Source organism: Diadema antillarum, unplaced genomic scaffold (genome assembly GCF_040938485.1).
Source record: "Diadema antillarum isolate AM-2024a unplaced genomic scaffold, OU_Dant_1.0 scf00000176, whole genome shotgun sequence".
In the NCBI taxonomy this organism is placed as follows: domain Eukaryota; kingdom Metazoa; phylum Echinodermata; class Echinoidea; order Diadematoida; family Diadematidae; genus Diadema; species Diadema antillarum.
This window is the reverse complement of record NW_027271065.1, coordinates 150156-222244: the sequence shown is the minus strand read 5'-3', so window position 1 is coordinate 222244 and position 72089 is coordinate 150156. Positions and strand designations below refer to the sequence as shown.

The 72089-nt window shown below is 38.9% G+C and overlaps 1 protein-coding gene across 1 annotated transcript; it reads right to left on the bottom strand.

Moving 5' to 3' along the window:
• Positions 1–19860: 19860 nt before the first annotated feature.
• Positions 19861–64939, bottom strand: LOC139722892 (protein shifted-like). Its single transcript, XM_071634173.1, has 9 exons — positions 64279–64939; positions 45939–46080; positions 44723–44871; positions 27478–27580; positions 27082–27228; positions 23229–23327; positions 21646–21741; positions 20882–20977; positions 19861–19997 (listed from the first exon to the last, which is right to left on the bottom strand). Exons 1-9 carry the CDS (start codon positions 64309–64311, stop codon positions 19861–19863), a joined length of 1002 nt encoding a protein of 333 aa, XP_071490274.1. The 5' UTR covers positions 64312–64939.
• Between the last annotated feature and the right edge of the window lie 7150 nt (positions 64940–72089).

Here is a 72089-nt window from a genome sequence, read left to right as displayed (position 1 = left end):
ATGTATGAGGCACATACTCAAGCGCGGACACAACACCGACTGTGCTAAACCTGTAAGCTCACACGCACGCATGCATGCAATTGAATAAGCTTGTTGGCATAGCAGCTCTGGGCATGATTGCCGTTTCCATTTCTGTCAATGTTTTCCCGCTGCAGAGTTTGAAGACTGTCCAGAGGAAGAATGTGAGAACGATGGCTACTGCGAAGTCGATAGCTACGGCGAGAAGTTTTGCGAGTGTCAGATTGGTTACGGCGGCTCTTACTGTGGTAACTGATTCTTCATTCATGTTTTCACGCCGTATTATTGTACACGCCCATTTTTGTGAATTCATAAAGCATAGATTAGAATCATTAATGGAATAATGTAAAACTCTTTGCCGAAATAAAGCTTACTGCCATGTCATTACATGTTCTGTTTTTACCACGAAATGTCAATAATTCAATAATATTTGGCATGTGACGGTGAGGTAAACTAGTGTTCTTTTCTTTTTCTATGTTAGCAAAGAGTTAACATCCTTTCAATACGGTTAGCACGTAGGTTCAATGTTTATGAATACTGATTATATACATATATATATATATATATATATATATATATATATATATATACTGTTCACAACTACTCTTTTCCCAACCACCATTCCATTCAATTAAAAACCTCATGGAGTCGATGATTAATGCCTTCATCTTTGGCGAACTCATTAGACGATTTCGTTCGATTCCCTAGATTTGCTTCACAAGTCAACAAGATGTACAACTGTATGACAGACGTGCATCTTTTTCTCGCATGTTGTATGTGATATGCTTCTTCAAATCTACTATATTACCTTCAGAGATTGAAGCTTGTCCAAACAATGGCGACGAGTGTGGGGTGCACGGCTACTGTGAAGAAGATAACAATGGCGAACTCTACTGCGAGTGCGACGCTGGCTATACTGGAACATATTGTGGTAAATACAGTGCGGAAGTTTGAATCATTCTAATCGTTTCAACCCCCTTGCCGTTTTAAAATTTGATCATAGTTATTCTGTCTTCTGTAACGTATCTTAATGATCAGAATAGACAATTCTGCCACTGGAAAGGTATATGTAACTGTTATCTATGGTCCATTTTAAAAAAGGACATTTCTACAAGTCATTTTGATCATATTTCTTGATGAAAATTAATGGTTATGCCGCATTCCTTGTGTAGATGTCTGCTTTCGCGTGATTTTTGTTTGTCAGGACAGTGTGATCACTGTATCATCATGACAATTTCACTCTGTCTTAGGTTCTGATAAAGTATTTATTGCTCCACCAATCGATTTGCTATCATAATGTGCAATAACATGCGAACAAGTAAGACAGTACAGTACTAACCAATACAAGTATTTAAAAGAAAAAATAGATTTTATAGTGCTATATGAAAAAAATTAATTCGCTAATGACCCACACATTTCCAACCTTATAGATAAGTCTTAAGATAATGTCTCTTTTTATTAAGTTTAGGTAGGTTTGAACTCTAAGAACAAGGGAGACACAAGTTGGTCGGACATGATTGGCAGCATAGTATTTCACATTGGCAATGAATCTTTCATTTTTTATCTCTCTTGCGAGTTCTGTCTCCACAGTAATAGTGATCGGTTATATTTCAAATCCTTCTCGAATGACTTTGAGATAACTTTTGTTCTTTCGTTGTGTACTTCTTTCCAAGATGAAGTCGACGTATGTTCTGACAACATCTGCAATAACGGTGACTGCATAACATCAATCTCGGACCAGTCTGCAGCGTCCTACTGCCTGTGCGACGTTGGATGGTCTGGCGCCTTCTGCGGTATAATGTGACACAAGTTTTATGAAACTTTTGTGAAACTTTTAACGAATAATGGGACGTGATTGCGGAATTTATCATCAAGCCCCCCCCCCCCCCCCCCCGTCTGTCAGTCTTTATGTTTGTCTGTCTGTCTCTCCCTCCCAGCCTAGCTCTCTCTTCTCTCTCTTTCTCTCTCTCTCTCTCTCTTTCTTTCTCTCGTAATAGTACTTCATAAATAAGTCTGTAGAGATCATGGTTTCTTTTTCTTTTATCTTGAAACTTTTTGAAGGCCATTTAAACTCATCCTATGTTTAGCCTAGTACAAAAGGAGAGATCTTATCAAACGCATTACCAAGCACTAAATTTTTCAATCACAAGATCTTTAACATAATACCTCTAATTCCTTTAGTTATTAAGGCTATAAAGTCATCATTGGTGTTACTTTTATATATGTATTTATGTATGTATGTATAGTACCTGAAAGAGAAGAGAAAAAAATACTGTGATGAAAAGAAAAGTATATGCATAAAGAAAAGTAGCTGAAAGTAACAAAGTGCTCTCAAAAGCTCCCAGTTCACTGTTTCATACTACGGGAAATTACAATTTCTTGAATCTCACCACCTTTTCATTCACAGATATATCCATTGGTCTTCAGATCTGTTACAACACAACTTGTGAACTGTCTGGCAGTTGCCTGATGGATTATAGCGAACCTTTATTGTACTACTGCCTATGTGACAACGGTTGGACGGGCGAGCATTGTGGTAAGTCACACCTCTTCCAACCCCCCCCCCTCCCTTCCTCTCAATGTATGTATGTATGTATGTATGTATGTATGTATGTATCTATCTATCTATCTATCTATCTATCTATCTATCTACTAGTATTTCTCCCTCACGCGCTCTCTCCCTCTTTCTTTTATCCTATCTCTATCTACTCCCTTCTCCCATCTTTACTATCTCCTTCCCTCACTCGACACCCCTCCCCATCCAACCTCTCTCCCTCCTTCCCAGCCCTTTTCTATTATTTTCCTCTCTTTCTTTCTGTTTGTTTGTTTCGATATTGTCGTTATATTTTGCAGGGAAGGTCTCTTTGTGACGTTTGTTGAAAGTAAAATACTACATACTGTAGTGGTTGAAAATTCCGACCTGAATCTCACAGTCATGAGAACTGGATCATTTTGCAGAAACTTTGACGTATTCACAGGAACTTTATATTCCCTAGCTGGAGTTACATGAATTCTTGAACCTGGGCAGCCTAGCAAAACTTGACAGACATAAACGATGTAGTTGTAGTTGATTTGGCGTTCTTCTTTTTTCTATTGTAGAATTAAGCTGATGCGGGAAATAAATAATGCCTATAACACAAAGAAACTGGAAAAATGAAGTTTACATTTATGCTCATGTAGGGAAATGAACAATGGAAAACTGCTGACTTCATGTGATTACACAAAAAGTGACATTTATATAGACGTATGGAATGTCACAAGCTCTTCTTTTTAAACGAGATATCACCCAAAAAAATGCAAACTTTAAGCTAAGTCATGAGTAATTGTGCTTTATATTCACCTATGTCTTAGAGTTATACCTGTTAACCATGTCATCATCATTGACAACTTTATTGTTACCGATGTATATGGAAATATATAGAGGGGTAAGTTGAGAATTTGTTTGACACACATGAACAGCTGTGTCACGCGCACAGCAAGGTGGCTTTTTATTTGTAAGACTAATCGCTTGGCAAGACACAAGCGATATAGTTTCCTTTGCCCTGCTGCATTCTCAACCACTATCGAATAAGTCCATGGCGCGTTGTATAATCTAAAACCTTACCCCGGAGGCCATGTCAAAGGCTACAAGAAAAACGAGGTTAATTATTATCAAGTAATCACAAACATAGATCCACGTTTGCAAATACAGTCTAAGTAGGCCTACTCCGAGGTTGTAGGACATTGTTTCTATTTTTTTTTTTCATCGGATTTCTAGGAAACAAGTAATTAACGTTCCTTAATTCTGTCAAATATTGTATTTTCGTTCATAAAAGTGGGGAAGTTATTTTTATATTTTCCATTTCCTTTCATCTACAAAGTATGCCATGTTGTTTGTTTGTATCTTTGCTTGTCTGATGCGCTATAAAATGACAACAGAAACGGCGATATCTACAGTGTGCGACACACAAGACCCGTGTCTGAATGAAGGCTCATGTGTTAACGTTGGCGTGAGTGATTTCTTCTGCTCATGTCCTTCCGTATGGTCTGGAGAACGCTGTGATATATCTTGTGAGTATCATTTAACCTTCCCTTTCAACCTTTCAAGTTCTGGGAGGGGGTATTTTCTGCTGCAAGTATCGCCACCTTGTCCTAATTATATAAGCTGAGAACCCTTGTATTTAATTGTATATCTTTTTTGGGAGAAAGACTGCACAAACAGAATACATTGTACATTAAATCTGAACAAAGTCAGACCACACTCCTGCCCCTCCCTCCTAACAAAATAGAATAGAACTGCGTGTATTTTTGTCAATTCGAGAAAGACATGAACTTACATTTTCTCAGATCTGTTAGCAATTTGAAGGGATGGTATAGAATTATTGGTTGAGGTGAGGATTGGCCTTTTAACTTTTTTTTGAGATACCAAGAAACTACTCTATATGAAATAGAACAGAGCATATACCATTCTTAGAGGAATTCAAAGTTTCTTCGATGCAAATCGGTTTTGGAATGGCTGAGACGTCCAAAAACGAAGTAAAACAAAATCATAATAATAAAAAGTGGGTCCCACCTTTTATTCAGATCACTCTGTTTTGGGTGTCTCAGAACCAATTATCATCAAGTAAACTTTATTTCTTCTTTAGAATTGCAGGCTCTTTCATATTTCATAAGAGAGTTCTCATTATCTCACACACAAAAAAAAAAAATGTTAGAAACCTGAAGTTAGGTCTTAACCAAACTATACGATCCCTTTAAGTACCAGTGAGTTATGAATTAATCACTTGAGAGAATTTCGAAAAATAAGTTTGCATAGCAGTAGGGCTCCGAATGATTTTTTTAAACTAATGAAACTTTAGAAATGAATCATCAGATTCACAATGAAAGACACTTTACCAAATCGATTGAAAATGATTTCTGAGACTTTATGTGTTAGTATTATAGGTTCAGATAACTTACAATATCAAACTCGGCTCACGCTAACTGCTGATTAACCTTTGCCACAAATCTTCCGAAGAAAGCAAAAGAAACTGCTTTATTTGCTGAAGTTATTAACAGAATGATATCAACAGGTTCTGTTCCTACTACCTAATACTCCTACCAATTCACTCTGAAAATCATTACAGAGCCTGATCATTTTTTTTTTTTTGGTGGAAAAGCAACTATACGGAGCCAGATCTGAAAATATTAAACTGCGATTTTTGTTCTATTTTTGTTTTTTTGTTTTTTGAGGGGAGGAGATGGAAAATGCATCATGAAACGATTTTTTTTTTTATTTCAAACGTTTATTTTCATTTGCAGTAATAAACGACCCATGCGACCAGGACCCTTGTGAAAATGGAGGCACTTGTGTATATCTTGGCGCCTCGTATAATTCAAACTTCGTGTGCTACTGCCTAGACGGGTTTACGGGATCCCAATGTGAATCAGGTATTACTATATTTTGGGTTCGACTTTTAGCTTAAGCATCATATTGGGTTATCATGCAGAAATGAAAATCTGTAGAGACATTCTGTATGAAATTACTCTTTTCTCCAAAGGAGAGAAACGTTTATTATTTTATTATTTATTATCCCTTTCCTGTTGTTTCCCAACAGGAACTCACCTGGGGTAAAGCAATGGTTATGGGAGCAAAGTAATGAACCCTGACATTTTGCAGTAAAAAAAAAACTGTAGTAATACGCCAGAATGATAAAAAATAATCTTCCCTACACCTGCTTTTCTTTCCCTTTGATACGAAGTGATTGTAGATCTGTGTCAGATATGAAATGACCTTCCACAAATCACCGATCGTCTCCACAAAAAAAGTATCTTTTTAAGAAGTCCCTTGACGAGTTCTATGAGCTGCATTTTTCCTCAGCATGATTGTGTGTGACAAGGACTCACGAACTTCCGATTCGATCGTGTGTGTGTGTGCGTGGGTTTCTTGTTTTGTTTTGTTTTGTTTTGTTTTATTACAAATTGCTGGTCACTCTAAATCAACTCTTATCTAATTCTATGAAGTCTAATACTATTGTAGGGCCTACAAATATTAGTTGAAATCAAACTACGCTTTAGGCTATTGTTTTTATTCCCCTTTACATACTACGATACATCTCTCAGAGGTCCAGAACCCGTGTTCACAGCATTATTGCCTTAACGACGGAACGTGCATCGAGAGTGGAGGTACCGCCTTTTGCATCTGCACAGACTATTTCACTGGAGAATTCTGTAATATCTGTGAGTAAAAATGAAATGTAATTATGTGTAAATTGGGTGAAATTGCGCAGCTACAATGATTTATCTTCTAAGGAAAGATGCAAGTATTTTCCTGCAAGTGATGAACATAATGATAAACGACCATGGTTCTAATTCACTTAGCAATGTTCACGCTGGTGATGTTGAATGCCTTCTATTCTGATGCCATTGATGGAAGAAACTTGCTGTCTTTTCCACCTACTGTATTGTCTTGATAGTAAACATCAGTCTTGTAGCCTTGATCTGCCATTTACGAATTTAATCATCTGCATGGGGGCATTGTATCAAACTTTCCTTTGTGACCATGCAACAACAATGACTGAAGGAACTTATAAGGAAGAGATCCACGATCAAACGTATGTTTGGATTGAATATGATTTAGTGCATCAAAATCAAACAAAATTGCATGTGACTTTCAAATCATTGTGACGGACTTGAGTTTTGTTATTAGACACACGATTAAAGCGTTCTGATGCTTGATTTTCTTGCTCTGATTGTTCGGTAGTTTAATTCGGAAGCAAACATTTATAAGTAATATCTTACATGCGTGCATGCATGTTTAAGTCCAAAAAAATTATTATGTACAACCATATGTCACCACAATCCCTTTAACAAAGTTGCAGTCATTGCAGCCGAGAAAAACTCAAAATTACAGTGCTAATCACTTTCTCCCCTCTTCATTGGCAAGTTTTTTGGGAAACAGAATTTGCCAAATCATAAAATAAGAAAATTCAGTGTGTGGAAAGTCGAAAAGTGGCAAATTCACAAACTTGACGTTGTTTTAAACAAATGAATATATGCGCAGTACTAGTATCATGCACGCATATTCATTTAATTCAATGTGTTTATATGTGACACTTTACCAGCTTCAAGCTCTTCGAACAATTTGTGTGCCAGCAATCCATGCCTTAACAACGGTGTCTGCGTACCAACGGAAAATGCCTTCTACTGCGTCTGCCTATCCGACTGGACCGGCGATCTTTGCGGTGAGAATGGCGATCTCAGTTTTTTTCCCCGCAAGAGCTCCTTTGTACAAGTACTTATATATATATATATATATATATATATATATATATATATATATATGTATATATATATATATATATATATATATATATATATATATATATATATATTCATACACTCAATTCCATTTCGAAAATAAGACAAAAATAGCTCTTGGCTGTCCGAAAGCCCGCCCAGCCCACCCGACATAGCAACGACGAGTGCAAACACGCCAAATAAGTACCGCATGATCATTGCAATGTACAGGAAGGAATGCATAGGAAGAAACATTTAAAAATTAGCCTTCCACATGTACCTGCCATCTTCACGTCCAGGTAGGCCTCCAGCAAGCCATCGGGTCGTCAAGGATATACCCTGCCCGACAAGCATACATAAATTTACTTACACCATAAAAGAAAAAGAAAACTACAGTTGCATATAGACCCGCTTAATAAATTCATGCATACAGTTCCAACAAAGGTTGCCGGCGGTAACCCCCACCCCCCCCCCCCCCCCAAAAAAAAAAAAATCCTCCTTTGTCCGCCCGTTGTAGCAATCAATAATGCATGCAAGGTCCGCTAATCTAAGGTTTGAATTCAAGATGCATCATTATCTAAACGTGAACTTGAGTGTGTTTTTCTCCAGTATTTAATTTATCTGTCATACTTTTTTTTCTAATATTATCAATCCTTACAAATTTCTCGTCACAAATAACGGCATGGATGGATAAAACAAACAGATGACAAAGACATTATAGTAAGACGAGAAAAAAAATGAGATGTTAGAATATTTTAACGTTTTCGTAAGCGTATTTCGTATGATACGTAGTGCTTTTTTGTTTTGACTCTCACACCAACTTTGAATCAAAGTTTAATTCCCATATTTTAGTTGATGGTCAGCCTATTTATTCTAGAAATTTGTTTGAATCAAACATGACTTACATAGGAGATATTATCAACCCTGATGGTTCTTTCATGAATTATGACCAAATATTACAGAAATTTAATCCAGGGTCATTCTTGATTTATTTTTCAATAGTATATGCAATTCCTCAAGAATGGAAATTCACCATAAAACAAAATATGGATTGTCAAAGTGTTGTATTACTTTCGAATCCTTGTGATCTTCTACTGAACAATTTTCTTAAATCCAAAAGAGTTTCAAATTTTTGTTACCCATACTTTGTAAAGAATCATAAAACCACACTTTCAGAGACAGACCATCAAGTAAAATGGGAAACTGATTTACTGTTGAACTTACAAGATTCTTTGTTATGGAAGTCTCGATTTTCTTTGACCTATAGATCATCGATAGAGAACAGAATTCGTAATTTTCAATTTAAGTTCGTACATAGAAAAATCGCTACTCAATATTATCGATGTAAAATAGGTATCAGTGATTCTGCACTTTGTAATTTTTGTGACTCTCATCCACAGACATTAATACATTTATTTCTGAAATGTATACCCATGTGTCATCCTTCTGGTATGAAGTATTTTTTTGGCTCAAAGCTAAAAATGTCCACAATGTTATGTTCACAGATGAAGAAATCTGTTTTGGAACTTTGCATGTTGAAAGGGGACATTTCGTGAATACAATTATCTATTATGCAAAATATTTTATATTTTCTTGTAAAATCAAAAAATATCATTCCAACTCTAAGTCTGTTTCTGTTTTCTATGAAGCATTTGGAAAATACAGAACGCATCATAGCTATGAAAAAGAATCGTCTAGATTTTCATGTGAGCAAATGGCAAGCTCTTATACCATAGTTTTCTATGTTATACATGTATGTTTTTTCCATAATGTACTATTCATTATTTTGCATGTATTTGGTATATGAAGCAGCATGTGAACTGGGAAAATAAAGTTGGAAATAAAAATTGCATACCGCATCAGCAACACAAAGCAATGTTGTTTGCACAAAACCCTATAAAATCATAAAAAAAACTTTGAATCAAAGTCCCTCAACGCATTTAATGGATGAATCCTCTCTACAGATAAACTGAGTTACACTGTGAAGTTTTATTTATTCGTCAGAAAGAACTTTATATACACTCAGCAAAAAAAGTAAGTTCCCCCCTAACATTTTTGGATGTATCTCAAAAAGTATTTTACGGATGTTCATAATTCGAACGGGAATGGATAGGGAATTTCATTACTCATAACATGAATGGCATATCATTGCCACCAGATATCATTATTGGTGTAAAAAATCGCATTTTATGTCAAAATGCATGGGAAAAAAGTTGCACTTTAGGCCATAGAGAGCATATTGTATACATTTCCTATGTAAGTTATCAAATGATCTTTTTAAATTGTGTAATTCTCAGGAATTTCTTCAGGTACAATGTGCTTCCCTATTAAACAGATGTTATGCATACTTTTTGAACAATAGGCCTTCTCAATATGAAAATATTGGTAGAAGCCATGTGATTTGTAATTCCAATTCAGGTTGATCACATTAATGTGCCTGTGGGCATTTTGCATCATGCCCTCAAGTTGTAGATCAGCTTGCTGAGGGAAATGGCATCGAACGTATGGAGTGGTCTGCAAGATCCCCTGACTGTAATCCAGTAGAGAATCTTTGGGATATCATTAAGTGGAAAGCGAGTAAGAAGTTGAAAGATGACACTTCACTGCAAGAATTTCAGCGCATCTTGCAGAGAGCATAGACCAACATTGAGCAGCGCCAAGTACAAACTTTAGTTAACAGTTTGAGAAGGAGATGGCGGCTGGTCATTGCGGGTGGTGGACATATCAATTATCAAATACTTCACTATATGCTCATGAAAAGAAAGAGATAGAGAAATATGCAATAACCCATGCTTAAATGTTCAGAATCATGAGTGATTGTTTGATTATTTGTGTAAAAGTCATTGCAAATCACTAAAGTGCAACTTTTGTTTCCATGCATTTTGACATAAAATGCATTTTTTCACACCAATAATGATATCTGGTGGCAATGATTTTCCATTCATGTTATGAGTAATAAAATTCTTTATCCATTTCCGTTTGAATTATGAAAATCGGTTGAATACTTTTTGAGATATATCCACAAATGCTAGGGGGGAACTTACTTTTTTTGCTGAGTGTTTATATGTTGTTGTAGCTACTTTCTATATTTTGCATGTACTTTGAAACTCCATCCTCATGACACCTTGCCCTCTTTTCCTTGATGTAAAAAAAAAAAGCAGATAAGGAAGCGGTGAACTTCTGCGTCACTGATCCCTGTCAGAATGAGGCGGTATGTATGTCGTACCCAGACGGGCACGTCTGCGTGTGCAAAGTCGGCTGGATTGGTGACTATTGCGGTAAGAAAGGAAATGAAGGAACTAGGTCCAGCAAAGTTGGCAGAGCACTGCCATGACTGCGGAATGTTGGGCAGTGTGTTGGGAGGACCCTTTTTCAGTCTGGCAGGCATTGCCGACCTACCAACAAATCAGAATGCTCCTTTATAGCGTAGTCTCACATCCAATGTGATGTCTACAGACTTTGGTGTTTATCGAACATAAGGCTGTCAAATGTAAAAACTATGTTTTGTAATGCACACTTTGTATCAAAATCATCTCACGGAGCTATTACAATTCGTAGAGTAATGGATTGACATAATTATGTAAAAAGATGAATTTTGTGATGAAATCACAATGTATGATAATGGTTTTGTTTGTAACAAAGAGAGTAATCAGGTGCAAGTTTCTTCACTTTGTCTCCCTCTACAAATTAATATATATGAATAATATCTTTCTTTCAAAGAGGGTAATATTGGGAAGGCGTAATACGTTCTCCAGATTGGTACTATTATTTTCTCATGATTGGACACAATGTATGCATGCGAGTTTCAGAGTTAGTTTTATAGAAATATAATAATATACCTTGTCATCCGCACTCCACATTCGTATGTTTACACAGAGATAGCACTGTCTCAGGCGTGCGAGAATCTGGATCCCTGTGACAACGGGGCCGAGTGTCACAACTACGGGCTCGATGGCTACTGGTGTGAATGCACGGACGGCTGGGAGGGAACCAACTGCGAAACAGGTGACTTTATTTCTGGCTTTAGTCTCTGTCGAGAACAGGTATAATGTTTTCTAAAAACAGGTTTCACGTATTAATAACGATTATGGCAAGAACGCTGCAGGTGTAACAATGCAATGAATGTTACCTTAAAGAGACTGCGGAAGTAGTCTTAATTTTGAATGGATACAGTCAGAGCTAGTTCACAGAATTCTCAAGAGAAGTCAAAGCCATTTCCTTAAATTAAATGCAACAGACCATTCCCATGCTCGTCTGTATGTGAGTCAGAACATTGCCTATCCATATTTCCGAGGTTCGGTGCTGAATCTGTTATGATTTATTGTAAGTCAAACCTGTTTATGGCGGCCACCCAAGGGAAAGAAAAAAGAAGGCAATCATAAACATGGTCGTTAACACGTTATTTTTTTTTTCTCTCGGAGGGAATTGTTTTTAGTGGCCGTTTACGGCAGGTGGCCGCAGCGGACAGGTGGCCGCAGCAGACAGGTGGCCGCTATGGCAGGTTTTTAGTTATTATCATTCTTTCATAAGGCTGCCACGTGAGATCCAGAGTCTTCCTGTAAATCACTTGTTTCGGTTGCAGATCTTCAAACACCTCGTTTTTTATAGAGTGACACGACAATTGCTCCTGCGATAATTGCCCTGGTCTCATTTTCTCCGAGGTCGAAGGGTTCTGGTTTTGGGTTGGAGAGGATTACAGGTTTAGTTTGATGTGAGGGTTAGGATTAGGAAGAGATTAATGTTTGTTGGTATAGAATCTACGTTTGGTTTTATAGCGTGCAGATAGTTTATGGGAGCAATTGTCGCCAGGAGCAAATGTCGTGGAACCATTTGTTAGATGTTTAACAGATACAGATTCACTTATTTCGTACACATCGTGTATCAGGTTAAAGGAACATGGTCGGAATAAATTTCATTGTAAGTTGCCACGACTAAAAAAAAATGAAAAATGACATCTAGACATTCAACTTCCCGTCAACAATTTATTATGCAGATTTTGATGAATGCCTGTATGACGATATCGACTGTAACGAAGGAGATTGCGTCAACACTGAGGGTTCCTTCTACTGCGATTGTCCACGAAACTGGGCAGGCTACCACTGCGGTATGGATGTGACTGGAGTACATGGTCTTTTGTCGTCATATTCTAAAAACACGTCCTTTTAAGCCGAGGGTGCAGTTAAACACTCTTCACGAGCAATTGCATGTATAATGTTTTACTTTGATACTCACAACTATGTTGTGCTGCAAGGACATCAGTATTATGATCGTATTGGTCATACATTACGTAGCGCATGGTATGCTTCTGTGCTGCATATTAAGTATCTTGAAAGTGAGCGTTATTCCGATAATTACTGTTAGGAACAACCACAACTCTGCTACTGCTTTTACGTTTTCAACTGTTACCCTCATTAGCTGCAAATAATATGATAGTGACATCACTTTCACTGTCTCTTCTCGAATCATTAACATTTTTTTTTTTCAAAATGTAATTATATGCATTGCGCTGATTTTGGCCATTGTAATTTCAGCCGTCATTGTTGTTGTTTACCCTCCTTCTTTTAGTACTTTCATTGCCACCAGAAGGATTCGCAGGATTTCCACCATATTACAACTATTTTAATGCTATTGCTTTCAACGATTTTCTTTCTTAGTACCTTCATAGTACCTTCGAAAAAACAAAAGAATATATAAGATATATATATTATATATATATATATATATATATATATGATTTTTGCTATCCACTTTTTTCTTCAGAACACCAGTTACCCTTCTGCTTGACGAATCCCTGCCTTAATGGAGGCACGTGCACAGACGAGCCAGGGAACTTGACCGAGTACCGCTGCGACTGTTCACAGCAGTGGGAAGGTTTCAACTGCCAAATCGGTACGATTGAGATAGACAAAAGCTCGTTATGCTAATTGTCACATCTGCGACTCACACGTAAATCAAATGGTTTGCTTTGCTAAAAATGTGACTATCAACATTTTGGAGTGACTCTTCTGTGTGATGTTTTTTTTCTTATTCCTTTCTCAGATGTAGATGAATGCATGCAATCAAAGATATGTGGAGAAAATGGAGTCTGTGAAAATACTGAAGGATCGTTCAGCTGCGCGTGCATAGATGGCTGGGTGGGAGATTCGTGCGACACTGAAGGTAAATTTCTTTGATCGCATAGAATACTTTTCTCCACAGGAATGTGGTATGATTTGTCTCACTAGGAAGTTCTTGTTGTGCTCAGATTCGGTTCTGCCAAGATTTATCAATTGCTTGCAGGAGTTATGATGATATGAGGCATTTTCTTTGCAGTTCAATGCAATACACTGATCAATTTCTTCGCAACAATTCCCTCATGTGTTTAAATTTCTCAACTCTAGTCCTACTGTTGTGCCCAGATCATGTATAGTGTTGCAATGATGGACGAATATTTTGATGCTCCGTAGACTAAAGTGTGTCTTGTTTTATTTCGATGACGTAACACAAGAAAAGTTCCGTTCTGACGGACAAGAATGGTCTGTATCGAATATTACCAGATACCTACATGCCGAATTAAAGTTCTTTCCGAAATAAATTTAATCCATTTAGTTGTCCTCTGAGATATTTATATTAATCAACCTGCGGTACGCAGAGGAATAGTGTGAGGCTGTTTTGCTTCTTCGTTGCATGCATAATTTAATTCATGGTTTTGAAGGTGTTTTTTTTTTATTCTGATGCGATTTATCATATTCAATTCATCACTTCAATTTCTTTTATTTAAGTGTTATCTTAATTTCTGATGTTCGCTGTCTTCATTCATTATTTACTTGGTGCCTATGGAAGAACTGTTATGCTACTGAGAAGCAACTAATGATTGGCTATATGACGATATGTATTTTGGGCTGTTTTGTTTTATCCGGAGATTGAATACAAAATCACATATACCTAGAGCAAATAAAGGTTTAACACAGTCATAGGTAATCAACGGTTAGCTAAAGAGTTTTGAAATGAATGAAATATAATGTCTGTACAGACCACAGCTGCCCATGTGCTGGGTTATTTGTTTGCTTCTTTCTATTTAATTCCCCTGAAATATTTCATTCATTCTGTTTTCCTTTTTACCTTATGCAGTTGTGGCTTCAAATGCTGCTCTCAGCACAGGTAGGCTATGCATCATCCAGCATCTTTGTATTCGAGTATTTCCTGTCAGTACGCACTATTTTCGAGAATTCGCATTACCAATGATGACTATAGTGGCATTTATTACTTGCCATCATTTCTTATTTTCTAGAGATTTTTTTCATGCTTTTGCAGATTCTCGAGTGTCCCTTTAGTAACAAATCTCTATATATTTGAAGAGTTTAATCCTCAAAAGAATAACTGCAATATTTGGCAATTTGAGTTATTTGAGAATAAAGCTGCTAACAAACAAAGATCTGATAATAAAATATGGGTTATTAATTTACATATAACTTCAAGAATATTCCTTGTTGTGTAACAAATGAGTTATCACCGGAAAAGTTTGTTTGTTATAGTTTGTTTGTGGGGGGGGGGTGGCTCTATTTGATGATGGACTAATACTCAAATTGTTTTGTTTTGTTTTGTTTTGTTTTGTTTTCTGCAATCAGAATCTGGTATTCCGTGAGTTCAGCAACGACTAGTGTACTAGTTTACTGTCAATGAAATGATCACAGCTATTCACTCAGCAAGTTGTGGTTATGTACACCAACTATGGATTCACTCCAGTGATATGACAGTACATGTATTATCAAAAACCTAATATCTACTTGAAATCAGTACATTTTATCAGATATCAGATGATTACTTTTTATCTCGTTCGAACAAGTCATTATTATATTAGCATGTACACGATGCCTATTCTATGATTATTTCAGAATGTAAGCACTAAAAAAAAAAACAATATCGCCATCATTTTCTATGCATGCAGAAACCATAATCATCATTGGTGCGAGTGCTGGAGGGGTGTTTGTCGTGATCGTCTTTTTCATAGCAATCTCCGTCTGTATCTGCGCGAGGTAAGTCACAAGGAGTACTTCAAGAAAGAATTTTTCTGTGGTAACGGAATGCATGAATTCCCAACTGTTTGGGAGGGGAGGAGAGGGAGTGATTGTATTACTTTTGCTACATTTAAGTATTACAACACGTTTATACACGTTTGCATTGGTAAAATGTGTTTGACTTAAATAAATTTCGCATTTATCTATGAAATACGAGTATCAACATATGAAATAAAAACATTGTACAAGGTGGCACTCAAATGCTTTGCTTCCTTTTATGAATGAAGTCCTATTAGAAAACCGGTGAGTCGTCGTTCATAACTCTCAGTGCATAGCCATGTTGTAGATATGTTTTGGTGTAATAATGCATGGAATGTGATGCAAAAAAAAAAAAAAAATCAGTCCCAAATTCGACATTGCAAAACGATTAGCATCAATCCTGTTTGGAACATTGACTCATTATTTGTATGAAGGCATAATTCTTCCAAGTCGCCTGCCGGCACTGTCCAAGTCGCCCAGAACAGCTACCAAAATCCGCAACCGTACCACACCAACCCTTCCTTCGTGGCGGATCGCCTCGACGTACCCCCTCCCTACCAACCACCGTCTCCAAAGCCGCCATCGAAGATCGTGACAAACAACGTCGACTCGACCGCATATGCGTACGAAGTGCCGCTGCCGTCTCCTACTCCGCCGCAGTACATGTCGATGCGTACGTCGCAGCCTCCCGCCCCGCTGGCGCCTGCTGACCAAGAGTACTTGGAACCCAACTCTCAGACGCCAGTCGCCACAGGGTCCACGGCACCTGGCGTATCTGGCTATATATCATTGGATCATAACAACGATCACCTTTATGAAGCACTGAATGACATATCCCAGCCTCCAGGAGAAAATAGCTATATAAACATAGAACAATAGAAAAGTTTCATTTCACCAACCTCAGAAATATGTTGTTAAGTTCAGTCTGTATCTTTACAAACAAAATATTTTATGGTGCTGTGACAGAAAGTGTCTTCTACATTAAAAAAAAGGCAAACTAACAATGCATCATAAAAGCGATAACAGTTACGAACGTAACCACAAATGTATCACTTCACTATAATATGGCTTAACCTAGGTCACACTAGTACCAGATCAGTGGTCGTATCGGTCACCATTGAATTCAGGAACATCTGGGATTATGTGATGGCCTTTGCTCAAGACGTAGGTTATCAGTTTCGCAACAATGTCATATTTCTGATCAAGGCTGTTCCACTTTTTTTTTTGTTAGCAGGCAGTGACTGTCACAACCTTGTCCCATGAGTATTCTTCCACGACCTTGCGAATACATTTTGGCAGAGGGTTGCATGAATGTTTAGATATATAATAGAGGGGGAGAGCATTGTGCGTGTGCTACTTTGTGTGTGTTTGAGTTGTGCTTTTGACTAGGAGGATCTAAATCCAGTACGAAACAATATAACGACAATTCGTCAGCCAAAATTACAAACAACGGCTAAGAAAAAAACATTATCTTTCATTATCGAAGCGATGGGCCTGAAACTCGAGACTCAGGAACCGCTACAAAAAAGAAAGTCATTTTCAACATTATTATCATATTTATCACTGACTTGCATTATTTCATGCGACTAACGAAAACAATAAAAAGGTTGATGCTTCAGTGAAAGCTTAATACGTCTGATATATAGCTATTTATTTATAAAGCACCTCACCCTTTTGAAAAGGTGCTATTAAGTTATGACAATGTATGTATGTATGTGTTTATTGGATTTTTACTGTGAAAGCTGTCACAATACGCGGCTGTCACATGTGTATGGTTTTTCTTTGATTAATTTACAATACAAACCAAACTTTACGATATCTGCCGGTTATCAAAAAAAAAAACCACATTAATCACTGTACGATACTAAACTAGAATTTTCTCAATCTCCGTTTCACTCTGGCTTTCAGATGTCGAGCTGTGCGAAGATACAGCCAAAGCGCATTTTTAAAGGGGCATTGCAGACGAGTTTCATAATTGCACATCATGTAGTACATAAATCGACAGCTCCATGTGTAGATTCATGGAATTTATTGTGGTCCTTGAGCAGAGAAACCAATACACTGAAAATCTTATACAAATTACACTGAACAGTGTTGATGACATCAGAGCCTCACATATTTCAGAAATTTAAGGAGCAGTGTAATTCCATTACAATACCACTTACTCAAGAAGTTCACCTGTGAAGAATCCATGCGTGCCTTCTTCTTTTGTTCTGCTTCCTTGAGCCCCAACTCGTGCATTCTTACGGTGAGGCTGCCATGTCCTCATCCTTGTTCATTGCAATTTGTTATAAATTTTGAAAGCATTCTTATTCCTCATCCCAATCACTATAAATTCTGAAACTCTGTACTCAGTTTAACTAATTTATAATTGTTCAAAATAATGTATAAGTATGAAAATCATCTGGAGGTCCCCATCAAAGACCTACCTTGTATAAAGCCACATGGAGAAGAGTTGCACGAGGAAGGAGACACTTTTTTCTTTCCACCCAGGCTTAGTCATCCTTCACTGAATTCTTTTACCCCCGTCCAGCAGCAATATGTTTGATATATTTTTACCTCTTTGTCCGGTGATATGTTTACGATTTCATTTTCGTTGAAAATCGTGTCATTACGCAAAGGGTTGATATGAATATTACAATATGATTGCCACTAACAAAAAGTCTATGATATGCGAAGAATACTTGTCTATTTATAGTGTACAGGATTTACTACTTTGTTGTAGTTTTCGAATGTAAATTGGAAAAAATAAAACCTTATGATGGAACGACAGTACGGTATAACGTAACCGCCTCCCTGGCTGTACTCAGGAAACTTACACATGCACACACACACACACACACACACACACACACACACACACACACACACAAACGCATGCGTGCGCGCACATTTACACACGTACATTGTATACATTGACCATTGACCATTGACCATTGTATACATGTATATGATCTGTACAATATGTATAATATATATATATATATATATATATATATATATATATATACATGTATATATATATATATACATGTATATATATATATATATACATGTATATATATATGCGTATATCATATATTATATATTTCATATTATATATTGTATAAATATGAAAATACTAACCTGTGAGGGCATTAATTTTGTATTCATGTATCTTTTGACATACGTATGCAGAGAGAACTTTGGACAGCTACACTGCTTGTCTGTACCTGTTTATTAAATTACAAGTAATGCAAGCCTACATGCATCACAAACTTGTTCGATCTTAACAGGACAAGGCAAAAAAAAAGAGAAAAACAAACAAATACATGAGAAAAATGCAGAAAAGGCTTGGCTTCAACAATAATACACCCAGGAAGGTTTTGAAACAATTACGGAAACACGGCAGTTTGAAAGCGTCATACAATGTATCTACCACGTCCCGTGAGCCTAAGGTAACATCCCCGGGGTAATATCATAGAGATGTATTATACAACCTATTACATGTATGATGCATGGCGCATAGATTTCTGTAAAATAGTTGTGCTATTCTGAAACAACACAGTTCGTGAAATGCCAAACGCCATTGCTGAAATTAATCAACTGGGATTTATTATACTCGTGGAGAAGATTTTGAACACAAACTGCATCGAATGGCGAAAGAACAAGAACCTTTCGCATTCCATGTATAAAGTATATCTCAAAATTATTGTATGCACGTCGTTGCTTTCAGTGGAGATCTGTTCAAACCCTAGTAATAGTGAAGGGTGATCCACGCAGAGCCTTCGTAATGAGACCGTATTGAGATCTCTGTGGGTAATCCTTTAAAATTAAGTAAGCCCCGATAGACAAGCTCTCAAAGGTGGCGCTGTTGAATATGTCACTCCACTGCCGCCGTCACTGTGTGTGTCTGTCGCAGCTACAGATAAAACCAGCAGAAAACGACTTGCAAACTCATTTCCTTGCTGTGGTAAGCAGGCACATTTTTTTTTTTTTTTTTTTTTTTTGTCGCGTTTCCGGACGGTTCGTTGGGACTACGCTCTCTTCAGATTCTCTGCGGCAGAGATGCGCATGTGCCGTGTGTGATTCCAAACCAGATACATATTTTCTGCACATTTCATTCCGTTTTCAATTGGAAAATACTGTCTCTTTTAGTTTGTGAATAGAAGAACAGCGCTCCTCGAATGTTGATGTTATCTTATGCGGTCTCTAAAATCATCACGGAGTCCTATCCCGCCGTGCTCACTCGGCTCTCATGATCACACTTTCCTTTCCATCATCGCAAAATCTGCTTTTGAGGGGCTTGATTCGCCGTGAACAAAAAGCTGCTGTCTTGCGTCGTAGACCGCCATTAGTCATACTGATGTTAATTTGGAACATGTCCGTGTCCTTTACAATTCTATTCCACCTTGTTGTTTGGGGGCTTGCTTTTCCCCCAAGCGTTTTGCAAGCAAAATTTCCGAGCATTGCCGTACTTCTTAGCTTTCTTCCACAAGATCCGCCGATCTACAAAGTATGGTACGCGACAGTGGGAGTTCGACGTCTGACTCACTTACAATTGGTCTTTTTACGACGAATAATTACTGGTCTCATCTTTGGTTAGGTCCACGTCAAAATCGTTCAGACTATCACCGTTGTAGCCTTTTGCCTTGTGGGTCTTGTTGAGAACTTCCCGGTTGCCCTTCTCCTTCACGCCCGGGGCGGCTGAAGACAGAATTAAGGATGATGAGATGATGATAATAAAGATAACAGGGGGGCATTTCATGAAACATTTTGTCCGACAAAATTGTCAGACAAATTTGCTCTCAGCCAATCAGATGCAAGGATTTCAGTAGCTTGTAACAGTTTGTCAGGAAAATATCCGACCAAAACGCTTCATGAAATGCCCCCCTATATGTCGAGTTGGGCAGGAAGCCAGGTGAGGTCGAAAAGAACAAAATTTGGCACTTGTAACAAAACTTATGTAATGTTTTAGTGTCAGAGATCAAGTGGAGCCATTATTTCAAACTTTTCCCATAAATTTTGATAATGAGCTTAAAGGGATAATTCTTTTGGAGCCAGGGCGCTGTCAATGAAATGATTGCAGAATGCATAAACTATAAATTCAATGATGACAGCTTATTCCCTTTTATTTGATAACATAAATGACAGAAGACAGATTTTGCTATTTAATCCAGTCAATTTATAATAAACTCTAATACATTTCTACGAACTAAACACACAATATTGATCAGTTCGCAAAACATACGAAAGACAGGTGCATAACACAGCCACTTACTCTGAGGACAAGAATGTCATTATCTTCCATAATTTGACATCGCATAAGATAAATGAGGTACAGAAGCTGGTATACTGCTATACACAAGAAATATCTGTATATTCGATTATTTCATATTCATAAGTATAATAATAAAGAAATAAAAGAAGAAAGGACAAACAAGGGGAACGACAGAAAAAGTGTATCCTGACAAAGTACAGTCACGCTTGAGATAAGCAGCTCTGAAACGAACAGGTTAAAATACATTTTGTGGCATTCGTTGTTCACATCATACGTTTCCTCTCAGCTATGGACTTCATAACGTACTTACGGTGCTGGCAAATGTCCCCGACCCAGTTCCTGAAGCATTTGCATTTCCCCGGAGCTACGCAGCGGCCGTGATTGTAGCAGTTATCCTTACACGAAGCTATACATGACATAAAACACATACACATTCAAGAGGAGACGGTAAAAAGGAAGAAGACATATTTATAGAAATGTGTAGGTGGTCATGTGTAGGTGGTCTGTGTGTATGTATTTCCCCTTCCTTAGGCTCGAAATAAAATTTGCGGTGATATAACACAGATTCTGACTCCTCTCTCCATTCTACAAACAATATTGCCACAGGCAAACAAAAAGAAAAACAAAAGCACCTCCCCCCCCCAAAAAAAAAAGGAGAGATTCCATGGTAATCTGACTGCAACAGTTAAATGATACTTCTCACCCAGACTAGTGCAATCCACAGTCCTTAGATCAATTCAAGCTGTAACATTTCTTTTAAAATAATGTGCAAAGGGTTGATATCAAAAGTGTAATGAATCGTTACTGAATATCAAAATTCATTCACTTCTCACGTCTCTAGCAAAGACATTCAATGTCTTGGCAAGAGCTACTTTGCAATAAACGAAACATTTCCATCACCACAAAGCTGGACGAAGCAAAGATCAGCACTTCACAACGAATGAGCTACACAACTATCTTGCTCATAATGTATTACATGAGTTGTATTATTTTTTTTTTATTACCACGCTGGTATATTTCAACAGTCTACGGAACAAACGACGAATATCCACATTGGTGGCACCGTGTCCTTACCGAGATGACAAAACTTTCCGCTAAATCCCTTTGTGCATGCGCAGACCCCTGGAGAAACGCACGTACCTCCGTTGTAACAATGCGGATTACAGAGCACTGTAATGAAAACAGAATAAAGTAGATTGAAATTGTAACATCGTAAATTACATCTCTTTTATAGTAATGGTAAACATTACAACAGGAATTACAACGTAATCTACAGAAGAAGCAACACTGAGTAATATGATAGAAGTAGTAGAAACAATGATAACATTGAAACGTCAAGATCAAGATTATCATGGCAATCTAAAACAATTATAACGTATAAGAAAAGTGTAAGTTACAATATTGATGATAGATATTTTCCTTATAAGAATAAACAAGTGAAAGAAAGAAAAAGACAATATGAAAAAGTTTCTCCGTGAAACCCTTATGTCGAAACTAAACCTGAATAACCACGTAAATCCACTCGATGCGGTCGCTTTAATGTAGGAATTTATTGATCGTTGCGGTGAAGTCAAGATTTTTTAGTGAATACCCAAAACGCACCGCTTCCTGTTCTGACCGACGTCGTCAGTGTAAGGACAATAAAAGAAAGAAGCGTCTGCCTCCTAGCCTACAAGCACTGACTGCTTTCTATCAAAACACATTAATGTGGCTTTAACCAACCAAGCTACATTGATGTCCTGGCTCCGAACTGCCTCGGTTGAAGGTTAAAAGAGAAAGAGAATGGTGGGGGGGGGGGAGGCGGCACTCGAAAGATCCACCTATTCGTTCAGCGTTTTTACAGGAAAATTAATTAGGTTCACTATACGTTGCATCTATGCAACTATCAGTATACTGTTTGTTTTTACTTCAGCGATGTGGTCGTGGTTTGACAGTAAAGCCCCTGACTCGTGATAGTGATAATGCATGGGGTTCACAGATCGGCCATATCCCCATCGTGTCTTGGGGGGGGGGGGGGGGGGACAAAAATCGTGTGAATGTGTCAATTACCACATACACAGGTTATTGACTACGCTGTCTTCTATTCCTCAGCATTTACAAGTTTGTAAATCATACCGTGGAACGCAGGGTGTGTAATGAGGAGGGGGTGTCTCAGAGAGAAAAGAGGATATTTTGGTCGAAAAGGAGAGCAGTCGTTATATAGCTCACATTAACGCTACACTCGATTTTCTTTCATTGTGATTCGATGAATGAGTTCTCTCGCATTGACGCCTGCTCCCATTTAGCTTGAATACAAACGAATTCTCGTAAAATTGGACGACCTTCCTACCGCATGAATTCGGAGGGAACAACAATTCTTGCTTCCAACTCATCCCGTTCCCATATTCCATGGGAAAAGAATAGGTATTTCCTATGATATTACATTCTGACCTAAGAGCGAAAGCAATTATATGTTAACTGCATTAACCATCTCACGTCATCAGGATCAATGGGACCATTTTCTTTTTTTTTTTCTGAGACCACCTCGACGATAAACAGATGAGGAAATATCTCCACAAAGAAAAAAGGTCTTTTGACTTATTCACGTAACATCAATGCCGATGATGATTAGAGGTGGAAGTGTATGTGGGAAAAGAAGAAAAGTGCAATTGCATTACCTTGGCGACATTGCGGGCCGTAGTAACCATCTTTGCAGTCACATCTCCCGGACGGGTTGCACTCTCCTCCTTGGGCGCAAGGTGGGTTGCACACCGAATCTTTCCAGCGAGAGAGGGACGAAATAACAGCATTTTAATGAGATGACGATTACTTGGAGTAATTGGACTGCATTTATTTTGCAATAAATGCACAATTCAAATTAACTATATGGGCTGAATTTATAGATTAGGTCAGATGAAGTAGAGTATGCTGAGGCAATAATTTGATACACAGTACATGAAGAAGATACACGCCGGAAGCTGAAGAAAAACAAAACAAAACAAAAAATAAAACAAAACAATGATCCGTCAGAAGCTGATGTAAAACAGAGAATAATCACTATTAATTTTTCAATTTCAATTTATTTTCGTATTTCTCGATGGAAAATACATGGTATATAACAAAATAAAATACAGAATGTCCAGCTTGGATATATACATGAAGAAATAGGAATACAAAAGTAATACATAACGGTCGATGTGTCATTTTCAATCAAAGTAAAGGATGCGAAGAGAAATACGATGGAACCTACTAAAAAGCAAAGCTTGTTGAGTGTAGGTCCCAACAAAAGCCTAGTAAGGGGAACAGGATGAGGAGCACGGGTACAATTAAGACCAAAAGTAATGATAAACAAAAGAGAATGACTATTACTCGGGGCTCAGAAGATTCTTCTCACATGCATTTATGTGTGTGATAAAATGAGAACAAGTAACCACATGCTGCACACTATAGCAGTTGCTCTCATAGCAATTTAGACATGGGAGTGACAATGACGTGAATACTTAAGTACTATTAGGGTTTGAACATTCCGGCTTCCATAGACACGGGGAAAGATTAAAAAATGGAGAACATGAATCAATTGCAATTCCTATATGTGATATACCAGCCAGCTGCAATGATGCATAAAAGAAAGGAAAAAAAGAAAGGAGGGGAAACTATGCGACACGACCAAGGTCTTACTAGAAGTGGAAGGAAAAACACCGATGGGAAGGAATTTGAGAGAGCATGCAACTAAAATGTATATGCATGAGTCTGTTCACATGGCAACAACCGAGTAGTATAACAGAGCAGCTATCAGCATAATAAAAAGGAATTTTAGTGCACTTGTGTGTTGTAGCTATTCAATACATGCTGTCTGAGTTTACGCTTAAAGGATGATAATGACAAGCAGCTTTTAACCTCTGTTGGGAGATCATTCCAATATTTAGGACCTGTATACATAATTGTGTTTTTAGCGAAAAATGTTCGAGTTCGTGGAAGGTGATAAGCGTCACTCTGGCGAGTTGGATAATGGTGGACAGAATTGTTTCTTATGAACATCTGTAAAAAGACACCAGGAAGATCTTTTGAGGAAAGTTTATACATAAAAATACCTAAATTATAACCAAACAAATCTATCAGTTTTAAAATCTTATTTTTCTGAAATAAGGCGTTAGTGTGAGATAAATACCCAGCATGGTTAATAATTCTGATCGCTCGCTTTTGAAGAAGAAAAAGTGAATCCAGTAAGTATTTAGATGCGTTACCCCACGCAAGAATTCCATAATTAAGATATGGGGAAATCATGGTTGAATATACAACCTGCAAGATATGGTTGGGCAAAAAATGTTTCAGTTTGTTTAGGATTCCTGTATTTCGTGACAAAATTTTGCATAAAAAATTAAAGTGAGTTTTCCAGGAAAGGTCACTATCGATGTAAAGTCCTAAAAACTTTGTACTATCTACTCGGGTTAAGTTAATATCATTAATCTTAACATCAGGAATAACTTGCAAGGAATTGCTAAATAACATATAATGTGTTTTATCAACATTTAATGATAACTTGTTAGCGTAAATCCAGGACTGAACAGATTTCAATTCATTATTCATTATACTTACGAGGGTATTGGGATTGCGGTGAGATAGAAATAAATTTGTATCATCAGCGAAACAAATAAAAGAAAGAATCTGTGACGAATTTTGGAGATCGTTGATGTACAGGATGAATAAAAGTGGGCCAAGAAGAGAACCCTGGGGGACACCGCAAGAAGTTGACGTCATACCTGACTCATAGCCATTTATATAAGCAAATTGTTTTCTGTTTGTGAGATAGTCTTTAAACCACTCTAAAGCCCTCCCACGGATACCGTAATGGCTTAACTTATAATGCAAAATTTGATGGTCAATGGTATCAAAAGCCTTCGAAAAATCGAGAAAAACACCGATGGTGTGGGAAGCATCATCTAAAGCATGAGCTACTTTATCAATGAAGGCTAATAATGCGTGAGTTGTGCTATGCTGTTTTCTGAATCCAAATTGGAAATTAGAAAGAATATTGCAATTAACAAGAAATCTAAGAGTTCGTTTATAAACAAGCCTTTCAAGAATTTTTGAGACTGAGGTTAAGAGAGATATCGGGCGATAATTGCTCACAAATTCTTTTGGACCCTTTTTGTATATGGGAACAACTCGAGCGATTTTCATATTATCTGGGACTTTGCCACTAGATAAAGATTGATTGAAAATATAAGTGAGTGGAGAAATTATTTCATTTATTATATTCTTCAGAAGAAAAGCCGAAATACCATCATTACCTATACTTTTCTTAATATTTAGGTTATCAACAATTTCTTTGATTTCTTCTTCAACAATAGGAATGAAAAACATGGTTTGTACATTCCTGTCTTTTAAAAAAGAATGAAAAGTTGTCTGGGTATTTGGTATTTTGCTAGCAAGATCAGGTCCTAAGTTAACAAAGTAATCATTGAATACATCGGCCATTTCCTGTGGATTAATTGAAAGGCAGTGTACATACCTGTCATTAGTTTTAGTAAACATTAATAACCCAATCACGATCATGGATTTAAACAACGTCGTGTATCGTATCTAAAATGGATGCAGCTTTCACGATTCTTTTCCTTTGTTTGTGTGGTGCATGCAATAAAGTCTTTGTACACATGGAGTGAAGCTTTCGCTTTAATAACGGAGCATTGACAACACACAGACAATGATTCATAATCACATCAACACCTCCCCCTTTCTCACCCGCCCACCCAATCAACATCAATTTCCTCATTGGGAGAAATGGACCAAAAAGAGACGTTTTCCCTTCGCTCTAAAATATCAAGTTTCCGATAACAGGAGCAGTAAGACCTCTCCACTATCATATTGAATTCATAGGCCTTCCTTCTCTTTCCAGAGACCGTTGAAATTAAGTCTGAGCGGTATACTCTTTTAGGCAGCGTCGTTTGCAATCCTATTTTCTTCATCATGCACTACATACTCGCTGGCTTTATTAAAGAAAAAATGGGAACAGTTCATACACAGTGTCAAACACTACTCAGAAAACCACTTAAAAGGAAAGACAACACGATGTCATTTCCCCCGAGGCATTTTGCTTTAAATTTGTCATCCGGTTCCCATGTAATGAAGGTAATGAAACTTGCTGCATGCTGCAGCCATTGTTTCTGTTGGGAACATATTAATCTAATTGAAATAAACAAAAAAACCATTAGAATCATCCAATAGAATCCACATGACAGTGTCCAAAATTTGTGGATAATAAACCGCGCACATCCCAACTCATGTGGCTATACATCGAATAGCGCCCTCTGTTAACTTAGATTATGGATGACTTGCATGTGGCGGACAGGTGGGTCGCTATGCATGACATTTAATGGTACGTATGATTATTTTCCCAGCATTATAGCATTAAGGTTTAATCATGGACCCTACCACAAAATGGTAGGGTCCATGGTAAGACCTTAGAATAATTCCATACTTTTAAACATTCCCGGCATTATGACATTTGAATGTAACACCTTAGAATGATACCTTTTATACATTCTTTTTCAATCTGGAAGAAGAGTGGCGATGCTTTGATGTCCTGTCCGTCGTAGTTCTCCGTCTGGAATCGAATGCGAAAACTGACGAGGGTGGTTCCCGACTCACGCCCGTTGCATGGAAACTCAACACTGAACTCTGCAACAGCACCAACAACATACAAAAAGCAATTAACAAACATTAATAAATATCAGTAGACACGTAGAAAAGCGGATTCGTGATACTGTTTAGGCAAACCCAATCGTTTCACTGTTGCTCAAAATTGTTGAAATGAATGGAAATATAGACACTAAGGTGAATAACAATCAGGGGATTCTTGCAAGAGAGACATACAGCGTCCCCCCCCCCCCCCAGAAAAAACATAGACAAAGTAAATTTGCCTCTTACCAGAGTTTTTCGTCGGGACTCTGCCAGTAGTTGGAATGCTGAAAAGTGGATAGCCAAGGAGATCTGGGTTGCTGGTTGTCACGTCCTCTATCGAGTAACGATACTGCCAAAATGAGAAATGAAACGTTACCATGACAACGGGTGAGACATATTGGACAAATTGGAACCGCAAATTGGCTTATCAAAAAACATAAATGAATATTAGTAGATACGTAGAGAAGTGGACTCGTGATTCTATCGTTTAATGTAAATACGTGGTAGGCAAACTCAATTTTGAGACATGAGTATTATTTCTGGGTCTGAATAATATCACTCTAATAATTAATAATTGCATAAGCTCCTTTTTGGAGTTGTTTAGTATGCGCTCTCTCGTGAAGACTTTATGAGCTCCTTCGTGGAGACTTCATTATGGTATATCTAATATTCTTGTTTGATACTTTTATTATGTTTGATTTATGTCAGTATTGTCTGGGGCAAATTATGTGTTGTAAAGGGCCCCATTTTTTTCTCTCTCTTCTTTCTTTAAACACAACAACAACAAACCCAATCGTTTTGTTGTTGCTCAAAGTGGCGGTCAGACAATGCGATTATAGGTATAGATAATAAAACAGGCAATAAGGACTGGATTATGACTTGGATTTTGATAGTGCTGTTCGGTTCGTTTGATGTCTTGTTAGGACTGCTCTTCTTATTAAATCGATTTGAATATGGGGTGGAGTTTCTCTTTAGGAGCGGGCATGTCTCAAGACCTTGGGAAAACCCGATTTCCATATACCGAATAACGACAATAAAATAACAACGACAAGATGAAAAAAAAAATAACTGAAACATCGCCTGACTTTCATCTGACCCAGACGACGTCTTCACCCAACTGGGGGGAAGCTGTCAATGGCGGCAAGTCTGTAGCGGGAAATGAGACGCTTCCATGTGTCAAGTTTAGGATTTTGTTCCTCCCTCCCAATTCCCTTCCAAAACAACTACTCTTTTTCTTCCCTCGCCCTGAGAATTTCTTGCTACTTATAGCTCAAGTGCTAAGGTTCTGTGACACCCGAATAGAAGGGGGAAAGATAACAAAACGAAAACAACAACAAGCAAGTTGAGAAAATAATACGAAATGGAATAAACTGTAGCCGGTATTTAGACACAGCTTCTACCACCAGACAAATCTTGAATTGTAAACATGTGTTAGGTTTTGCGTGTTTTTTTTAATTCCATTTTACTGCAATTAACTTCATTAATATACTTGGTAATATCCGTTCGACGGGTGTTTATTTTTTCTTCATCTATACACGACTACATAATATTTCCTTAGCCCCTTTCAGTCCTAGACTCATAAAGCTAATTCCCTTTCATTCCATGTCTTCTCTTTACCACCTTCCCAGGCACATCAGATGACTAAATATGACTACTGACTATTAAACGGTGATGACTCCGATACCAAAAGAGCGTCTCTCGACAACCCGTCTTCCCTAGTCAGATTTGCTTTAATCCTCGACTGTAATAGGCGTCTAGACGGAGCTATTGAGTATACATTTTCGCACACGACCCCTCGGATCCTCTCATAGGGTGTACTTATTATTTCGCGAATTCCGCGAGAGCCATAATAAGATTCATAATTTCACGCCGCGAAGAAGACCGTCGACTCCAATTCGCGAAAATTTCATGCCGCGAAAATATCTTGCTTTAGTGTAGATGACTTTCCCCGTCCTCTGCCCAGGTTCTCTTAAGCTAGCCTTTTAAAACCATGGGGTCTTGTGCTATCATTGAATAAATGTATTTCACTAAAATTTCAAAACTATACGACCGGCATTACTCTGAATGTACCCAACTATCATAGTGTGGGCCTACTTTTTGACAGATGATAATCTATGTCACATTGGGCATATTGACAGAGCATAGTGATTTATTTTTGATGCAACAGGACCACATTCGATGAAACCTCTGCTATTCTCTTCGTATGACTTTACTCTACCACTATATCAGAGTCAACTTGAACACGGCTAGGCATGGCGCTTGAGACATCCCATACCTCCATGATTCGAGAATATTATTTGATTCATTCCTTTAAATTAGACGAGAGATACGCCGCGCAGAGTTGCTTGCTCATTTCTGGGGGCGCCTGAAACTCCCGAAGTCTTGCATGCACGTGAGCAAGAACGCGATGTTGATATATCACGATGATTTATCATTCTTGAACTCCCCCTGTCAGTCAAGATAGAAACGGTTGACGTAGATAGATAGGACACGTGCACCTATGCCGGTTTTTAGGACGTAGACGGAAAGGGGTGAAATAGGCTACGCACCGACTCCAAGCCTCCTTTCAGACTTTGACTGTTTGACGGATGGTTTGTTGTATCAGAAATCAAGGAGTGGGAATGGTTATTTACAGTAATACTCATAACAACAAAATATTTTAAGACGGCAATGTCAACCTTACGGTGATTGACAAAGATGGATTGTTTCATATTTTCCAGTTTGCACACCTAACGTAAAGATTATTTTCGACGTGCGTAGATATCAGATATGATAGAACAAATTGCTACAGGAGAGGTGCGATACACAAAACTTAAAGATTTAAGAAAAACAAATTATGATCTGTTTTAATAGCGAACACACGCAATACACGCAAGAATCAACTTGGTAGCAATTCGGTTTTCCTCTTTTCATAGGAGAAGGGAAGGCTTTTTCTTTGCTATTATTTTCATGCCTCCGCCACGAAGTGGTGCCGGAGGCATTATCTCTTCATGGAATTACAGAGTGTCTCATTCTCTAAAAATCTTCTATTTCCTATCAGTAAAGCTCTTGAAGTAAAGGGATTTCCTTTAAAAATGGTCAGGCCTACATCAATTTGAAGTTAAGATATTTAGCCCATTACGCGATACGTGTCAAATAATAAAACAGAAAAATCAGCGATACCCTATTTTTCATGGTACACTGACATAAAACACGTAACCAATACATTTTGAATGGAATTAAAGTGATTCGACTTGATTTTCGTGACCGATATGGAAGCAATGACTGCTTTAAAGCAACAAAAAATAAACAAAACAAAACACGGGATCATTGGCTTAAAGTTCTCTCCGAAGGACTAGATAATGAGGATAAAGTGTTTTGCCTAATTACAAAAGAGGAACAACCACTGTAGCCAGGGGACTTGAACCTGGGATCTCGTGATTGATAGTCCTATGTCTTATCCATTGAACCACAACAACTCAATTTGGGAAGAGTATGCAACGAGTCTGGAAGGGTGCCATCTACTCTGCGATTCCTAAAATTAATATGAACCACTCAAGTGTATCCAAGACAACAGCTGGAAATTCCATAACACCCCTAACCTTCTTTTGAGTTTTTCACCAACGATTTATTAGGGGTTTGTTCGTTGGCCCTCCTTCACCAATATTTGTTGTATAACCAGTGGACGATGTGAGTAGGCCTATCTCAGGTAGCCCCGCCTTTCAACTATTCGCTCCTTCCGCTTCTTATGTTCTTGCTGGGGAGACAAGGCAGAGAAGAAAAAAAAATGAAAAAGAGGCGAACAAGGATGGACCTGCCAAAATGGTTATTACTTTCATAACTGAATGCTCTGTTTTGCCTCAAGAAAGAGAACGTAAATTAGGTATGCATATATCATTCTTCTCTCCATCCTTCTCTCATTTTACAGTTCCGAAATCAGTGAAATCTGTCTTTCCCCAACCCACCCACCTCCGTTTCTAATGCTACGAGCTACAGCCCAATCAGAATCGCCACATGGGGTTAGCTGATTGATCGTGCGAGTTCACACCTCACCTGCATCGTGTTTCCATAGTGACGTCGAAAAACCCATTGGCGAGTGTGTCATAACAGCATGCTGTACTTCCTTCCCATCGTAATGCTGCCCACAGATTTCCCGTGTTTCCTTGCCCATAAATTTCCCTTGTTCACTCATTAAGTTTTTCCCAACTTAAATGTATTTGTATGGGCTTAAATGTATTCCTTTTATTTGTAAATACGCGTTGAAACCACAGCACAAGGGAACTGTTCATTGTGGCCATTTCTGGGCATATTATAATTATCTATCAAGAAGATAAAATATTATGACCCTTTTTGCTAGTATCAATCGATAGAAATACATTATGTCTATTATTTATGGCATCGCACAGGGAGCACAGAGAACAAAATCATCACTTTCCATGTCTCTCTTCCACCTCCCTGCTTTCCATCTTCCCTTGCTAGAAAAGCAGCTTGCTGTGAAATTTGGCACATTTGTATCGCATGCACGTCATTATCTACCGCTAGATGGTTAGGTAAAGCGCTTTTCAGATTGAAAAAGGATATATAGATGTATATTTAAAAACACATACAAGACATACACACATTTTCACACACAGATAAAACATTCATTCACTTTTTAGTTCTTTTTTTTTTGCTACAATTTCTTCCTTCGTCTGGGATACTGCTCACTGTGCAAGGTTGTTGCCAAGACGACCTCCCGTCGCGAGATCTAATCTCATTGGCTAAAGATACTCTGTTGTGATCCGTTATGTTGCTACTCTTCCTTAGTAGTCTTTGTTGTTGGTATTGTCGGTATGGATAAGTCTATTTCCCTTCGCTCTTTGTTTTTCATTTCAACTATACTTGTCCTAGAAATAGGAAGTCAAGTCGAACGTTGGGTTTCAAGTTTGTCTCAAATCACGTACGAAGATCAAGAGAACAGGCACCGACAGGGAACAGAATTTAGGAAAGAGAGAGAGAGAAAGGGGTAAGAGTGAAAGAAGGAAAGGAAGACAGAAAGAAAGACGGAAAGAAAAGAAAAATCTAACAAAGAGAAATGAAAGGAGAATCCTTGTGGGGTGGGTCACTATCTACTAATTAGACGACCACTGTGCCGCGGCAGGGTCTCAATCTCGTCGCAGTTGCGATCGTTTAATGCGGTTACTATCGATGCAGGTAGCTAATTGTTGGAAGAATAGCACGGACATGTCAGCTCGGAGTTCGATATTCGGCGAACGGAATATCACGGGCTCTGGGCCAGAAATGTTCAGTAACGTAGGAAACATGAATGCAATGCTCTTTCAGCTATGATGGGTAACACGCCTAGACAATGCTGCGCAGTTTATTTCAGATGACTTGACTCTCGCGGAAAAATTGAACAGAATAATTAGTGATGATAGTGTTCGTACGCACGCGTGTGATGTGTGCGTGTGAGCATGGGTGTGCTTCATTGTGTTTCATTGAATTGAACTGAATTGAATTGAATTGAATTGAATTGAACTGAATTGAATTGAATTGAATTGAATTGAATTGAATTGAATTGTATTGAATTGAATTGAATTGAATTGAATTGAATTGAATTGAATTACTAGTAGCACAAATGAAGGTGCATAATTATGAAAAACAATTTATTGATGAAAACACAAGCAGACAGACAAGTAGACAGGCAGACAAGATAGGCAAGAGAGTTAGGTAGACAAACAGAGAGAGAAAGAGATGGAGAGGGAGAGAGATAGAAGAGCTTATAGTGGGGTTGAAGGAGAGAAAGATGATGCTGTGTTGGATTCAGCGGATGGACGTTCTAGAAGTCTGTAGATAAGAGAGAACAGGGACAAAGAACAAAGAGGAGGAGGAGAGGTCAGAGGCTGGACAGAGCGAATAGGAGGATCAGCAAAAGGAAGAGGGGAAAGAAACAGAATTGTGATGATGATAATGATGAGAAACTAAAGCTAGAGAGGGAGAGAAAGCGGTGCGAGCAAAAGACAGGAAAGGAAGATAGAGTGAGTGGAGAAGTGGGAAAAGCAATTTCGACTTATGTGAAATCTATTTGAGGGGTTTGCCTTCGGCGTGTGAGGTATGTTGTTTCAATAGGACGGTAAATCCCGGAAGCCTTTCTTGAGATTCTTGCTCAAGACGGCCTCACATGCCTGGAAGGGCGAGTCAACACCATCGACAAGCTGGGGTAATCAATCCGGCTGCGTGGAATTGATTCCGACTAGCCTCTGAGGGAACTGGCGGGAAGAGAGAGGGGGGATGGCCATGATGGCGGAGGGGGAAGAGATGATGGAGGGTGGGGTGGTGGAAGACAGAAGGATGGTGGCAGAGTGAGTAGGGTAGAGGAGATTGCAGAGGGAGGAGGTGATGGCAAAGGGCAGGGCGATTGCAGAAATAGGCCCACATAGATGGAGATGACAGAAGAGATGGTGGTGAAAGTGGGAGGGGTGAGGATGGGTGGGGGATTGATGGCAGTTAGAGGGATGGTGGTAGAGGGTGGAGTCATGTGAAAGGGGTGAGGCATGGGGAGGGATACTGGCAGAGAAACGGGAGCTGACAGGAGGGGTGGTGATAGGGAGGGGTGATTGCAGAGGGAGAGATGATGACCAAGGGAAGGGATGATGGCAGAGTGAGGGGTAATGACAGAGGGAAGGGCGAGGGCAGAGGGAGGGGTGACGGCAGAGGGAGGGATGATGGCAGAGGGAGGGGCAATGACAGTGGGAGGAGCTGTTGGCAGAGCGATGAATGATAGCAGAGAGGTGATGGCAGAGAGAGGGCGATGACAGAGGGGGGTGACGACAGAGGGAGGTGAGACAGAGGGAGGGGAAGTGACAGTGAGATGGGTAATGGCAGTGAGAAGGGGTGGCAGAGGGGGTTGATGGCAAAGAGAGGATGGTGATGACAGAGGAGACTTTGATATCGGATTTATAAATTGATAGTAATGTTTGCTAATCAGATGCAGAAGTCAGACCTTGTTAAGAAGTGGTAAAGCCTTGGCATACGTCAGTATTTATCAAATATGTATACATCAAATCATCATCATTTAATCAACTTAGTACGCTTTACGTTGCCAACCTCAATTGACCAACGACAGAAGCAATGTTCAGTTTCACATACTATGTTGCAGAGCATAGTGTTGATCACAAGTGCCTTAGATTTAATTTAAAAATCAGAGTGACTTAGCGACGAGATAAGCTGGAATTGAATCTTTTCAACGCACATAATACATGACGAGAATACAAATTGTGACTTCAAATATTTCACACTGAAAACTTAATGAAGGGCACTCAACGGATGCTTGCAAAACGCTGCGAGTGCCATAACATTGGCCTGATGACAAGTGTTTGCTCTTTCGCTGCTATTAATATGTTGATCGGATGTGCAAAGTGGGACCTGTGATTTCACCGTAGTCTCTAGGAGGGGTGGGGCGATGAACGAGTTGAGCCGGTGAAACCATGGAGCAGAGTGGAAGGGGTAGGGGAGAACGATTCTATGCAGGAAATATGAAATACATCCCAAGTAATTTCCGGGGCTAAACTGAGAATTCTGCTCAGGTGGCATTGGCTTCTATCATCCAGGGTGTGAGAGTGGATGTGTACACAAAGGCAGAGTTGCCAGAAATGTGTGTGTGTGTGTGTGTGTGTGTGTGTATGTGTGTGTGTGTGTTTTTGTGTGTGTGTGTGTGCGTGTGTGTGTGTGTGTGTGAGTGTGTGTGTGTGTGTGTGTGTGTGAGAGAGTGTGTGTGTGCGGTTGTGTGCGTGTGTGTTTGAAAAAAAAAGTGTTAAAAAACGTGAGTTTGTCAACATGTGAAAGTGTTCTGATTAAGAATTAAGTGCATTGCTTCAACTTGTGAAGAGACATAAACGTTTCATTTTGTTTTGGTTTTCGTTTGCTTGTTTGTGTGGGTTTGAGTTGGTTTCGTCATTCTTCACACTTTAGTCGTTCATTTAGATATAAGCCAAGTGTTACTTATGAATAGATAAGTAAGAATTGGATTATATTTAAATGAACGAATAAAGGTGTGAAATGTGACGGAACCAACTTAAAGCACTGCTTGTAAACACTCGTCGGTTCCTTCTGTTTAGTGTGCTCTAAGTTGTGTAATGTTATGTAATGAATGACAAAATTCTCAAAAACAAGAACCATTCATAAATTAATTACAAAACCATATCTGATTCATGCTTATATCATCATTACTGATAAACAGCGATAATAGGGAGAAGGGTGCAAAGTTTAAAGAGAAATATTAACAAATTTCACAAGGTAGGAAGGACTTTGGGAGTGTGTAGCAACGTGAAAATAGTAGTTTCGTGTGTAATTATAATAGACACTTGCGGGAGACCGATCTCCAAAACAAAACACGATGAAGTTCTAGCACGATATGACTTGCTTGTCAGTTCCAAGGTCGGCTTGGAAAAGGAAGGATCTCCCGGCGCCCGTCAGGGAAGGGGAAGGCGGGGGCGGTGGGGATTTCACGCAGCCAGGCGTTATTGGGAGTGCAGACTATTATAGCTTCCCTGACATGGGCAAGTGAACCAGGGGGGCGTTTCATCAACGAGTTCGTCGGAGTTTTCACCGACGAATTTGCTATCAGCCAATCAGACGCAAGGATTTATACTGACAACTGTCAAAAGCTAATGAAATCCTTGGTCTGATTGGCTGATAGCAAATTCGTCGGTGAAAACTCCGACGAACTCGTTGATGAAACGCCCCCCTGATAGACTAGATTCCAACTCCCTCGCTTTGAAGCCATTTTCTCGAAATCTCCCGCTCGAGTTTGAATTTCTCCCGCTCTAGCTGTGTGTCCCCCGCTTAATATTTAGCAGTTTCCCGCCCAATCATTTTTTTTCATATCATGTTTTAAAAGAAGGCTAAGATAGGACCAGAGAGAAAATACAGCCCTAGCTAGAGCTTCCAGGGACAGCGAGGGACGTTGCGCTTCGCGGCGCTCGTGATGTGCGCTACGCGCACTTGATAGTGTGCCCATGTTTCCCTAATCAGCATTTTAATCAGAGTCCCCAGGAGATTGCCAGAGGGTTTAGGCGGGAAAATATCCCGTTTAAATGATGCTTTGGGTTTGAGTCTCTGCAGATGTGACAGTAATATAATGTAAGACTGGCAGGGAGGTGTTTCTTCTCAACTCCCTGGACTGACGAAGGTTCATCTCAGTATTAAACTAACAACAAGGCCACAGGAAGAACGACCAGTGCATGTGACAAAAATACAACAACAACAAGTATCGCAGTGAAATAGTCAAGTCAGTCATACGGGGATTGTATGGAGGCAAAATTAATAAACCCTCATGAGAGACAGATAAATAGAAGAAAGGAAGAGAGTGGAGGGAGAGAAGGAAAAGAGTAAAAGAGAGGGGTAAAAGAGGGTCAGACAATATGAAAGAAAGAGAGAGAGAAGAGATCATGATAGAGAGCATCAGTGAGGGGGAGAAGAGAATGAGTGACGAAAGGGAAGAGAAGACATGGTAGTAGAAAGAAGAGGAGCAAAAGAAGAATGAATTTGGCGAAATAAAGTGCTGGGGAGGGAAAGAACTGTCTGTGCGTGTATAGGAGGGGTGTGAAGACAGAGAAAGGGGGAAGACAGTAAGGGGGTCGAAATAAACATGACTGCACTGAGGAGCTGGGGAGCCAAATCAGAAACGATCCAGGAAATCAATAATGTTAACGAGGATGAGTCCCCCGCCAGAGCCGTCAGGGGAGATCAAAGTTATGAGAGATATATTTATTCCTCCGGGGGAGACACACGTCACCGACAACGAGGGAGGATGAGATTGAGTCGGGTGAAAGATCTTTATTGGTAGAAGATGGCAAACAAACAGGAGTCGTGGATCAGGGTCGCAACAAAAATGGCGGGATGATAGATGGGTCTAGAAAGGACATGGAAGCCAGACGTGATGCGATGATGAGCGTCGTTGAAAAATGAATTTCCTGCGAATTGCTTCGCATTATAAGCGATAAGACTGTATAGTAGATAAAGTGTGTAGTCATCTGTGAACATGATGATAATCTAACATTGGGCATTTTTCTTTATCGTCGTTTTGGGGCTTGTTTAAATAACAGCATTGAGCGTATCGCCTCAGTTAATATTGGATGACAGAATAGCTAGATACGTTCTGCTCACAGTGAGAAAACAAATGACGTTAATAAATAATGACAATAAATCCATGATTTTAATCCAATAACTCTCTTCATCATATGAGAAGCTTTGTAATACATGAGGAAATAATTTCAATGATGAAGAATATCTTGCGGCCAATTACGTGCGCTGTCCAATATCTTTTACATCACACAAAGATTTAGTTTTGACAAATGTTACGTTTCTTCTGCATTTGGTACCAGCATTTTATTACGTGTGCAAGGAAGACTGCCAGGCCCCTAGGATATGAATTCAAGAAGTGGGTTGAAAACACCAACTCAATTCAGGTGGCACTGGTTGTGTCTTCACGTGTGCCCATTTCGATATTCTAAGGCCGTTAACTCCATCACTACCACGGGTAATATTTTTGCATGCAATGTCAATGGAATAGCGAGATGGCGGTCCTGCCGGGAACCTCTCTATGTTGCAGAGATTGAGGTTAACCTGAACAAATTTTCGATGACCGAAAGGTTAAGAACCCAGTAGCGTTGCATCTTTAGACTTGATGCAAGTTATTTAATTTCTATCTCACTAGATTGATAGTCACATATCGACGAAGGGCAGGTGCTTTGGGTCTTAATTAATTTACCTTTTCTTTCTGCGGCCTGTTGTTTTTTTCTGTTTCAATTCTTGTTTGTTGTCAATTTGTTTTCCCCTCGGCGGACCAGGCACTTTACTCTTCGCATTAGGTTACAACATAATTCAACGTGGCCCTGCATCACAAACCAACAAAAAGTCGCCAGGTATGGATTCTGAGAGAGCACATTCTCAGTTTTAAAATTATGTCTAACTCAATATATATGGATAAATAAACAAATGAAGAGATGACTAAATTCTATGATCCCAAACTTTATATCTATGTAGAAGAAGAAAGGTCTCTCAGACAGGATAAGAATTAAAGATTGACTAAGTTGAAACATGTCACCTATTTTGCGTCCCAACATGAAATCGGGTCATGCGACTTTCTATTGGTTTTGTGATGCACGGTCGCATTACATGTAGGACCTATGCCAATTAACATTACCTCCATCATGTCGTTCAACAATTTATGTATTTCACAATGTTTTTTTCGCTTTCTTTTTTAAACTTGTTACTGCTTTGATAATTCATCAGTAAACATTCCTCGTTAGACAAGGTATCGTTTCACTCCTTCATCATTCTTGCAGTTGTTTAACGATATATAGGCCTACTTATTTGAATGTTGCCTTCCACGTCTTTGGTGTCTCAATAATGCTTGGTAACTATATTCTTCTGGGGGGGGGGGGGGTTCCTGCCAATTTTCTGTTCTACCTTTCCGACTGTCCCCTTCAACAACAACAACAACAACACCAACAACAACAAACCACCCATAATTCCTTCTTGCTGTTATGATATCTATTTGGCTAGTTGCGACTGCCTTTTTCTGTCCCTCTCCCCACCCCTTCCAGTACCACTCCTTTTCCCTCCCTTAATCTCCCTACTCGAGTTACTCATCAAATTCCTTTGAATCATATTTGTGTACGTCTGCCGTCATGAGCTTCGGGACCGTAAGAAGAGAACCATTTTGTCTCAAAAGCCCCGCTTCTAAGAGTTGAAATATAGTTCAGACTGATCATACAGATATTTCACCCCGGGGCAACAGATCGTCTGGGATGAGGATAGGTGATTTACCTGTCACAGTTAGACATGCTGGCATGGCGAACGAAGTCATCTTGGTTGATCGTCGTATGGCAACCATCAAGGTAAAGGCGACCGCCACATTCACGCACAAATATGCACAACGCACACGCACACACACACACGTACACACATAATCATGCATACGCGGGTGTACGCACAAATCCCTACCTCGACAACGTACACCCACAAGAGTTAGCGTTTTCTACGTATCTCGCGTACACACCACACACACACACACACACACACACACACACACACACACACACACACACACACACACACACACACACACACACACACGCACGCACACACACACACACACACACACACACACACACACACACACAAGCACACACACTTATCATACAGGAATCTCATAAAAATTATGTTTGATGTCTTTTTAGATCGCGATGTCAGATACGGGCTAAGGATGTATGACCCGCCCTTGTTGACCCCTTTGCAAGGAACATCATTAACGCGACTCCCCGCGGCGTACTTAGGCCTTATAAAAGTTGATAAAATTGCCGTCAGAGACTAACGGGGCAAAAAACATATTTTGCGGTTCTGCATCGGCATTAAAATCTAATTGGGAAACGCAACCGAGACTTTATCATCTCAGTTTAGCATCTGTGCGAAAGCGTCAAGCGTGTGTTTCTAGTTAAGAACAACAGATGACATCCCAAGACTGCAATATTGTGACAACTGTGATCGTCGTTGACCGTGGAATTTACAGAGTCCAACCCTTTCCCCTAACTTAATTCCAATGCATCTACTGTAGTATTCCCTTTCATTTTTCGTTCGCGATCACACATGCAAATTAGATGACGCGAATCCATCCCCTCACAGACTTCCCCCTTTCAGCTTGCACATAAATATTTATGAATATCTTTATTTCAAACGAATTCAGCACAAAAGATGTATAGTACGTCGAATTGACAGAGCTATATGATTTCCCCGTCAGGTGGTTATTTCAAAGGGAATATCATTCTTGCATTTTCCACAAAACTGATAAGTATCTTTTATAGAATTATATATATATATGTATATATTAATATAAGTTATTCAGATTCTGTGCAATATAAAACTTAGCAATGCTGACTTTAAAGGGCGGTAGTTGTAGTTGCTATAAAACTGTCGATTAACAGCTGATAAACACAATCATTACTGTGATACTTGCATGTAAATTCCAAAGAGAGAATAGCGAGGCAATGAATGATGTTAGCACTTCATGTATTTTGTAGCCTACATGTGGTTGTAGCGACTTGCCGTCTTTGTATGGACTCAGGCACTTTAGCCCTTTTTACAGTTGTGTTTCTTAACCCCGTACTTTCTCTGACCCAGGACTGTCGTTAGTCCCGTACCAATTTTTTCAGCTTTTTACACTCGCCAATTAGTCCCGTACTAAGCTCTTGTCCGGGGCTAAGGAGAAAATTGACCTTTTTACACTCGTATTTCTTAGTCCGGTACTTTCCAAACCACATGAATATTCATGATTACGCTGTGTACTGTACACGTACACGCACGCACCGGCAGCACTTGATTACCTCGTTTCTGATTGGTCAGTGAGGGTCGGACTTCGTCTCCGTCGCTTAGCCCAGGATTATTTTTTCGTTCTGTTTACACTCACTTGCTTGGCACCGCAATTGCGGTGCTAACCCTGCTATTTTGCAGGGCCAGATAGTACGGGATTATCGGAGGGGCTTACCCACTTTGGCAAAAACGAGTGTAAACAGAAAGTGAGCTAAGGATAGTCCCGTACCAACGGTGGGGCTAAGGCCCCCCCCCCCCCCCTTAGCCCCACCGTTGGTACGGGATTAAGCAAAAATTTACAAGTGTAAAAAGCCCTTTATAGGGCCTACTACTTTCTTCTTGCGTGTGTGTGTTTGATAAAATTAAAGGGATGGTACAGTATTGGTGGAGATGAGAATTGGGCTTTTAACTTTTTGCGAGATACCAAGAAAAGACTTATGATATAGTACAGAGCATACCATTTTAAAAGGAATTCAAAGTTTATTTGATGAAAATCGGGTTTGGAATGAGTGAAACATCCAAAAACAAAGTAAAACAAAGCGATCGTCATAAAGTGTGGGTCCCACACTTTATTAGAATTGCTCTTTTTTTGGATATCTCAGCCATTTCAAAACCAATTTTCATCAAATAAACGTTGAATTCCTCATAGAATTAAATGTTCTTTCATGTTTCTCAAGAGGTTTCTCATTATCTCACAAAAAAAAAAAGTTAGAAACCTGAAATGAGGTCTCAACCAGAACTATATGATCCCTTTAAATTGGTGTTTGATATGACACATTCAAGTTTATTTGAAAGTCAATGCGAATATATAGGGTGGGATTTCACTCATAAAGCACGAGAGGAGAATAGGGGGAGGGGGTCGAGGCGGAGCCCAGAAATGGGACGAGCTGATTATGGAGGTGACGTGTCCTGATGAGGCCGTGTTTGTCCGTCTCTCGTCTCATCACCGATACATGTCGAGCCGATTAGGGCTAATTGCTCAGACATGTGGCAGGTGGGTGGTAAAAAGGAACAGTTAGGAGAGGGAGTGGGAGGAGGGGGGGGGGGGGGGAGAAGACAGAGAGAAAGAAGGGGGAGAGGAAGTTTGGAGATGTCGAAAGCTTTCAATGCTTTTCTCGTGCCTCGTTTGCCTTCTCATAATTCTTTGAAAGAGCGACCATGCAAATTTGTTATTCCGCCCCCTATGTTGGAAGTTTTAACATTCCCTTAATTCTTCGCTTAGTTTACAATGCCAAAGAAACGGGAACAACAACACATGAATGCCAGAAGCAGGGAACATCAGACAGAATAGGCGTTTTGGTGACCGTGATATCACCTCTCATGAAATGCTTTTGACCAGATTCTAAACTTTCTAGCTCATGGGATCCTTGAAAGTTCATGCATCATTTGAGTGCTGATAATGAGAACGTTGAACACAATTAACCCGGAACTGGTGGCTTTGTTGAAATTATTAAACAGGTGTGACGAAAAAGCGCGCAACTCGCATTTGATTGCTTCGGACAAAACAAAAGCGTGCATAACCCCTTTAGCACCGCCACATCAAAATTCTGACGGCATTCTGTGCATGCAAAGTTCCCAAAGGTAAAGACAGAGTTAATACTACCTTCTTCGCCTGGAGCCAAGCCTTAAGCAATCTCACCTGAATCCATATTGATATGGCGCATAAGGATCGTTGGGCAACAAAGGGATTTCTTTTACCCCCTTTCGTCAACAATTTTCACCTGCAGCTATTTGTCAAGATTGAATATCATTGCTGGCTCACTCGAAAGTCTAAAGCTTGCCCCAAATTCCTTTTTATTTCACTTTCTAAAGGATTCCAATTACAAAAGAATAATCAGTCATTTTTTTTCTTATAACTTGCACTTTGCCCTCGTTCAGTCAGTTGTTTTGTTTTGATTTGGGTTTTTTTTTTTCTTCTTTTGCGCTCATATAATCTCAACACTGGATTATTTATCTGCGGCAAAGAGAGAGAAAGTTTCCGTCGAAGGCGAAGTGTTTGATTTCCGCCATTGGGAATGAAAGTGTTCTCTTTAACACAAAGTAATCGGGGACAACTATTCACACTACATTCCTAAAACTCTTACACCCAGAAAGCCCGGGAACCGATCTCTTCAGATCTCGTAAAGCCGGTACGATCCTCACTCGACAGCCAGTTCGTTCTTGAACTAAACACTCCAGCTACTAGAAGTAGTTCCATGACTTTAGGTTTCAAGTTGACTCAGATATGGATAAAAACCAAACACTGCTGAATGAGCAAGATTTCAATTAAACAGGACAAAAACAAACAAACAAACAAACAAACAAGCAAACAAACTTGGGAACATCATCAAATGTGACTGTTTTAACAGGGATGTCAGCGAGAATCACACACGCACATCCCACTGTAGCCCATAGAGAGAAATATGAGGTCATCATCTCACAAAACCCTCCGAATAGTGTAATCACTTTTTGAATTTTTGGTACATGATTTAGCTGATCATACAACCTATAGGCCTATTGCTTGTAATGATTAGTATTTAGTGCGAAGGACATAATCTCTTCCGTTTCCCCTTTATTCAAATTTTAATCAACGAAAAATTAGGATTTTGTGCAGATTTGTATGAAGGGATTGCATCATCTCATGATTCATATGCATTTATGCCATTGAGACTCACATCACTTCTTACCGGGAAACTTGTGGACGTTTAATACACCTGTTTTTATTTCTCGTCAGAATGAAATGAATACGGACTGTGTGTTTCTTAGGTTTTACTCTTTTAATCAAAGTCAACTTAAACTTGCAACCCTTTTTCGTGCTTGATCTCTGGGAAGAAACGCCAGTATGATTTTTTTTTCCTTTTTTCGTTTTACTGAGTTTCTCGGTTCAACGCACATTACGCAGTCCAGTGAGTTTAGATGAATGATCATAACGGCAGAATACTTCCGTTGAGACAGAACAACTGAAGCGCCCACTGAGTACAACAGTCATATTTATGGCAGAAATACGTCTTATTTCAAAAAGTTTGACGTATTATGCTGTTTGTGGATCTGCGTGTCCGTGAAACCATACATTCACCGCGTTCACTGTGGCACAGTAAACTTCTGTCTCGTTATTCAAAAGGAGAAAGATCTATGCCCCGTGATCTTCTGTCCACGATGCAGAGAATATTACTGCGATGATATTACGCGGGTAAGAGAATAAGAACATCAGCCAGCAAACAAGGAGAGGCCCTGTGGGTTTACTATAAACCACGAACAATACGGGCGCTGTTCGGTGACATTCTTAATTCCTTCTCTTTTCTCTTTCCCTAACCGTTGCTCGGATATCACATGTTGTGAACAAATCGCTACATTATTTGCCTCAGCAGTCACGACCACAAACATACAATTGCAAAATCGTTCAGTGCAGTTTTAAGTTCATGTGTAGCGTCATGCCCCAGTTTCCTGAATACAAATTCGTGACAGCAGTGTGAGATGTACGTCCCATGTCCAACGGTTGACATTACTTCGATATTGCTTCACAACAGTAGAATATATCCCCGTTAGTGTGAATTCATAATCACGAATGAAACAGGAGAGTATAAGAGAGTCGATCTGTTTCCCGTATTGGTTTCGAAGTGAATGAACCTCTTCATTTCTATCCTACACTGGTTCACCCATGCTTGGCTAAAACTGAAGCAAAGATGTTCCGAGAGAGAAGAAGTCGGCCGAAGGCATCTAAAATCTTACGTTTTATGAGTATTTATGCCACATTTAAATGCAAAAAAAAAAAATGGTTCCTCGAAATCCTGAGGGAAGCATCTCAGCATTTCAGACCACTAGCTATTCAAAATGTGTGATGCAGAAGCTATATGACTCCACATCCCTCAGTCAACTAGAGTCTGCAGTAGAGTAATGATTTCCAGTTTGCTAGATTGATTGATTAACTGAATTGAATTGAATTAATTTCCACTTTTTGTTCCCCAAAGGAAAGAAACAAATATTACTGAGTTACAATAACATTTTGTCAGAATTTATGTTTCTTTTGTTTAAGTGTTATTTTGTTTTGTTTGTTTGTTCTTTGTTTGTATGTTGCTTTCTATAGGAATCCGCTTTTGAACATTGTATGAGAAAGTAAGGACTTTGTATTTACAGGTGTCAAATCTATGATGGATGCCACTATATGTTGACAGGTGAAACTCACCCCCGCTGGAGCAGAAAATGAGATGTTCAGATGCCTCGTCTCGTGGGAGAGCTGGAGTTTGGACCGCGTCGAAAGGTGTCGAGTCTGGCCGCTGCTGAGGAGCGAGGAGGGACTGTCGTTCTGAATGAAGTAGTACGGACCGCTCACACCTTTATTTCATGCAAAACGAGAAAATTCATCTTAATCTTTATTTCATGAGGAACGAGAAAATTAATCTTAAAACAATACAGGAAGGGGGTAATGTTTTCTACACCGCTGCTTAATTTCGTCGTATTGACTGATGAAAACGAGAAAAGCTTAAAATTTGTGATCTGATTAATATTGATTGTACAAGCAGTATTGATACTGTCTTGTCTATCGAGTCCCGCGTATATCATCAAGTGTCTCCTCAACAGTATTCCATGGCATTCCAAGCCCACTTCAAACCCTAATATCACCTCATATACGTCCGACATGCCTCTGACAATAAGTTTATTTTTAGTTAGCATCACAAGCACATGACGAAAAATAAATTGGCTGTTTGTTGAATGCATTTTACTGATTTCTTTTATGGAGTACTGAGTGGACAGAACTCAGAATTGATAAATATCTGCATTCTCATCTCGTTTTCCACCTTTCGGCGTGGCAACCAAACCTGCATATACTGTGTCACAAGTTTTAAATCGTGTCGCCTCCGTATTTATTTGGTTAGCTAGGGAATATGCATACTCTGTCAAGCGAAGTAGGAAGATGGATTGAGTAAGTGTGGGAGGGGGCGAGACACTAGACATCAATCACTGTGAGAGAAGGAATTCGGCTACAAAGTGTAGACACTATACATTCTTGGCTGGTCGACTAGCAGCAGCTTTTGTTGAAACAGGGTTGAACTTGAGAAAATCAAGTTTCGTGTCAATTCAAAATATATGCCAATGAAGCACTATAATGATAGTACGACATGTGCAACTGCAAGGATAAAGATTTCTGAAAATCTTAGACCAATAGTATGCAGCCACTGAATCATTTTGTGTAAATCATGTGTTTCTTTGTTTATCTATTTTTTTTTTTTGGGGGGGAGGGGTCACCCTTTACCCTTGACGCCCCAATCGGCCCTCAGCACCCCCCCCCCCCTTCAAAAACATTCCGCTACCCTGTGATCATGGTGTTGCATATACTCCTTACCAACTTTTGCCGTCTTATTTGCACAGGGAGTCAACAGAAATTCTGGCAGGAATTATACCTAAAAGCTGTCTAGCTTGGTCGTGGTCGAGCCAGACGTCGAGCCCTTTGAACGACCTCGTCTCGTGTGATCGAAGGGTCAACCAGAGCAGGAAGACAACGCTGACGAACCCGACGCGGTAGCACCGAGACCAGCTCCGACACTGTAGAAATGACGACATGAATGAAACACGTTAGCGTCATTATAGGTGCCTTTACTCTCCAGACTGCTTGTTGTGATTACAGATATTTACGTATGATATGAAGAAATAAACAACAAAAGAAAGACAAGATAAGAAATTTAAAGAGCAGCTCGTGCGTGATATCGTCCTTTGTTGAAGATCTCCTCGTCAAATTACTTACCTTTTAACTGTCATCACGACTATTCACATGAATATTGTAATGCATAACTGCTCTGATATGGTTGAAAAGCTTTTTTACGGACTTTGACGTATTAGACCGTCATGCTCTGATTCCATAGATTTTAAAGATAGTAGTTTATGCAGACATCTTTTGAAAGCCTCCCTAAACTCCATTCATTTTCTTTTAATTATAAATCTAGGCAAACGCAAAGAAGCATCAAGTTAAGGTCGAACTGTAGGAATAAGTTAATACAATTGTAATTCAGGTAGTAGAATGGGCGGAGTTCTGCGGCGCGTAATGTTGGCCACAGCTAGTGTAAAGGGAGAGAATTTCAACGCTGGAATAGAACGACAAAACCTAACCTGCTCTGAAGGTCTTAACTGTTTGGGGAGAGGGTTAAATATTTTATTTACTGGCGTGAAATGGATTCATAGTTTTAAGTATAATGTTGGGGGTAAAGGAGGGTCTCGAGCTTTGATGCTAAAGGGTCTTAGACATGATGTACACCAAAACTGATGTGTACGGCTTCGGTTGAGTCGCCTGTCATCAGTTCGTCGTGAAAGAGTAGTATAATGAGTTTGAAGGGAATTTGTCTTTTGCGGAGAGATAGTATAGTGCATTGTATCAGAGGCTGTCTGCTTTGATGTTATTCTCCGTGAATAGTGCTGGATCCGTATGATCCAGCATGAAGCAGAAGTGAGGTATTGGGTATTTGTTTAAAACATCGTCGTGCCATGAACCGGCTTCAATTCAGAGGTATAGTGCCCGGTAAGCAGTGGGTGACGCGGGTTCAAACCCCAAGCTAATCCCTTCTTTTTCACTTGATGTTCACTATAAGATCAAACATAGGATCTTTGATATTCATGGATAGCATCGGCAAAAGAAAAACCAAACAAACATACACACAAACAAAAAAATTACAAAGCAAAACAAAACAAAACATAAATCTCTGTAATATGATGAGATATCACATCTACCAAACCCAAAGTTGCAGGAGTCCTTATATCTGCTCGATAAACTTTGCCATGAGGGTACATCCAAGGGCTTGCCATGAATTTTAAGAATTTATTTGCAATGTCATAATGACGTATAATGTCTTTGTACTGATTTGTTCTTCGTCACAGAGAGTCCAATTATCCGAGTGTTAAGATTATACTAGCTCAAATGATGTCCCACATGTCACAATAATATGTAGCACTGGGGTGTTATAAACAGCGTTGAAGGTACCGTTGGAAATATTGTGCAAGGGACAACACGAGCGTAAAGCAGAAAATGGCTTTTAAAGTGTGTGTTGACTGGATTGAGCTGCAACCAAAATTAATATCTCTTGAAGATGCAGCAGAGGAAATATAGTGACATGTGGGAGGGCTTTGTGCCTTCACGATCTGCAGTTACAGTGGCAGAGCTGGGATGTAGTCTGCAAAATAATCTGAAAGATTGTGACATCTCTGACGGGAACTGTTAGGGCAAAGGGATTGGTTCAGTCATGATATCCAAGTACATTGTTGCTACTGTGCGAATTCCTTTGAGGGATGAAAAATGGAGGCTTTCCGGTATGACCTTCTTCTTCTGGTTGTAGGCCTACCCTTTGACTTTGAGCAAAGCAATAAAGGAAAATGAAATTCCCGACGAGAATGGCTAGATGCAAAACACTGGCAAGCTGTAGGATCTTCAAATGGCTGTAAAATTGTGAGGAAATCTCGCCTTTCCTTGATCAAAGACCGCCACCATCCAACCACTTCGAAATTTCACCGCTCTTTGGTCGATCTGTCAGCCTATTAATTTTCGGAACCACCCCTTCGTGACCTTATCGGGTCAAGCAGCGAAGAAGCGGTATTGACCTTCCTCTACTAGTCTCGCATTCAGACACCGGCTCATGCTTGCTTAACTAGCTTCGATGTCATTCCGAGTTACATATAGCCACTAATTTTCCCCAGTTTGGCCATCCCATATACAAGGAGTTAAAACTGACCATCATTCAGAAATATAAAGGAATACATAATGCGATCAACGGCTCTCCCTTTTCTCCTCATTTTAAAAGTCAATTATAGTTTGCTTGAGTGTTCGCTGGTTGCCTTCCAACAATATCTGCTTGATATAGGCTCCTCATACTACTCAGACGGATAGGAAGATTTATTGGATATTACTGTCATTGTAAATGACATTTGCTCGGATGTTTTCTTGTACAAAACAACAACAACAACAACAACAACAAATTACCATCTGAAAAAGACCAACAAAAAGAATAGATAAGCAAACTAATGTTTGGAAGAGGTCGCGTCTTAAAAGAAGCCCGTACAAACTCTCAATTTTGAAGGTCAGGAGTCGAAAGCTACCGAACTGTTTTGGGAGGTGGAAATGGGATTAATCGTGGCTCTTTCTGCCAGTGAAGAATCTGCCATGAAACGATTTCACCCTTGCATTATCGCCTAACGAAAATGGTGGAAAAATTGACGGTAACTGACGGACAACAAGCAACACATGGGGATCAGCGATAAGAGAAAGAAAGGGGGCAGGAAAACAATGGATTAGTCTGCTTCCCGCGCTGCTTATGATGTCCGTCGCCCAAACGACAATCCTTCGCACATTAATATTGGCGCGAAAGGGCGGGGAGAAGATTCTGTCACAACAGTTAACCCAATATACAAGATGATCGCAAAAGTACGTCACTGAGATAGCTGTTTCGTATTGGAGTTTGACAGTGTCCGCGAAATGACTGTCTCCCAAGCTCATACGATTTTCTTCTTTTTCTTAAATCTGGAACTAGGCCTATTTCTTTCACGTGAAGATTTGTCGTAAAGTCTGACATAATCCGGTGCATTAAAGGTCAATGTGAATCTCTGCAATAGATGTTTCAACACAGCAACGATCAAACCAATTTGATGTTTTTAATAGCGTCATTCAATGTCATAGGTCCTACAGTACAGTCTGTCACATTAAGATCATCAACGAAGGTGTCAGGGGATAAGACTAACACTTGCAAGGAACACAATCAATCTTTTGTTCTAAATTTTGCCCGGGAATACCAGGTCTTTTACCTCAATTCATCGCGAGTTCATAATCACGCTCTTGATTTGGCTAAAAACAAGAGTCCTGGAAATGACGGTATTCCAGTGGAATTCTACCAGACCTTTTGGAATGATTTAGAAGATATTTTTATGGACTCGGTATTAGATAGTTTTGATAAAGGAGAAATGTCTACCTCACAAAGGCAAGCAATTCTCATTCTGATTAAAAAAGAAGGGAAAGATGAAAGGGAGTTGAAGAATTGGAGACCGATATCTCTGTTGAATGTGGATGTGAAAATTGTAACTAAAGTTTTTGCTAAACGAATGTGTAAGTTTATAGATAAATTGATTAGTGTTTGTCAGACCGGTTTTGTCAAGGGAAGATATATAGGTGAATCCATTAGAGTTATTATAGACATTATGTTTTATACTAAAATGCATAATATACCAGGATTATTATTTTTTCTAGATTATGAAAAAGCCTTTGATTCTTTAGAGTGGGATTTTATGATGAAAGTATTAGGCAAATTTGGGTTTGGACCCAAGTTCCAGAGTTATATTCAGACATTCTACAAGAATATAAGCAGTTGCGTTTGCAGTAATGGTCATACTTCTGGTTATTTTGGTCTGAGTCGAGGAGTAAGACAGGGAGACCCTATATCTCCATACTTGTTTATACTTTGTGTAGAAATACTTTCAAGTGCTATACGTCAAAATAAACAAATTAGAGGTATAGAAATTGATGGGCATGCAGTAAACATAGTACAATATGCAGATGATACCACTTTGGTTTTGGCTGATTTAGAATCCGCAAAGGAAGCGTTTGGTATAATTGAAGATTTTGCTTTTTTTTTCAGGTCTTAGAATTAATAAAAGCAAAACGAATGCTATGTGGTTGGGATCAAAAAGAAATTGTAAACTTAAACCTCGTGATATTAATTTGTCATCTGAACCATTTCGGGTATTGGGCATATTATTGTCTTCCGATATGGAACAGATGATATCATTAAATTTTGAGAAATGTTTAGTAGATGTGAAAGTTATACTTAATGTTTGGAGAAAAAGGAATTTGAGTTTGATAGGGAAAATACAAATAGTAAAAACATTTGCTATATCAAAATTTGTTTATTGTGGGTCCGTTTTGCCAATACCAGGTCATATACTGAAACAATTAGAGAGTGTTATTAAAGATTTTGTATGGAATGGGAAAAATAGATATGTTAAAAAATTAACCCTAATTGGTTCGTATGAACAAGGTGGTTTAAATATGATACATATCCCTTCCTTTTTCAATGCATTGAAGGTAAAATGGATTTCAAGGTTTTTGAATGAAAGTAGCTCTCTGTGGTCAGTTATCTTTAGATATTTCATGAAGAAATTTGGAGGTCATTTTATTTTATTTTGCAACATGTCCAAAAAGAGTTGTAAAACAATGGGCCAGTGCCCAAGTTTTTACAGGGATATACTGAGTGCCTATTTTGATTTTCGACTTTTAGATTTAAAACATACAGAAAAAAGTGAGATTATTGTATGGAATAATGAATATGTTAGAGTAAATGGTAGAACGGTGTTTTTTGCAGAATTTTTTAGGGCTGGTTTATGGTATATTTCAGATCTGTTTGATGGAGAAGGCAGATTGATAGATTTCAACACATGGGTGAGGAGGGGAGTTGAAAAGCAAATGTATTTGAAATGGTGCTCGATTGTTTCTGCTATTCCAAAAGAATTGAAGTTGAGATGCCTTTCCAATCGGGAAACAATACCAGCCTTAAAACTCAGTTGTGTTTTTAAGGGCAATGAAGTAGACTTTGAGAAGCTAACAACGCAGATTATTAATTGTATTTTGAAAGGCAAACATTTTGAGACTCCAACATCGGAAATCTACTGGAGTAATAAATATGCGATAGATGATATTACATGGAAGCTTATATACAAAATGCCTTTTGTGTGTTTAGTTGATACTAAGAGCAGAACATTTCAGTATAAAATTAATACAAGAACACTTCTTTTGAACAAAAGATTACACAAAATGAAAATTGTTGACTCTGAATTGTGTACCTTTTGTAAGCAAGTGGAGGAAACGCCAGAACATATATTCGCTGAATGTCAACATGCATGTGATTTTTGGGAAGAGTTTTTGAAATGGTGGCATACAAAGTTTGACATAAATCTACAATTGAAGGAAGAAGAGATCTTGTTCGGTGTATTTGGTGGAAGCCAGCATAGGCCCCTTTTGAATCACTGTATAGTTATAGCCAAACAGATGATATATGTATGTAGACATTTGGGTATTTTGCCAACATTTAAACTGTTCTGGTCAAAGTTAAAAATTATATATATGACTGAGAGGCAAATTGGTTTTCAAAATAGACAACTAAGTAAATTTGAAAGGAAGTGGATAAATCTGCATGCCTCCTTGATATGACATTCTGGCCGTTACTTTACTTTTCTGTGGTACATGTATGAGATATTGATAGCATAATTCAATATGTTATCTATGCGAAATTTAAATAAGTGCAAGCTTGTGTGCACCTGCTAATTTTTCCTCTTTTTTGTTTGTTTTTGGTTTTTGGTATGTATAATTATGTACGATGATTATTATTGTTTTTGTGAAAGGATGGAAATAAAAAAAAATGAAAGATAAAAAAAAAAAATAATCACGCTCTTGACGATGTCAAAAAACTCTCTACGATCTGTTGCCCCTGACAACAAGCCTTGGGCAGGTCGTTTACACCACACATTTATGTCGAAATACTTTTCAGAAACGTAAGACCACAAACTTGACCCACGTTTTTATCCGGGGGTAATTGGAGCGACATGCCGAACAAGATGGCGTGAGGCTCTGAGTGCCGAGCCTCAAGCTGTCATAAACCCCTTTCTCCTATTCTCTCTTCCCCTCCCTCCCCCTCACACTCTTTCTCTCTCTCTCTCTCTCTCTCTATAATATATATATATATATATATATATATATATATATATAATGTATACAGCTGTATATAATCTTCCATAGACTTCATAGAATGATGCATACACACAAATGCATGAAATTATACACAGAGAGCGAGAGAGAGACAGATCGACAGATAAAGGGAGGAAGACAGTAGGTTTTACCTGCATGTGATTACAATCCTCGTCAAATGAAGTTTCATTGCTGACAGGAAAGTAAACATGTTTTGAAGCACTGGGATTTGTAGGTTCAAATGTTGTCACGGCGTGCTAACAGACTTGCAAACTATCATGGTAATGATAGCTTCCCAGCAACACCTAATAAAGCTCTTGAAAAGACGCAAAACGTCTATTTCTAAGAAAGCTAACAATCTGTGTATCCTACAAAAGCACATGCAACCCCAAACTCGTTTGTTTCCATCAAAACAAGACAACGATCCAAGAAGCCATTTACTTTCGTACAACAAGTTGGCCTTTAACGAGCGATTGGGAATGACACTCACTTTGATGGCGAGGAAGAAAGTAAGGAAGGCCAAGGCGGAACATGCGGCACTGATTCTTGATGGGGTACGTACTGTCACATTATCATGACCTCATTGATACTGTTCCAGTTACGCCAGTTCTTGGCACAAAACCCTGTCGACATGATTTGCCGCCGACAATTCCACATCTCTTATACCCGCCTCCTTCTTGATCCGGCAGGGGGTTTAAAACATGAACCCAATTTCTACATTCCCTATAGAGAAAATCAATTTTGACAAGCAAAAGTCTTCTGCCAACAGTGGCCAAAGGCACTATAAGAGAACGTGATTGCCGCGGAGTACTTGGATCTTGAAAAGTTAAGAACGCAATTTGAAATGAAGTCATCGACTCATACCTTCCAAAAGGCTCTCCTTCAGCGTACTTTTGTGAAGATAACATTGGCAAGTGCTGAACTCTCCTGTTGCAAATTTCTCGTAGATCTTCTTGTCGGTTTGTGAACAACGATATTCGAAGAAAACGATCGTGAATTCATAATAGACAAGACAAAATAGACAGTAAACATAATGGACAAATAGATAAAATTGAATTGAATAAAAAACGAATACTTGTGTAGGCTTTAACTTTTTAGTTATCAATAATTTAAAGTATTGCGTCTGTTCTGGGACATCGTCCTGATTCGATTAGAATAAAGGGTATTATGAGAGCTTACGTTGAAACGTGTGTAAATGGGTACTAACAGGCCTACATCAGTGAATACATCAACGAGAAACAGTCATATTGCAGAGTAACTGTCGAGACCCTTCTAATTTGGCTGCATGCCTATTGCCTTGGAGACACCTGTGCATCTACTTCAGCTGTTTCTATGCCGAAGGAAAAGAATGAGTCATGCAACGATTTAGAATCTCATCGCTCTGGAGAATGCTCGGACAACATCCGAGAAGATTCTGTTGAAGGAGAAATCCTAAACGGCACGACAGTCTTATCAAACAGATACCAAGAGCTACCTGTACCTTGCAAGGGTAAATGAACTGAAGGCTACCTGAAGGGTGATACATTATTCTTGTTTCAACCCGGTCGGAATCGAAACACAAGATAGATAATAAATCCATCGGATTTACCTACTCCAAACCCGTCAGTCAAATTTGTTAAACATGAAGCCAAGTAGCCTTATGAGAGGATAGACAGTAGGCATCTCTTGGAGTTACTATAGTAATATTATTCGGAAGAGCCCCTAGGGAAGTTTTTTTTTTCTTTAATGTTCGCATTAGGTTGTCTCTCAAATCGGCTATTTTTAGTACGCAATTAACTGTTCTAAATCAATCGTTGTATTTACACTGTCCCATAATCCGTTGCTTACACAAGAAATTGGTTATCGTGATGATGATTATGATGTGAACAAAACTGTGAGTGAGAATCGCAGTGCTCAGCTGAAATTCAGTGGGAATAGCTGGCTCTCTCACACTAAGAGGATACCCCTTTAAAGGAAACCAAAACCCAAATTGCCGAAGAGAAATGTGGATTGAGTGAAAGCAGCACTATTAGCAGAACTCATCAGTGAAAGTTTGAGGAAAATTGGACAATCGATGCAAAAGTTATGAATTTTTAAAGTTTTGGTGTTGGAACCGCTGGATGAGAAGAGTACTTGAGGTTATGATGTCAAGTGTGGACAACAATATAAAGAAAATATAAAGGGAATTTTACGAAAATTCACTTTTCTAGCATAATGCAAGAGCACTTGACTTACCGCGCTTTCAGAAAGCAGGGGGAATAATATCGCTACCCTTAACATACATTTATGTCAGTATCAAGTTGATGGAATGTGTAATTTTCATAAAAATGAATCTTTGAGGAATTCCTTTATATTTTCTTTATTAAGCTTGTCCACACATGACGCCATAACCTCTAGTTGTCTCCTCATCCAGCGATTCAAACACCAAAACTTTAAAAATTCATAACTTTTTCATCAATTTTGTCCGATTTTCCTCAAACTTTCACTGATGTGTTCTACTAATAATGCTGCTTTCACTCACTCAATATTGCTCTTTGGGGTTTTGGTTTCCTTTAACAACATAATTGAACGCCAACATCTCTCACCTTGGATACTTAGTACTTCCTTCCACTTATGGAAGCTTCCTCATTTTACCTCACTGCAAACAGGAAGGTGCAGCTTACAGCTAGCCGCCCGTCAAGGCAGCTCATTCAACGAATTACAAGTGGATCAGTACAACGCAAGCATCCATAGGTCTTCATGGGATTTAAAGTCTCACCTACACCTGTGTATACACAGCAATTCTCTTTTGAAGGCACATGTTTAAAGAGAAATTATAGAGAATTTCTTCAGTTCAGTTCAGTTCAGTTCAGTTTTTATTTCTGCATTTCAAAATCAATACAAATCAACAAATCAACAAAATACTTACATAGTCATTTACACAGCTAATATTCGTAACGTTTGGATCTTACATACATTTTCTTTTTTTCAAGAACGTTTCTATTAATGAAACCTGAATATTTCCACGTCTTTCAAAGCGATTTGTTTCACCCCAGCCCTAATAATCTGCAAGGGAAGAGGTTACTCAAATTGTAATTCACTGGTCCTTCAGTGTTACCATTCGGAAATTAATAGTGTTTTGTGAATCTGATACACCAAACGGTAATATAACACACATAATAAGTAAACGAACACTGTCACTATAAGGTTGAAGGAAGACGTGTGGAGTCCAAAACGGATGTGCTTTAAAGGAAAAATCCTGTCCAAATATAAGTTAGTCTGATGGAAAAGAATATAATCTTACAAGTTCAACGGCAAAAATTTGACTGAAATCGGATGAAAAATAAGGAATTTATGACATTTTGAAGTTTTGCTAATTTCTGCAAAACAGTTCTTGTACAGGGGATATAAATATGCAAATGAGTGAGCTAACCATGTCATAACCTCACAATTTTCCATTGATCGTGTACAAAAGAAAAATGACGAAAATTCAATGTTTCTGTCATTAAAATCTGAAACATGATGTTATTCCTGCTTGGATAACTTCAGAATAGTGATCAGTTAGATATACCAGGATTTAAGCCTTGGGCATAAGTGTGTTTGAATGAAAAACTGGAAATTTCCTAATTTTATGTACAAACAATATGTAGCAAGTGGTGAAAGATTTATATGCTCACTTTGCCATTTGCATATTCATATTGCCCGTTCAAGAACTGTTTGATTTCCTGAAAAATAAGCGAAACTTCAAACTGTCAAAACTTCCTTATTTTTCACCCGATTTTGATCAAAATTTTACTGTTGAACTCGTAATATTTTACACTTTCTTATCAGACTAATGTTTGGACTGGATTTCCTCTTTAAAAGATGAATTTATTCTTATTGATAATCCTATCAATCTGACATTTATATATCTTTGCAGATTTATTTGAGTATAATTTGGAACGATAAAGTAATGGGACACGGGATGGTCCAATCCACCATGTATTTACGGAAGGTGGCTTTTAGAAAGAGACCTAAAACCAAAACTAGCCTGCGATCAAGAGAGCTTGTTCAGTCGACTACATACTATTGAATACGCTGATTTGAGCTACTCATAAGTGAAGTGGTATTGAAAATGATATCCGTGAGAAATATTTTCTGTTTACTTGTGCAAAGAATTACGAGCATCAGGCCATCGCACTGAAATATTCGTAAATCACCCGGTGACATTTTGTTCATCGTCTCGTAATTTAACTATTTCCTTGATCATGTAACTAGATCACTTCATTTTATTCTGTCTCCCATGCAAAGATAGGTTCAAACTAAAAGATATATATTCTTATGAATCTACTCTTCAGCTATCGACTCATCATCGTCACCATCATCACCATTATCATCATCACCATTATCATAATCACCATCATCGTCATCATATGCATCATTTCTTGCAAGTTGTTCAAATGAATTTATTCATTAGTTTCTAATCCTAAACCTGACAGATCATTATTTTGTGGTTATTCAGCTACGAATAACAGGATATTTTTCACTTTAATAGAAGATTTTTTGCGTCATCTTTTTTTCCACAAGATCACAGAAAAACTGTGAGGTGACGGCATCAACATCCGGAGCTCATCCATTTGTACATTCATATTAACTGTTTGAGAACTGTTTCGAAAGCATTAGCGAATCTGTCAAGTTTTATTTATAACTTCTTTATCTTTAATCCGATTGTGAGTACAATATCATCGTTGTGGTTGTAGTTATGTCTTTGTTTTTCATATCATGTTATTTGTGATCCGGAATACCAACACGCTATACGCACATAATACTATAAAATGCAAATATAATTATACGTATGATGTATAAATTTTAAAAAAAAAAAGGAGAAAGGGTGATTTTTCACGTCATCTACAGTATATGGACAGGAGCGGAAAACAGAGAGCAAAGAAGTTCTACAAGTAACAAAGACATGGACGTAACAAAAACGACAAACTCTGTAATCTGGTATGAATTAACCCCATCAACAAAAGTTATTGTTGGTTGTTGAGTAGGTAACAGACGGTATTTGAGCGGGGCCATTCTTATCCCAATGGGAGTTGCTCGAGTCGAAACGGGATCCCGATTTTGATCTCACTCGTCGACTATTTTCCCTTTTAATAATCACAGCTCCAATCCTGTCCCGAGGCGATGCTTCTTTTTGCGCAACAAAAGTGTCGCCTGGATTCGTGATTAAGCTGTCCGATCGCGTAAACTTGTACGCATGTTTTGCTGAGGAAATTTTTCATTTATACGAAACCTGGCTCGATTATCGAGATAAGCGACGTATTGCTGAGCTTTTATTTACTCCGCCCCCCCCCCCCCTATATTCAGGGTGCTTTGTGCCTTTAGGCTCCTCTCTTGTGATAACCTTGCTTTGTGCTTGTAGCGACTTTTATTGGTTTTCCGGTGAGAATTGCAGCTTGTCATAACTGCTTCAGTTTCTGCAAAGCTGGCACAGGTTAGAGTCTATACAAAGAGTTGTGTGTAACATGAACGTAGTTTGAACGAGTAACAGATGACTCCATTTGCTACCTTATGGCTAACATGGTGATGTGGTAGACCTGGCTGTATCTATACCTCTGGGAAAGACACAGATTCTGTTTAAACAGCAGATCCACTTTTCCGCATTCAGACTCAGAAAGTCATAACCTAGACAACAGTAATTGTAAATGAAGCCTTTCTACACATCGTGTGAGGCGTGCGCCTCATAACACAATTTGTCTCCACGCATGACACTTATTATATTTACCGGCTCATCTAAAATCGCATGACTATGTTGCAAATGTTACTGTTTAATGGACAGTCAGCTATCTTGACTTCTTTTTATATTCGTCAGAAATTGATAAAACTTTCGCTGCTCTCTTTGATCGAGAGTTTATTGTTTATCAAATTGAACTTGAACATGAGAAGAGTTTTCTCTCTATAGGGTAGTAGCTCACTGTATGTCACATGATTGTAATCAACGGAACACACACCTTAGGAACTTGACTGCTTTTGAACCCGTGTCCAGATATAGTCAATCATATATATTGATACCTTACTTCTTCTATATTATGTTACTTCCCCCCCCCCCCCCCCCCCCCCCCCCCCCCCCCCCCCCCCCCCACCCCCCCCCCCCGGCCTTTGATCGTTTTATCGCGATCGTGCTTTGAATCCTTATCGGTGCGTTAGTAGTAACAAAAGTCGGACTGTATCGAAAGTTTGCATGACAGTGGAAATCAAATTCCCCCTTGGAGAATACAGCAATCCATGTATACTGAAATTTTGCATATTAAGGAATTAAGATAAGAAATCAACGACAATAACGCAAGAAATGGACTACATCACGGGACTAGGTTATCTCGATCAGACATGAATTATCCAAAGCTCATGTCACCACAGGTTTCCATTTCGCTGGGTCTTTTCATGTCTCCACAGATTTGGATGGTCTCCATACAGAATTGCTGCAAGCGCCTTTTTTTTAATCAAAATAAGTAATAGCAGTTCTCAGTAGGAGATATAATCCACTGAACCTTCAAGATGGCCATGTCGATCAGTTTCTCGCCTGACATTAAACAGCGGGAAACTTTCAGATCCATATCTCTGACCACTATTCCCTTGCAAAGTCATCGTCCATGGAAAAAAAAAAGAGAGAGAGAGAGAGAGAAGAAATTCTAAAGTAACTGAAGGAAAAACTTTCATCCTCCGTGACATTTCGCGTGCGATATTTTGGCGCCACTGCTGGGGCTGATTTAATCAATTTCCGATCATTTGGCAGATCTCGGTGGGTGTGTGTGTGTTTGGGGCTCTCTCCAGAAAGTCCCCAAACACTTTACGACTTTCATCAACAAAACGATTGCCAAAAAAAAAAGGAGGAAAAAAAAAAAGAAAAAAAAATCTTCTTTAAGTCCTCAGGGTCTGGCTTGGCACCTCCACCTGTCATGTGAACTCACATGCTCATCTGCTCTTAGCAACCTGTTCCCCCGCCTCCCGATTTATACCTGGGAGGAAGGAATTCTGGTGAGGGAGCCAGGGAGGTCCATGGAAGTGAATGGAGAAAGGTGTCGTAAGAAGGAGAGGAGACTTGCCGTGAAAAAGTCACTGCGACGTCGAAAAGACCAGGGAGAATTTCCACCTCCTTGCATAAGACTATCACTCACGGTTATAGTGCGTTTTTAAAGGGGGAAGTCCTTTTCCATGTTCAGTTTGACTCAACTAAATATACATAGAGTGAAAATAAACAAACAGATATGCAGAAGTTTTATTTAAAGAAAAATATTACCGAATTGGATTCATGAATTTGTACGAAAAAAAAAAAAGACGCTCTCGCGAACCATTGGCATCAGTCACAATCACATTTTCAAATTTAGCAAGTATTGGTCTATATTTGGAAATGATGTAGGATTCATTCAAATCCGTCATCAACAGAGACATTCAAAAAATGACTGAAGACTTACTTGTTTAATGATTTTGTATGAACTTTTCCTGTTTCTTCATTTTATCTGTATCTTTTCATCTTTGAGAGCGCCTTTAGCACTTTCTTTAATGGATTTGGAGCGATAAAGATTGCAACTATTAGCAATTTTTATATTACATATTTAGAATACCTACTTATAGGCCTAAAAACTAAATGTGTAAGAATACTTTGTAAATATTTTTCTTTTGTTAGGAGTCCGTTAACCGGTACTCCCTTTACATATCATACAAAATTATCATTACTGATTCACTGAACATTTTGATTCACGGATATGTAAGAGAGCGTTGTATTTTTTTTTTTCATTTCATGTCTCAAATAGGATATTTTGTGATTAAGTCTTGCGTAAAAATGAGGCAATCATATTATCACTTCATGCACCTGAGTCGAATAATGTGTCCGTTGTGACCAGTATGACTATTTTGTAAAGTATACTTTGTGCAAGTTTGAGCATTCATCACTCCTCATCTTTATTTCGAGTTTGATGTCCTTATCAGACGGTTCAGAGTTCAGAGTTCAAAGTTTAAAGTTCAAATTCATTTTCATTTCCATCAAATAAACAGAGAAATTATATACAATGTATGAGCAGAACACTGTATGGTGAAGCAGTCCGTGTCCCCCATTTCATGATTATACGCCTACATAAATATTGTCCAAAATTATTTCACTTCGATGAATGTGATGGGGAAATAATTCATTGCATTAGTTATTACGTATACAAATTTTTGTGTTTTCCTGCTTCATTTGTTGTTCCTGTAGCATGTCTACACAGTAATTAATTGTATAAAGAGCCTATGTTTCCTTTCCTCAAAAAGAAGAACACGCAGATTGTTCGATCTTTTTACCTTTATAGTCGTCTCTTACAGAGGAAATCCACTCCACAAATGAATAAACTCTAAAAGAAAGAGAATAGATCCCTGTAGAACGTTCTAAAATGCCAAAAATCGGTTAAGAAATAAGGAAGATTTTAGGTTTTTTTTTTCGGAAAACATTCCTTGACCAGTCATTGTGAATATTCAAATGAGCGAGTTCATGATTAATGTCGCTTTGTTTTAAATGAAATTTGGAAAAATATTATTTTGAGCTAATACAGGTAATTTCATATCCCCATACCAAACTATATCAGAGTTAATATTTGTTCCTTTTTATTTTGGGTGGTTTAAAGGCAATTTTATATCTATACAGATGTCACTTATCATTTTGTCATTTCTGTATATGAAATAAATAAGAAATCATGAGAGTATGTCATTATCAACTTGTTGGTTTGAATATTCATAATGACTGGTCAAGAAGTGTTTCCGAAAAAAAAAAATGAAATTTCAAAATGTCATAAATTTCTTATTTCTCATCTAATTTTGATCATTTTTGCTCACTTCTGCACGGAATTGTTTTCTCTTTCTTATGAAATTGATAAACCTCTGAAGTGGATTTCTTCTGTATGTGTTTGATGCAAGACATAGCACTGCGATGCCCTATCTTAACTTCTCTTTTCTTTTTGTGTTCATCACTCAACCAGCTTCACAGTATGACAACAAACTTTGACGCCTCCCATCCATTCTCTTCAATCAAGCGCGGAGGATGGAACCCATTTGGACTCGGATGCGTCTCCAAGGAACGCGTCCCCGCCTAGCAACGCCGGGCGACACGGGAGAAGCACAGAGTAAACAAACGTGACGGATAATGGCATTGGGCCCCAAGCTCCGGCCCGTCTTCAATTTCCCCTCTCCTTGAAGACGTCACGTGGTTAATTTCCTGTCCGATTCCTCCTTGTGCTGGCTCACAGGGGCGAACTTTTCTACAGACGTACGCCTACTTTCTTGTGATAACAACGAAGTAGGTCATCCGACACAAAATGCTGTGGTTTTTCTTTTTTTCTATATGAAATATCTTCGATTTATTAAAAAAAAAAATCATAAAATAAGTTTTGATTGGTCATTGGTATCATAGACCTACATATAAATGATGCATTTTCACAAATAAAACGTGGATTATTACGCCGATTTTTTTCCCGAAAGACAATGAGAGTGGTATTAACATTATAATATTAGGTACAACCTGTATAGTTACTAGGCGAGTTCCCTTATACAGTATGTCCCCCCCCCCCCCCCCAAAAAAAAAAAAAAAAAAAAATTATATACATATACAACGGTACCCTCCGCAACGATAACTTTAAAAATAGTGAATCAATCAAAACACAATTTTAGGGGTAAGCAACTGTAACTCATTGCCCACACCTTACTGAAAACCCATTCAAATTTGCTTCAGTGGTCAAAGAGAATGAGGATTTTTGTAGAGCATGTCAGGAATCCCTTCCCTCCAAGTTCTGTCTATTGTGTTAATACACATGCAGTTCCAAGAGCATCCAAGTGCTAAACTTGGAAGAATCAGACTCATGACATGCTTTACAACAATTCACATTTCTCTGTGACCGCTTAACCAAATTGAATGGGGTTTTCTGCAAAATAGAGCTAACATGTTATGTTTGAAGACCCTGAAGTAGTATTTAGACGGTTTAATCATATTGGGTGTTATCAATGCAAAAATTCGATTGTAATTTTTTTTGGGACATACTGTATATTAGCTGTGATTGTGACATGCGTTTGCGACTTCAGTTGTCATATTCTCGGGCCACAATAATGGTGGACGAAAGAGGAAAATATGCTTCGCAAGGTCGCTAACGGCACATTAAAAGAAGATCTGGAACGTGTTGAAAACAAAGAGTTATACATGTGCGTGTGTCCTCGAAGAGCAGTATATTTTGGTATAATAATGTGCAGTGGCATATACTAATACCATGGAGCTAAAGTAGCTCCATGCTAATACCTTGTACATAATGCAGATGACATACACACATACATACATATATACATACACACATACACACACACACACACACACACACAGAGAGAGAGAGAGAGAGAGAGAGAGAGAGATAAACTTGGTGAGATATAACCATAGAGCTTGAAGAGAAGAGCTCCATGGTGTAACAGAGGAAGGCATGAAAAGAGAACTTGTCATTGTCAAATGTCACAGCATGAGGCGAGTCAAGTCAAGCATTGTCTATTATCCCATATCACAGAACGCACGTCATTCACTGCTCGACTTTTTGTGACAGGTTTGATTTACGAACGCAGTGATTGCAGCAGTTGACAAGCAGACAAACATTTGTATTTCCCAGCCAGCTTGTTCTCCCTCTTTTCCTCCCTACCCCCCCCCCCCCCCCCTCGCTCTCTCCCTTCATGCATTTCTGTCAAGTCTCTCTCTGAATATGTTTTATCACATCACAACTGTGCGTGGCACCGTTTGGAAACCTTGGGGCCATTTTAGAACGTTACATAACCATTCTTACGTCTGCTCTGAACTCAAAGGTATAGGTATAGAGTTGGCACATGACATCCGAATTGTGCATGCTTAAACGCTACACGCAGTAAGATTGGGAAAGTGCAGGACATTATGGGACTTCACAAAAAAAAAAACCACACATTTGTAATTTGATGTTTTTGAACACTTTGGATCGTTAACTTCTTGACAACGGCCTAGGCCACCCGGCCACGGCTAATGTCAAGCCCTGTCTTTATTAATCATGTTAATTAGTGACATATTTGATTTTCAAGTATCTCCAATCATTTCTCTGTTTTTTAATGACTCTCGGGATGCCTGTGTATTAGATGGTTTCATAATGTCTTGTGACCATTATTAAAAATTACAAATATTTTATGTTTTTAATATTGCATTGGTTTGTTTCTGGTTTGGGGTCTCGTTTTTATTTTCATTTTTAAAGATGTTTATTGTTTTGATAGGGATTCAAGCAATGTTCTCATTTACGTAATCGAATTCAGCATTTTTGGTAAGGGATCGCATTTAATTCGCTGTAATGATTTTAAAGGGTGTGTGCAGTTCTGGTTGAGGTGAGGATATACCTTTTAACGTTTTGCGAGATATTCAGAAACCACTCTATGAGATGTCAAAAAGCATGCAATTCTAAGGGGTATCAAAAGTTTATATGATGAAAATCGTTTTTGAAATGGCTGAGATATCCACAAACAAGGTGAAACAAAGAGATCTTAATAAAAGGCGTGGCCTGTCGCCTTTTATTATTATCATTTTTCTTTTGGATATCTCAGTCATTTGGAAACCAATTTTCATCAAATAAACATTGAATCCTTCTTAAAATTACATGCTCTTTCATATTTCATATGAGGTTTCTCATTATCTCGCTTAGCAATGTTCAAAACATGAATCCCCACCTCAACCAGTACTGTGCAGTCCCTTTAACAAGATAATGTATAGTGAAATTTACAACGACAATGATGATGATTATCATCATAATTCTGAAAATTATGAAGGTTGTGTTAATAGTGATTTCATGATGATGGAAATCATTCTCTTGTTTCCGACGTAAACGTCACGTGCAATGTAATGTTATGTGTTTTTTACAATTTTTTTTTTTTTTTTTGGGGGGGGGCATGTGGAATAAATGGATAAATTGAATTGAATTGAAATGAAATGAAATGAAACCCCGACAATTTTCAAGTGAAAATAAGACGAAATAGTATGCTTGGATTATCCTCAATGCCCTGACCATTCGCTCTCTGTCACTTACCAAACGTTTAATCTTGAACACCAGATGCATCATGGATTATAATTGACGTTTAGATATCAAAACTTCAGAGCACAGAAACTTGCACGTAGTTGTGTTAACACATCCTGCGTCCTCTCAGGCATCGGAATCCACACAGACCAAGAAGTTATCACAAGCTCATTTGCTCAAACGATCCTCCGGACGAGGTGAACCGAGACACGATTTACCGTTGAAAAAAAAAAACCGTTTACTGCGTCCTTTGATAAGCAGTGGCAAGCGCGTACATTTCTATGTCGTCTGCTACATTCCGAGCAAGCATTCTTCAAATGCGTAGGTCCGCTGCTGGTTCTACTCGCACTGTTCTTGTCATCGATCTTTATCCTGGAAACATCGTCAGACAGCGTCTGCTAGACAGAGTCAGCAGCTAGGTTAAAAGTTTGTCCAGGCGAATGGTGTGGCAGAAGAGAATTATTCCAGACTGCGGTAGAACTCATGCAAATAGATATGAGGGTTTACCAGATGAGGTCCTCCACTTTGCCCAACCAGTATATGGCACCTACTGTCGGGGCTCCCGTTTGTTGAGTGAATAGTCAGTCGGGCGGGGATGGGAACGTTGTGCCGAGTGCTGTGCAACCACTGAGAGCCCGAAACAGAATCGCTTTGCTCATGTGAGGGCGCACCTAGCCAGTGGGATCCTAAATCAATGATTCTGGCTTGTATTGGTGGTATGCAACTTTTGCTTTCCACCTCCCTGCTTGGACTGTTGATCCCAAGCATTCACAACATTCGTTCTCAGGTTGCTCGTGCATGTGTGCTGTGCCTTTTGAATCATTTCTTGAGGGCTAGATGTCACTGTCATTTCAGTCTCGAGAAAGCACGCCATCACGGGTAGCTGACAAGATTGCCTCTGACAGTCGAAATTATAAACGGCTGGCGCGGACCAGCAGTTGGCTCTTTCGAATCCAATAATCACTCAATTTCAAATACAAATCCAGTGATACCAAGCTCCCACATCGAGCGAGAATGGCTTCCCCTCCCCTCCTTCTCTCCCTGTCTGTCGCTTTCTCTCCCCTACCTGTATGCAAAATATGGTGATGTAGGTATATCTATCTAGGTGTCTGTGTGTGTGTGTGTGTGCGTGTCTGTCTATCTATCTGTCTATCTATCCATCTATCTTTCTATCTATTTATCTATCTATCTATCTATCTACCTATCTTCATGACTTATATTTCAATTTCTTCTGTCTATCTGTTCATATGTTTATCATCTATAATCTATTAGGTATATCATTTATCTTGCTGTCTATTTTTCTAGCCAGCAAATGCAGTGAATACTCCATAGATGGTGACCACTGAAAACTGGAAAAACTGGTCAAGATGGAACTAGACACGATGTATTCAACCCTCTTAGTTTCTAAACAAAGACAACGTCGAAATGTACCTCTTCCATTGTCTGTTTATTGCCATTTTATTGACATAGTCCCCCACTCAAAATGTTATTGACGAGTGGGGTAAATTAGATTTTAGTTCGATTTGGGCTTGTACTTTCTTTTTTCCTCTAGTCCTCTTTCTCTCACTCTGTGCAGAATTCGGGTCATAGTTCCTAATGATGCGTGACGCTGCTGGAAGCTGAAAGAATAGGAATAAGAGAAGGGGAGAGGAGGAGGAGGAGGAGAGGGAGGGAGGGGAAAGGAAAAGAGAGAGAAAGAGAATAAAACAAACACAAAGGAAGAAAAAGACTGGTAAACACTGTGCATTCCCACGATATCCACGCACTGTGTGTTGTGCCGTTTTGCTCCGCTGAGCAATATAGTGGACACGAAATTTTAAGCCTCAGTTTAATACGTATACGTACGCTCTTCCACACTTAACATGGTCTATCAATGCAGGGAGGTGAGTCGAAATACTTCCCTGATCAATGACATATCTGATAAGCAGAACATGCAGTAAGCTCCATCGCCTTCCCTCTCCTCCATCTCCTCCTCCTCCTCCTCCTCCTCCTCCTCCTCCTCCTCCTCCTCCTCCTCCTCCTCCTCCTCCTCCTCCTCCCCCCTCCCCCTCCTCCTCAGCAGGGTGACCCACACCTGAGCTTTATGATTTCTATAACTTGAAGCATAAGATCCTCGAGAGTTTATGTCATGAGGTTGAACGGGTCCTGCTCGAAATCCCCTCATCAATAATAGCTACCTCTTCATGTCCTAGTGCTTATTGTCTCTCTTTGCATCCTCTTTGGGTATCTTCGTCGCCTACCTGCCTCCATTCTGAATAGAGAAAAGAATGCGGATGATGTTTGAAATTCACAGTATTTTAGCGCCCTCTATAGATTCCTGCCTCAGGGCGTTCAAAGGGAACCACGGAGATTTACAAATTTCTCCTATCATTATCATTTCTATTCTGTTATCACTAGTATCATAATCACCATTATTATTGTTAGTTTATTCCATATTCCTTTTAAGTTTCATGAAAACATCTAATCATGCTATTTTGATCACATTATTTTCCGACAGAAGAAAAAAAAAACTGTTGAAAACGCACACCTTCTTCACCTTCTTCTTCTTTATTTTCTTCTTCTTCTTCTTCTTTCTTCTTTTTCTCCGTCTTATTCAATAAACATTTGCAAATGTACAATGACCCTGGACGCAACTCGCTTTTATGCAGGCGAGATAGAAACGATTATTCTCCAGCGTCGCTACCATAATCGAGCCTGCTACTGTTACGGCATTGCTGCCCTCTCTTGTTTAAAACTCTAAAGTGTATTTCCCTTCAAGTGGCTGTTGCATTGTGACGTTTACTCTCAGCTTGTTGTTGTTGTTTTTTCCCAGAAGGCTAATACGAAATGCACATATTGTAGACGACCGACATGAGAGGCTTTTTTTTGGGGGGGGGGGGGGCTTGCTGTTGTTGTTGCTGGGTTGGTTGTTTATTGTTTTTTGTTTGTTTGTTTGTTTGTTTTGTTGTTGTTGTTGTTTTCTACAATGCCTGTATGTGCCTTTTCAACTAGTTTTGCTATTACAGTCACCCTATCACTATAGCACATAATCCCTTTATTCTCGTCATCAGTTATGAGTCATTTCAGTTACTAATCACTCACACTTCCTCATTTAACTTCCTCATTTTCTCACAGGTTTTTAATTATCCTTAGGTTTGTTTATACACAGTCGTTAAGAGGTATATTTTTCCCCTTGCTTATTATACGCCCTCTTAAGTAATTAGATGCATTTTGAGATGTAAATTATTGTTTTCCCTTTGTCTGTATGTTCAACGTAATACACATGCTCTGACTGCGTTTTTTTTTCAATTCAATTCAATTCAATTCAATTCAATTCAATTCAATTCAATTCAATTCAATAGTGTATTTATTTAACCACTTCATTTCAATATCTTATGTAAGTTTGTAGATATAATAACACCATTGAGGAAAACATTTTGAAAAGAAGGTTGGGGTAACTCTCCACCTCTCACATCAAATATATTAAGGTCAGAGTCTCGCTTCTTTCTTCAAGAGGCACCAGACCACAAACCGAACCATCCACCTTGCCGAGATGACTTTCCTGAGAGTTAAATGTCTCCCCATAGCTGCTCTTCCCCCTGGGCCATAAAAGTGTGATTTCCATTAATGTACGCAACACTAAAATGTAATAATCATAGCGTATACAACATGCCGTGAAGAAGTCTAGGCCCTTGCTCGATTATGGTAATGACGACTAATCTCCCCATTTTGCACTGACATACATTTTCGTATCGATATCATGTCCGCTTTCCATGCCACCACTTCTTTTGTTTCTTTTCTATTTTCTCACTTTATGGTAAGGTTACGTTGTGTGTATGAGAGGAGAGAGAGAGAGAGAGCGAGAAGAAACCGGTTTTGTATGGCATTATTTTCATGGATGTCGAGGCACTGTGAAAAAATAAACATTGGAAACAAAATGGCACTATACACACACACACACATACACACACACACACACACACACACACACACACACACACACACACACACACACACACTTTTTTTGTTTTTCCCTGATATTTTATTGATTTCATTCAAATCATTCATAAATCAACCTATTCTGGGTGTAACACGAACATAAACGGTTCAAATGCCATTCAAAACCCAACAAATCCATTTATCAACTACTTATACTGCAAATCATCTCTCTTCATTATAAACAACTCAATTATAAATCAATCCTACTGACAGTTTCTTCACAAGACAGTATTGACATATACAATTTATTACAAAAACCTATATTCTTTGACTATACTGAATCATGTAACTCACGCTCACAAGGGTATATACATACTCTCTCTCTCTCTCTCTCACACACACACACACACACACACAAAACTCACACACAGCACGCACACACACACACAAACACACACACACACACACGTGCATACATACAGACAAACAAACAAACAGAAAGAGAGGGAGGGAGAAACAATCACAATCCAAGACTAAACGACAGGCTGACAACACCTGCCGGGGATTATAAAAACGTTGTAAAAGCGGTGAGTATAGCTAAGAATGGCATATTGGCATCAAATCTTTCCATGGAAATGCCCCCCCCCCCCCCCCCCCCCCTCCCCATACAATTCAAACCATGACCATTATTAAACTTTGTTCGTTTCATGGGGACATAATGATCACGATCTTGCAGTTATGAGCGTGTTTGTTCTCTGGGGATATGAATTTTAATAGAATTAATGAATAAAACCTGGAAAAACAGGGCAGGGTCAGATTGGTATCAAAGGCATATAATAAAAAGTATTTGGGATTTTAGTAAGTCCTAAAAAGGTTGTGTCAACATCAGCACAGATCGAATTAACCACTCCGCGTCTCTGACTATGACGTCATTAATTATCACTGGAATGAAGAAAAGAAAAAATTGAATTAAGAATTCCTCACTTGTTGAGCAGTGTCACAAAAAAAAATATGTATATAGACTCTACTATATTTGTAGAAATTGTAATTTTTCTCTCGACTGAAGACGCTCTCTATACGTGACTAATGCAGCATGCTGCAGGTCTTCTTGTTTCAGTTGAGATTTTAGTTTGTTTTATTTCAAATTGTGATGGCAAAATCAACAACTGTCACGTGATATAAACAAGACGTTGGATGAGAATGATAAGGGCGTTAAGGTCCCGCGAAAACTATGGTTTAGGGGCAACATGACGCCGTTATCATTCTCAACTTCTCACACAAACCTAGCTGCTCAAGTTAGCTGCTCTAACTCACTAGATATCACTGGCAGCTTATGCACATGCCTTGTATCACACTACGGTGGTCTTTCACGTCTTCGGTCCTGAAGGGACTAAAATTGATAATGTATTTCTCTTCCTCCCCCCCCCCCCCCTCCATTTTCTCTTTCTCTCTGTCTGCCTGTTAATCGTCAACACACAAAAGCTCACAGAACTTTCCGAGATTGCCGCGGAAGTTGGATGAGAATTAGAAACTAACTGAGAAGGGGGAAGGCAAACATAAGTTGGAGCGGTGTTTGGAAGAAATATGAATTGAGGTCGACAATAATATTAATATAATCTAGACTTCATATGACAATGCGGAAGAGAGGACCCTAGGGTGTTTTTTTTTTGGGGGGGGGGGGGGCGTGAAGAATAAACAACTTCTCAGCACGTCACAGAGGAGGGAGATTAGATGGAAATGATTGTATACTATAATTTGTATATCTCTGAAGAGAGCTATTATGTCACAAAATACTGCTTAAAGGCTTAAAAATAAACTGGGAAATCTTTGAAAAAAATTAATCTGACATTGCCTTCTTGGGACAGGGAAAACACTTGGGTTTATGCAAATGTAAGTGCAAATAGTGTGATGGGTGGATGTGCGTGATTAAATCATTGCTAATCATGATAAGACGTGAAATAGTCGTTGCGCGAAAACGATCTCTAAACAGAACATTTACAAGGAACCTATCCAAAACGGTTACAGCTCGTTATTCCGAAGGTTCGCTATTCCGAAGGCTCTTTAGTCCGAAGATTCGTTATTCCGAAGGTTCGTTATTCCGAATTTAATTTTCGGATTGACGAATCTCCGGATTAACGAACCATTGGAATAACGCCACAAATGTTCAGATTAACAAACCCTTTTCATTTTCGGATTAACGAACCTCTAGGTATAGGGAATTTGTGTGTTTCGGATTAACGAACCTTCAGAATAAAGAACCTTCGGAATAGCGAACCTTCGGAATAACGAACAACACCCTCCAAAACACTAGATCAAAACACTGATTCGAGAAAATACGGTATCATCTCGTCAGTTCATTAAATGTTGATGCACCACGCATTTCCGCACCATATCTGAATGTATACGTTGGGGGCTAACATAGCTATCAGGAATGATAAAGTGTGAATTCTACTAACGTATAATTTCATTTCATTTCATGAATTTATTTCAGCACGGCACATGATTCAGCCAACAAGGCTGTTCTTCCTCATGTCCGTGCATCGTGAGGTAAGATTATAACAATTATCATACACATGTACGTGGAAGTATATACAACATAGAATTAGATGAAACAAAGTAGAGCAATATTTACAATATCATCTCTGGCAGAAATCTACAGACTATTTAGAGAAAGCGTATGTTACAACCAAAGATTAAACAAATATATATGTTATGGTGTTTGCCCCTGCGATATGTGTATTACGTGTTATTTTTTACCGAAGAGGGAAGGTTGTCAAGATAGTGATATTTCACATCGTCATTTCATAATCAAATGTCACCAAAACTTTTTTTTTTCAAAGAAGAGTACTATATTCTTCTTCTTCGTTTACAATGCGGACGCAACAAGGATGGTAGGGACGGTATCATCATTGTTATTTTCATCGAAATAAATATGTACTATATAGTGATGCTGCGTACACAGCATAATGTAGACCCAAACACACCAGTATATCTGTCAGTTCATGCATCATACCATGAGGCTACAACATCTCCATGAATATACTTACTCTCGCACCCTCTTCCTCTCCCTCTATATATATACCTCCCCCCAGTCTCTCCCTCTCTCTTTCACGTTGCATTCTTATCTTCGTTATTATACTATTATGTCTACACAAGATAGTATCCATCCTTGTGCTCACATTATGTATCGAAGAAAATAAATGCTCAAATTACCGCAATGAACTGCCAAAGCTCAACACAGTGACTACTTCGATATCAATCACCGTAACCGATGCATGGACATATTAACTTCATACACACATCACCTGTGTTCTAGCGGAAGCAACAGGTAGTATTTCAGTTTGTCGTTTGATCAGCTCATCAGAAAAAAAAAAATTAGAGAGGGAATGATGAAGTTGCCATGGTAATCATGAAATAAGCAAACCGCAAAGAGCATGCACAGTCAACTTAGAATAAATTTGTACTGGGAGAAGCCCTTCACAGCTCTCCCAACCGGAAAATCAGAAATATCGTTTAATTTGATGAAAAAGGGAAATTTAGTGAACAATATTGTCAATCGACCAGCCAGTGGTACCTCCGTCAAAGCAAATGCACGTAGAGTAATTTTGCCGATACTGCTTGATGCACACATAATTTTGTTCAATCTGTACACAAATAACCTGCGATGCTATGCTCTTAAGACGCAGAACAAAGCGACATGTTTTAGCAATGTGAAATCATGCCAGATCGATCTAGAATTTAGTGAAAGTTCAGTGATAGTGAATGAGAAAGTGCGAAAAAAAAACACAACACAGATAATTTGAAAAACTTCGTACACTCGTTCCGTGAGACCTTTTTATGTTCATGAGAACTTTTTAACGTCTTTTCAAGTGTCTTCAACAGCAGTATTAGACGACCATTTCAAA

What these genes read in the sequence shown, in the direction of transcription:
- LOC139722892 (XM_071634173.1), bottom strand. Translation starts at nt 64,311, where the DNA reads ATGATGCATCTGGTGTTCAAGATTAAACGTTTG. An exon ending in CGGAAAGTTTTGTCATCTCG is followed by an intron (nt 20,978 to 21,645) that starts GTAAGGACACGG and finishes TGTCATGTATAG; the next exon opens with CTTCGTGTAAGGATAACTGC. An exon ending in CGGGGACATTTGCCAGCACC is followed by an intron (nt 19,998 to 20,881) that starts GTAAGTACGTTA and finishes TTCTGTCTTCAG; the next exon opens with CCGCCCCGGGCGTGAAGGAG.